The 72,089-nt window shown below is 37.8% G+C and overlaps 2 protein-coding genes and 1 pseudogene across 2 annotated transcripts; 2 read left to right on the top strand and 1 right to left on the bottom strand.

Moving 5' to 3' along the window:
- The first annotated feature begins 14,412 nt into the window (after positions 1-14,412).
- LOC136794205 (putative CENPB DNA-binding domain-containing protein 1) lies at positions 14,413-14,784 on the top strand. Its single transcript, XM_067033503.1, has one exon. The coding sequence runs from the start codon at positions 14,413-14,415 to the stop codon at positions 14,782-14,784; it is 372 nt and encodes a 123-aa protein (XP_066889604.1).
- Positions 14,785-15,181: 397 nt separating this feature from the next.
- LOC131756833 (craniofacial development protein 1-like) lies at positions 15,182-16,027 on the bottom strand (annotated as a pseudogene).
- Positions 16,028-38,845: 22,818 nt separating this feature from the next.
- CLDN1 (claudin 1) lies at positions 38,846-56,317 on the top strand. The gene is made up of 4 exons (XM_059064726.2): positions 38,846-39,327; positions 49,548-49,712; positions 51,912-51,996; positions 53,703-56,317. Exons 1-4 carry the CDS (start codon positions 39,105-39,107, stop codon positions 53,863-53,865), a joined length of 636 nt encoding a protein of 211 aa, XP_058920709.1. The 5' UTR covers positions 38,846-39,104; the 3' UTR covers positions 53,866-56,317.
- The last annotated feature ends 15,772 nt before the right edge of the window (positions 56,318-72,089 follow it).

Genomic DNA, 72,089 nt, shown 5'->3' with positions numbered 1-72,089 from the left:
TAGGTTTCAGTAATGTCCTGGATCTTGAATATTTTCCAAAGGAAGGGCCATAATATCTCTTATTCAGGTAAATTTACCAACTAAATTGAAATATAAATCTCAAGAACTACTGAAGCCCTTCCAAGAATGACAACTGGGAGAAAGAAACATGATCTGCAGCAGAATTTGATTTAATTAAAATATTACATTCATTGTATGTCAATTTAGATGGACCCATACAATTGGTCAGAACACCATTTGTCTTCTGATATAATCTTGGCTTGTTAAAGTCTCAAGCAATGAACTTAAGTTTGAATTTTCCAGGAAAAATTCACTGCAGAGACTAATTATGACACACTGGGAATAAGTATCTAGCTCTCATCTCAAAATCCCACACAATTTACAATCCTCTTGCAAGTGGTGCTGTCTCTGGGAATGCTTTTACTTTCCAATCCACCTTTTGTGTGTGCTGGAGAATTTATAGAGTGAGTTTCTCTATCTGACTGATCCATTTCTTATACCCAGGAGGGATTTCCCAGGTTTTTATTCTACTTTACATATGCAGGCCTATGTAGCATTTCTACTTTGAAAACTGCTGAACTGGAGAAATGAGTGCATTAATGGTTAGATATTCTTCTTACATTGTGAGAGAAAACTTGCTCTATAAAATATACTTTATTTCTGGTTTATCTTTATAGCATCTCTCAGTGGCCCTTATTATGGTATAAAATTCACAGAGTCACACTCTGGGCTTACAAAACAGGAATTTGAGACAGGAAGAAAATTTTTCCCATATCAAAGAAAAATTATATTCAATCTCATTTGTGAAAGAAATGTAAAGATGAGAGAACCCAAGGAGCAGAATTCAAAATCTCAGATCCCTACTATTTTATACTTCTTGTTCCTCAATATTTATAAATCTCACATTTAGAATCCCAATCTGCAACCATATATTGAACATTTACTACTAACAGGCCTGTGTACTACTCTCTATGACCTGGAGAAGATGCAAACATAAAAGTAAAATAAACAATCCCTCCTTCAAGGAATTTAAAGATTGTGGCAGAGAGATAAACTAATGCTAATATGAATTAAAGTGTAAAAGGGGCCATGAGACTAGTATAAAGTGCCATGGGATAAATCAGAAGGAAATGTAAGTGACAGGGAGGTTCAAAGATGGCTTTAGACAGGTTGAGATGTTTAAACTGTATTTTAAAGAGGAAATTTATGAATGGCAAGAAAGAGGAAGACCTGCAATCTAGGCTGACAGAAAATCATGAGTAAAGCACCAAAGTGGGAAAATGTAAATTGTAGTCTGTGTAAAAGAGTGCAGGACATGGTGTAAGAATCAGAAAGGTAAGTTCAGATCAGGTTTATGAAGAGTATAGTATATAGTATAGTATATATAGTATATATATATATATATATATATATATATATATATATATATATATATATATATATATATAGTATATGAGTATAGTGTTAAGAAATTGGACTTTAGTTTTTGGGAAATCAGATGCCCTTAAAGATCATGTTTGAAATTTAGAAAGATTCCTCTATAACAGAATAAAATGTGAAAGAATAACTGAAGTGAGGAGAGAAAAAAAATAAATAAAAACAAGGAAAATAGTTAGGACTTACTTTTTAGTCCAGGCAAAGATAAAGAGCATTTGCATAGTAACGAAAGTTCTATCCAGAGAAATTAGGCAAGAAAAAGAAATACCAAATTGGAAGGGAAGAAGTAAAAGCATCTTTTTGCAAATGATATGATCTTACATGTAGAAAACCCTAACGATTTCACACACACATACATACATACACAAAACCTGTTAGAACTAAAATGATCTCAGCAAAATAGTGGGAAACAAAGTCAACACACAAAAATCAATTGCATTTCTATACACCAATAATGAACAATCTAAAAATAAAATTACAAAAGCAATTCCATTTACAATAGCATCAAAAGGATAAAATACTTAGAGATTAACTTAACCAAGGAAGTGAAAGACTTGTACAATGAAAACTACAAAACATTGCTGAAATAAATTAAGAAGACATAATGTTAATATTAAAAAGACATAAATAAATGGAAACACATCCTATGTTCATGGATTGGAAGATTTAATATTGTTGAAATGTCAATACTACCCAAAGCAATCAATAGATTAAATACAATCCCTGTCAATATCCCAATGATGTTTTTTCAAAAATAGAAAAACATCCTAAAATTCATATAGAATTTCAAGGAGCCCTGAAAAGCCAAAACAATTATAAAAAAGAAGAACAAAACTGGAGGATTCACAATTCTGATTTCAAAATGTACTGTAAATCTACAGTAATCAAAACAGTGTGGTTTTGACAAAAAGACATATAGACCAATGGAATAGAATAGAAAGCCCAGAAATGAACCCTCCTGTATACATACAAATGATTTTAACAACTGTGTCTAGACCATTCAATGGGGAAAGGACAGTCATTTTGACAAATGGTGCTGAAGTTGGACTCTTACCTAATGTCATATTAAAAAAGTAACTCAGAATGGATCAAAGTCCTAAATGTAATACCTAAAACAATAAAACTATTAGAAGAAAACAGAAGACAAAAGCTTCTCAACATTGGATTTGACATTGATGTTTTGGATATGACCAAAGGCATAGGTAACAAAAGAAAAGATAGACAAATTGGACTTCATGAATATTTAAAAGTGTATGCATAAGAAGATAATACTGACAGAATAGAAAAGGAATGCACAGAATGGGAGAAAATATTCACAAATCATATATCTGATAAGGGAATAACAAACGGAATATATAGGTAACTCCTAAAACTCAACAAAAACCCACAAATCATCCAATTCAAAAATGGGCAAAGGACTTGAATAGACATTTCTCCAAAAAAGGTATACAAATAGTCAATAAACACATGAAAATATGATCAATGTCACTACTAAGAAAATGCAAATCAAAACTACAATGAGTAAGTGGTAGTACAACCTCATACTCATTAGAATGGCTGCTGTCGAAAAAAAGAAAGAGAAAGAAAGAAAGAAAGGGAAAGAGAGAAAGAAAGAAAGAGAGAAAGGAAGAAAGAAAGAAAGAAAGAAAGGAAGAAAGAAAACAAGTGTTGGCAAGGATGTAGAGAAATTGAAACCCTAGTGCACTATTGTTGGGAATGTAAAATGATACAGTCACTATGGAAAAGAGTACGGCAGTTCCTCAAAAAATTAAAAATAAAATTACCATATAATACAGTAATTCCACTTCTAGGTATACAGGCAAAAAAAAAAAAAAAAAAAAAAAAAAAAAAAAAAAAACTGAAAGCAAAGTCTTGAAGAATATTTGTTCATAGCAGCATTATTCACAACAACTAAAACATGGAAGCAATCCAAGTGCCCATCAAAGGATAAACAGATAAACAAAATGCAGTATATACATACAATGGAGTATTAGCCTTAAAAAGAAGTAAATTTTGACATATGCTACAACATGGATGAATCTTAACATTATACTAAGTGAAACAAGCCAGTCAAAAAAGACAATTACTGTATTTGAGATAAGAGGGGGGAAAAATTCTCTCTCTCTCTCTCTTTATATGTATATATATATATATATATATATATATATATATATATATATATGATATATACACACACATTCATACACATATGCCTCTGGGCCTGGTGCCTGGAACAGGGCTCCTAAAACCCATGTAATTTTCTAAGTGACAAGAGCACTAGGGGCATCTCTTGTTCTAATATTTGTCTTTGAGCCCATCCCTGACACAGGGCTCCTTAAACCCTTGTAAATTTCTAAGTGATCAAAACACTAGGACTACCTTTTGTTCTAATGAGGTGACTCTAGATAGGCTTCTGGATGACTCCCGGATAGGGGCTGTCACCAGAAAGATCAAGCCAGCATTTGAAGCTTGGAATTTTCAGCTCCACCCACCCTCATCCTCATCCTACAGAGAGGGGAGAGGGGCTGAATAGGCATAAATATTTGATCATACCTATATAAGGAAGCCTCCATAAAACCCTAATAGTACAGGGATCGAGGAACTTCCAGGTGGGCAAACACATCCACATTGGGAGGGTGAGGCACTCTCACTCCACAGGGATAGAAGTTCCTGCACTTAGGACTGTCCCAGAACTTGCCCTAAGGTATCTTTTCATCTGACTGTTCATCTGTATCCTTTATCACATCCTCTAATAAACTGGTAAACTATGTGATTCCCTGGGTTTTGTGAGCTGCTCTAGCAAACTAATTGAACCCAAATACAGGGTAGTGGGAACCTCTGCTCTATAGCTGGTTGGTCAGAAGTACAGGTGATTACCTGGGCTTGCGACGGGCTTCTTATGTGTGTGGCGGGGGAGGGGTATCTTGTGGGACTGAGCCCGTGGGATCTGACATTATCTCCAGGTAGATAGTGTCAGAATTGAGTTACATTGTAGTACACCCAGCTAGGGCCACAGAGAATTGCTTGGTGGATATTTACGTGAACTCCACCCCCAACATTGTAATAGCATCTTAGAAACTTAACATGTGCATACGACTCCACTTATATGAGGTATTTAGAGTAGTCAAAATCACAGACACAGAAAGTAGAATGGTAGTTACCAGGGGCTGGAGGGAGAAAAAAATGAAGAGTTATTGTTTAATGGTTACAAAATTTCAGTTTTACACAATGAAAAGAGTTATGGAGATGGATGGTGGTGATGGTTACATGACATTATGAATGTACTTAATACCTTTGCCTTGTATAATTAAAACTGGGTAGGGTGGCAAATTTTATTATATGTATTTTACCACATAATTTCTTTTAAGGTGAAGAGCATCTGAACCAAAGTGTTGACTGTGAGGATAAAGAGGAGGTGATGAATATGAGAAATTTTTCAGAGACAAAATTCAAAGTTCTCAGGGAAGAGTATAGCTAAATGATTAAGGACAGTCAAGGTTTTCTTGGTTCTAATCCTAGCTCTGATGTTTACTAGTTACATAGTCTTGGAGAAGTTTCATGTTTTATAAGCACATCTCCAGAATTCTGCCAAAATTTAGTTAATATGATACACTCCATAGGATAGTCATGCCATATAAACATCCTCTGTAAAAATGGAGGCAATTTCTTAAGTTAAAAAAAAAAAATGAGGATTATGATTAAGTTGAATTCCTTTAAAGTGGGTATATTGAAAAGGATTTTGCATAATCAGATAACAATCAGAAGGTATTTCCATAATATGAAGTATTAATTTTGTCTTTTGAGAATATAAAATGCAGGACTGTGTAAATCTAGTATAAAGAATCATATACCTACTATACTAATGTGCTTATTTACTAATTCACACAAGATAAGTTCCAAATTTTAATACAATATCACATAACATGCTTAATCATTGAATAATAAGGTATTGTAAACCTAAATGATTAATGTTATCTGCAATCATTAAAATTCAAAATGATATAAATGATTTATAGTCATAATGATAATCCTTGCTTTCTTTTATAACACTGAATATTTATTTGAGCAAGACTTTATGGTGTAAGGAAAAGATGTAACTTTATATTCTTCAAAATAGAGAGCTATTTCAATACCACTTACTGAATATCATAACCCTACGGTTTTAAATGCCAGCTTTGTTACAAACTACTTTATATTTTTGAATATGAATAACATTGTGTTTTAGATGAGACTAGGAAAGGGTTATATAATCATTTTGGTTAAACATATCTTTGGTTTATCATAGATAGGTAATTTACTACTGTATTATTTGTGCCTGGCAGTTCAAAAACTTTCCATTAGTCGGAAAATCTACAGATTCGTCCAGACGTGATGTACCTATGCTCCATGTATACAAACATTGTGTTACAAAAAAGAATCATCTAAATCTGAAAATTATTGCAGCTCTCTGATCATATTATGCTTACTATAACAGTATTTTACCAGTAATTAAAGAACAGTCTGAAAAAAGACATATTCAAGCTTGTTTAGCTCATAAAATACAGTTATAAAAATAAACTAAAGATGTAATTATTAATTATTGTTTGCACTTTGATGTATGAGCCTGAAAAGAAAAAAGATGTCACATTCCCAGTCTACCAAGATGATGGTTTTTACTATTTTCTGCAAAAATCATATTGGTTTTCCTCTTAATTTCTTTTAGGCTCAGTTCAACTTTTAATGACTGAAGATCTTCATGTGACAGACCATAAAAGTAAAAGTTGAGGACTTCAGATGTCTGTCAAATAGAAGAGTAAAAAAATAAAATAAAATAGATTAAAAAATCCACAAATTAAAAATCTAGTTATGGACCTGGGTACTGCTCCATTCTTTTTTGTTTGCCTACCTAAGCTCCGGTAATCATTAATTATATTGCAGTTTTCCTTTTATATGGGTCATCTCCTGGCATTGACTATGAGCATGCCACTGGGATGTTTGTGAATGGGAAGACTCCATTAAAATGTCCTATATTGGTGCTCACAGGATTGTGAGAAAATTTTTCCCTTAAGAAAGTATAACAACCTAAGTTTTTACTATTAGAATTATTGAGAATGATATTTAAAGCCCATAAATTACACAATTTGTAATAATGTGAGACCTAAGATTTTCTCAATTCTTATTATAAATCATCATCCTAGAGAAAAAGTAAAGCTGTCTACAAAATTATTTCTCAAATAGTTTTTCTTAGGAAGTTTTCAAAAAGTAATGAATAAACAGAAGTGCATACTACATTGCCCTTGTATTCCCAAATCAGAAATTGAAAGAGAAAGGATTTGGACTTGGGGATTTTCCACAAGTCAGTAATTGTTTAAGTATTTGGCTGAAATGGGGTAAAGAAAGATCACAGAAATCAACGTGTTAGTAGAAATGAAAATATGAAAACAACAAAGTTAAAGGTGTCAACAAGTCAAAAGCAAATGAGTCGAAGTCTAGCCATGGTAATCCCTACTCAGCATAGACATTTAATTACCTCTGAAAGTGTGTAATGATGGTATAAGAAACAGAGGTCAGATTACTAGGGGGATTTGTTGTGTGGAAGAGTAAGGCCAACACAATGGAGTTCTAACAATAACTTTTCAATGTTTCATGTATGTTTGAGATTCTTTTAATCTCTTTTCTTCAGGTAAATATAATAGTGCCCCCCACACACACACCAAAAAATTTAAAACCCTTAGAATAGTGTTTATTTATTGAACAACTACTGTGTGCACAGTCTGTGAGCCAGTCTACTTGTTAGGTACTCTAGAAGTATTAAACAGAACTCTGTAAAGTATATAGAAACCCACTTGCCCTGAGCAAAAAAGAAGATTTTATGAGCTAATATAAAAAGGTAGGGATATCTGAAAAGGCAGAGCTAGATCTAGTCTCAGGGACATCCCCATTCGGGGTCTTTTAGGATTTCCGATCTCTTCTCTTTGCTTCTCCTACCTATTGGCTTCATCCTTTAATGAAAGAAACTCCACAAGACCCAGCTTATGGTTTCAGGTGGTTCTACTCTTCCATTCTCTACAATCTTACAAAGAGAACAGAACTCTTCACTATTGGAATCATTTTTAGAAAGTAGAAAGGGCTTGTAATGGCCCAGTTTCTGTTTTGTGCCAACCCAGTCTTTGGCTCAGACATCAAGTTATGGTGATTTGTCCACCTGTCTTGCCAACATGGGGCAAGAAAACCGTGATGGTCAACACAAAACACATGGAGAAAGAAGGGTTTCCCGAGGAAAAGGATGTGCTATTATCAGAAGGGAGGATGCCCACCACCATAGGGAAATGAGACATTGACAAAATGCAGTTATTGGCCTCAAGACATTCACAGTTTAGCAATAAATGCAATAAAAATGAACTATAATTCTGTAATATGAGTGCTATACCCAAAATATGTGCAAAGGCCTAATGGACAATGACAAATTTTAGCTATACCAAATACGGTATTTGGTGGAAAAGGATTCCTAAAGAGGTTGTATTTGAGCTGGAACTTGAGTAATGAAAGGGAGTTTAGCAAGTGAAGAGAAACAGGGCACTCATAGTGAAGTTGTTGAAATACAGTTTTAAAAAATGTGGAAAACAGAACTGTGCATTTGGAGAGTAGTGAGTGTTCCAGCATCATTTAACAAATGGACCAAGAGGATGAGAGGTGGACTGAGGGAGAAGAATCAAAACATAGTTGACATCACACTGTAGAGGTCCTTAAATGTCATGGTGATAATTTCAGATACTGTTAGACAAGGCAGATACTCAACTTGTCAACGAGTTATATGTCAAATACATGTTAAACAAAGTATCCTAAGATGAATAAATTGGGAGGCCCACATGGCTGAAAGATTGACAATGGCACTTCCTCTCCTTTATTCTCATTGAGAGAGTACAGCCATATGTGGCAGTTTACATGGGTTCCTATCAGTGGACAATTTTGTCTAGGTTTAGCTAATCTCATTGTCAGAAACGGCTAAGTGGCCTTGTACTGCTATTCTATTACTATTTTCTGTTTCTGACTAATGATGTACCACAAATTAAGTGGCTTAAAATAACACCCATTTATTATCTCAGTTTTCATTGGTCAGGAGTCTGTCAGGGGTCAGCTGGAGTCTTTGCTCAGGTTTCATATATTTGCAATCAAAGTGGTGACTGGAGCTTCCATCCTACCTGAGAATTTCCATCCTCTTCCAAACTCATTCAAGTTGTTGGCAGAATTTACTTCCTTTTTGCTGTAGAACTCACAATGGCTTCCACCTTTTCCAAGACCAGCAAGAGCAAAATCTCATGTTTCAAATTTCTTTCTTTTTAAGGGCTTCTGCCCGATTAAGTTGGAGCCACCCAGATAGTCTTCCTTTTGATTAACTCAAAATAAACTGATTTGGGACCTGAATCATATCTTCAAAATCCATTTTGCCATATAACATAACATAATGATAGGAATGAAATCCATCCTATCACAGCACCACCCACACTAAAGGGGAGGGACTCATACAAGACATACACACCAGGGAGTAGGAATTTTGAGAACCATTGCAGAATTGTGCCTACCCAGGTTTATTAAACATTTCTGCAGAGAAACTGTGGTAGATTGAATAATGCTCCCTTACCCAAGATATCTATGTCCCAATCCCTGAAACCTGTGAATATTATCTTATATTGCAAAAAGGGACTTCACAGCTATGGTTAAATTAAGGATCTTGAGATGGGTAGATTATCCAGGCCTTACATGCAATCACATGCATCCTAATAAAAGAGAGATAGAGGGAAATCTGATAGAGACAGAAGAGAAGGCAATGTAATTATGAAGGCAGAAAATGGAGTGATGTGGTCACAGACCAGGTGATCCCTGCAGCCACCAGAAGCTAGAAGAGGCAACGGAAGGATAGTCCTCTGGAGGATGCCTGCAGAGGGAATGCAGCCCTGCCAACACCTTGTTTTCAGCCCAGTGAAACTAATTTCAAACATCTGGCCTCCATAGTTGTAAGAGAATACATTCTTGTTATTTTAAGCCAAGTATTTACAGCAACCATATGAAATGAACACAGAAAACATGAATTAAAGGTGAGACTAATCATGTACAAAGAGGCCAACTCCATGAGAAGGGCAGGGTTGTCACTTTTAATACTAGAACCAGCTCTCTGTCAGCAACTTTATGAACAAAACTGTAATTTCAAGCAGGTCTAGCAAAGCCAGAAAAAAAAAAAAATATATATATATATATATACATATATATATGTATCAAGAGGACAATCTGATATCTTGATTATTAATATGGACTTTATCCTAAGTGTATATGGTGGCTTGAATATTAAAATAGAGTCACCATGATCAGCAAAACCTTTTAATCATGATCACAACTTTTTTAAGGTTTATTTTTAGGTTTTATAATATAAGTAGTATGACAGCTTAGTGGTCCATGGATACAATAAATAATTAATTAAATATACATATTTCGGGGGTATGAGCTTTAGTTTTCTGTTGTTTTTGGTTTTCTTACTGTTAGGAGTTTGAAGGCCATTTCCATAAAAAAAAAAAAAAAAAATGGGAGCTATTAGAGGCTCCAGGTCATGGACTTGTCATAATACAATTTATATATTAAAAAATAACTTTTGGTATTATTGTGGAAAGTAAGGGTTAAAGAGAGAGACAGAAAACAGGGAGAGGTTAAGAGGTTATTGGAGTAGATTATTCACACTAGGTCATTCAAACTGAACTGTGAATGAAGGTAGGACAGTCCTATCATTAATAAAGTTAATAATACAATAATTAACAACATACAGGATTGACAAGTGTGTGGCAGTCTCAGTGACTTTGTATTACTAGTCATAATAATTATTGGGGGTAAATACACTGTTGATTCCATTTCACAAAATCATTTATTCCACAAATATTATTGAGTACTTACTATGGGCTTAGTAGTTTATTAGGAATTGGGGAGGAAATTAAGTTGGGATCAAGGTCCTTTCCCAAGGACACACAACTTCTACTTACTGAGATGCTATCACATTCAGGTCTATGTGACACCTATTTCTGAAGGGCAGAATGAAGGACAGAAAAAAGAGGAGAGTAAAATATGAAATAATTTAGCACTATTGTAACTGCTTAAAACCAATGATCTACTCATTGCCTGGAGGAGTTAATATGAGGAAAGCAACAGAACCCTGATAAACTCTAAGAGATGCTTACTGGGGGTCTCAAACTTTTCTGAGGCAACAACAACATTTCAAGGTCTTTTTGATGTCCCAGAATTGTAGCTTTGACTTATACTAATAAGCCCCCAAAAAAGAAAAAGAACAAAATCAGAAATTTTTTGTTCAACGTTTCCCAGCCATGGCTAATTTGATTTCTAATTACATGATTAGAAGTTAACCTATTAGCTGTCTGAAATAAGTAATTCAAACAGCACTTTACTAGAGAAAGTGGAATTTACAGTTGGATTAAACATTCCAAAATAGTGTTATAAATATTCCTAAAGCTGGAAATGATCTTGAATGATCATCTTGTTCATCCTTCTACTTTCATCCTTCTATTTAGATGTATAGGGCAGACCTACATACAGATGATTCCAATGCTGTATCCTGTTTCTGAAATATTCCAGTACAATTAAATACAACATACTTATTGAAAATTTATGTGCTAGGCACAGTGTTTCGAAAAAGAAAACGAATTCCCTCAGTAATCCTTCCTTATTCTTTAAAAATTTTAAATTATGTTTGACATTAGAAAGAAGCAATCCTGAACTCCCTTCCCCTTTTAAGTTTTAAGTTATTTTCCTTAAAAACAAACAAACAAACAAACAAACCCACCTTCAGTTGCCCTCCAGTTTCAGTCAAATAATGTTGAGTAAAGCATGATCCAAATTGTAATCACTATCAAATTAAGACCATTAATTACCTGTGTGCCCTCAACCTAAGCAAAATGTAGAATGTATATAATTACTGGGATAATTCAAGCCATGAAAAAACATTTTGCTGCACTTGCTAGACCTCTCTCTGACATTCTGATTTATCCATGGGAAATGATGGCCTGGTTTAACCTGAATGCTCTTGAATTTTTCCATCAACAAAAGTAAAATCAGTCTCCAGTGTCTTTATAACGCCAAGGCCAGGTTACTTCACCCTGGGATCAAATATCACCTTTAACTTTAGATGGCTAACAGGTGAAATAATCTTACATCTTTGTGATTTATTTGACTACTTATATTTGCATTAATTTTATATACAGTGTGTTTCTTGATTATTATTTCATTTCCACTTATTTTATACCTATTTCTCCCTAGCAACAGATAGTCCTCAGCCCAGACTTGTTAATGCATGTTTTTCACTTAAAAAAAAAAAAAACAACAACTAAGAAGTAATATTAATGACAACAACAATAATAAAAGGTTCCATTAATTAATCTAACCTCTATAAATGCCAGTCATTTGCACCTATGTTTCCTCACATCTCAACCTGGGTTAACCTCTTAATGTTATTGTGGTAGGTTTGTGTCTCCCCTAAATGATGTTTACACATAACCTCAGAATGTAATCATTTGGAAATAGAGTGTTTGCAGATGTAGTCAAGTTAAAATGGAGTCATATTGCACTAGGATGGGCCCTGATCCAATGACTGGTATCCTTATAAGAAGAGGGAAATTTGGACACAGAGACAGAGACAAAGGGAAGAAAATGTGAGACATAGGGAAGAATGCCATGTAAAGATGAAGGCAGAGATTGGAATGACAAATCTATAAGTCAAGGAATGCCAAGGATTGCTGGCCACCACTTGAAGATAGAAAGAAACAAGGAAGGATTCTCCCCCAGAATCTTCAGAGAGATCATGGCCTAGGAGACATCTTGATTTCAGACTTCTGGCCTCCAGAACTGTGAAAAAATTCTGTTACTCTAAGTCACTCAGTGTGCTGCAATTTGTTACAGCAGCCCTGGGAAACTAATACAGTTACTGTGAGGATTAGGTAGGACAATTTCTGTAAAGAATTTATAGCCATGCCTACAGTAAGCATGCAATAAAAATTAGTTATATTTTATTTTCATTATCATTATGAATCCAGATTGAAACTCAAAATGTAAATATGATTAGGGCCCATTCCTACTTTAAACTTTTCAAAGGCTTTCTATTGCCCACAGGACAGAATCTAAAACCTTAAGACAGCTCAAAATGCCCTGAACAAAATCTGACCACACGACTGCTTCTGTATATTTCTTTCTCCTTCATTCGTTCTTCTCCATCTATACTGACCTTCTTTGAAACCCTTGTGCTCTCCCATCTCCAAGCATTCTAACATGCTATTCCCTCTCTCTGGAGCATTCTTCCCTTTCCTTTCTCCTCCTTTAGGACTCTGCATAAAGTCCTTTAAGGGAGGCTTTCCTGATTAGGAGAGATCTCTCTTGAATCCCTTAATACTCTGTACTTTTATCTTCTGCTACTTTCATCAAGTCATATATCATCATATCACATTCCTAGCTATCCTGTAAACTCTAAAAGGACTGACCACAACTGTTCTCTTCTTTGTGCTTGCCAGTACCTGGCATATAGTCAGCAGTAATTCAATAAATATATATTACATAAATAAATGAATAAGATTATTTAATTACAATGCCATAAATACAATAATAAAGATACAATCATAGCCCATAAAGGGAGAACAGATGGGTAGGCTCTCAGGCCACCTAGGACAAACTGCGAATCATAGAATTTTGTGGATAGGAAGTCTCCGAAGCACATTTATTTTAGCGCCTTCCTGTATTTTATGATCCAGAAGCTGAATGAGGTAAAGCATTTGCCTAAAGCTGAATAGCCATCAGTGGCAAAACTAGAACCAGTATTCCTTTTCCTCTCCAAATAGTTCTTCCATAGCATTATGCTGCTTATACTAAGAGAGATGGATCTGGGACCTTTAAAAAATAAATGAATAAGAGATAAAGCAACTAAAGGAATGAACCTGGGGAAAACACTAGACTTGTTTACACAGGATGGAAATAATAGTGATGAGATGAGAATATGTTCAAGTGATTCCAAGATTGCCAAATAGGGTAACTCAAAACTGATAGGAAGTAACTCAAATTCCTTAAGTGCAGTCAGAGGATGTGTAACTAAGGGAGGATAAATTAAATTCCTGAAGTGCAACAAGTGTGTGATCCGGGGAGGAAGAGAAGAGAAATTCCCCGAATTGAGATATACCTCAGAAGGAACAGAGAATTTATGAAACACCTGTTATCTAATAGTATCCATCCAAGCCCAAATCCTGCCTGCCTACCTGCCCCTAATAGCTCTTGCCAACTTTCTATCTCCCTGGATGTCATCAGATTGATAAGACAACAAGAACTAGGAACTAACAGTGCAGTTGAACACAGATAACAGAGCAGCACTGTGTGTATCAGGGCAGGGAGGAAGTCTTTAGTCAGATTCCTTTACACCCTAAATCCACAAATTCCAGTGTTCTCTCTTCCTCTAGCCTGAAATTCTGCCTATTTTTCCTATACTTTTCTCTGAGTAAAAGCCCAGTCTTCCTATTCACTCTACTTATACTTCTGGGTAGATAGACTTATATCTACTCAATCAACTAATCTGGAAAACTCGTAGTTACTTGACCCTCCTCTGCCAATATCTAATCAGTTATTAAATCCCAACCAAATTCCTAACACAGACAAGAAGACTTTTTATAGATTGGTCTCAGCCTACTTTTACAACACTTTCTCCAAATATTTATCCTCATATACCCTCTACTCTGGCCACACTGTCCTCTGAAATCTTTACATTCAGTAAGTCCCCTACATACAGATCTTCAAGTTGCAAAACTTCAAAGATGCGAACATGCATTCTCATGTCCATTCACATAAGTTAGTTCACGTGTCTTGCATACATGGTCACATGCGTGCATCCTCTACAAGTGGTTGTGCTTTTGTGTACTTTACTGTACAGTACTGTATAGAGTACAGTATCTTTATTTCAAGCCCAGGATGTCCGGAAGCAAGCGTAAAAGCAGCTATGATGTAGGTGGTACTGCTAAGAAGCACCAAGTGATAACGATGGAAACAAAAGTGAAAATAATTGAGATAGTGGAGCGAGGTGAAAAAACAGTAAACGTCACTCACTCTTATAACATGAATCGTTCAACCATCAGTACAATTCAAAAGAACAAGGACAAGATCATGGAATATGTGAAGTCTGCTGTGCCGATGATGTCAATGATAATATCGAAGAAGTGCAGAAAAGTGATGGAGGAGATGGAGAAACTTCTCAGTGTGCGGACACAGGATCAGCATCAGAGTCAAGCCCTGCTCAGCTTAATGCTGATTCAAGAGAAAGCTAAAAGCGTTTATGAAGCTTGAAGAAGAAACACAGCGAAGAATCAGGGGGCACATCTTTCAATGCCAGCCATGGCTGGTTTCGTCAGTTCAGGGCTAGAGCCAACCTTCACAATGTAAAAGTAAGCAGTGAGGCAGCAAGTGCAGATACAGTAGGTGCCCGGGAATTTCCTGAAATGCTCTGAGAATTTTTTTTCCCCCCCACAGGACCAACCTGTACTTTTTAATTTTTATTTTTTAAACGACAAACTATTAAAAGTAAAATGACTGAAATCCCATAAGATCAAGATACAAAGACAGAAATTCAATGTAGAAAAAAAGACCTTGCTGGGAAACAGTCAATGGGAAATACGGGAAACATTTCATAGACACACAAAAAGCTCACGTTGTAAACAGGACTAAGCTGCTGTAGGTTCCTCATCACATCCGGGTTTCATTTTGCTCGGCCTGAGATCTCACTCGATTTCAAACTGCCTGTGATCCACTCGGTCTAGAAAAGCTTTCCGTTCAACGTACCCCTCCTTCCCTCGATTGTGGATGGCTAGCTCTTCGCCAATGCCCTCTTCCTCGTTGAAGCTCTCCCAGTCCAGCTCGGACTTCTCTCGGGTGCTCATCTTCTGCTTCTTGGCTCCTATTTTCCCCAAAAGTCTGCTCATGCCCCTTGATCTTTTTAACCCTGACCCAGCAGGAAGTGACGGTAGAGCTGAAGGGACATTAGTCTGGGGTTTTTCTTTCTCATTTTGCTTGAAGCAGGATTTGGCTTCTTTAGATGTAGCATCCACTTCCTGAGTCACCCTGACTTCTTCACCAGCAAAATCAAACACCTTGGTGATTTTAACTTTTCCTGTTTCTTTAGGTTTCTCTAGCTTTTAACTTGTGTACACGGAGGTACTTTTGATTTTAGTCCTACGTGATTGAGGAAGCTGGCCTATAGTTCATCTTCCTTCTTTTTCCTTGCATCCCCTGACTCAACGCCTTTTCCTTGCTCTGCAGCTGCATCTTCCTCCTCGCTACTTCTTCCTCCAGATTCCTCGTTGGCATCCTCCTCGTCCTTTTCTAATGAAAGGTCACCTTGTTTTCTCTTCCTGGACAGAACGCTCTGAGCCTTTCTTTTTCTCCCTTTGGTTTTCTGTCTCTGCTCTTCACCATCCACTTCATCTTCCTTCACTAATTCACTTACATCATCTTCACTATACTCTCCACCAGATGGCACGAAGTCTTCGTCCTCCTCCGAGGTGGAGAAGTCTTCAGAGTCGAATTCCTCCATGTCGCTGTAGCGCGGGGCTGACTGAGCCGCAGCAGCTACCCCCAAAGGCAAAGCTCTAGGGAGAAACCATAGACAGACATGCGGCAGGGTCAGCGGCAGCTGGGGCGGCCCCCGCAGCGTGCTCTGAGAAATTATTGAGGAAGGCGCGTATTTACCCGAGCAGATTTTTAATGTAGATGAGGCAGGACTGTACTGGAAGAGGATGCCAGACCAAAGTTACATCAGTAAGGAGGAAAAGTTGAGGCCAGGCTATAAAGCAGCAAAGGATAGGCTAACTGTTGTTTGGTGGCAATGTTTCCGCTGATATGAAGCTGAAGGCCCTCTTAGATTATCATTCAGGGAACCCAAGAGCCCTTCAAAACATAGCCAAGGACTCTCTCCCAGTTGTGTGGAAGAGTAACCCCAAAGTCTGGGTTACACAGGCCATTTTCCAGGACTGATTTTTCCACCACTTTATCCAGGAGGTGGAGAAATATTGCTTGGAAAAGGGCATCCCATTCAACATTCTTTTGCTGCTCAACAGTGCTCAGGCCACCCCCCATTCATGGACGACTTTCATCCCAACGTCAATGTAGTGCATCTGCCACCAAACACTATGTTGCTTATCCAACGTATGGACCAGGGAGTTATAGCAACTTTCAAGAAATATTATTTAGATCACATTTCTTGTCAGGCAGCAAAGGTGAGTGATGAATTGGGAACAACCTTGTGACAATTTTGGAAGGACTATAACATCTACAAAGCCATAAAAAAACATTGACTTTGCTTGGCATGAGGTTACAGCCGTCACCATGAACGGGGTTTGGAAGAAGCTTTGCCTGCAGTTTATTCACCGTTTCCCTGTATTTGAGGAGGTGGATGAGGAGTCCAAAGAAGTCTTCAGCAACTTAGTGACCCTCAGCTAGAAGCTGGAGATAGATCTGCAAGAGGACGATTTCACTGAACTCCATGCTGTGCAACACGAGGAGCTTACTAATGAAGGCCTGATGGAATTGGAGGCCCAGAAAAAGGATGAAGAGAGACAAGAGGAAGAAGAAGTAACTGAAGACCTGGAGAGATTCACAGGAAATGGCAAGGGGATTGTTTTTATCTGAGGAGACACTGCTAGTTTTTGAGGCACAGGACCCGAACATAAAACGGTACATGGAGGTTGCAGCAGCCATCCAGAATGCAATCCAGTGCTCCTGTGTCATCTATGATAAGAAAAGAGCTACTACCCAGACATCACTGGATCATTTTTTCAAGAGGGTAGATAGAATTGAATCGAGAAAGGGACCAGAACCTGTGCCATCAATGTCAGGTGAGACTGAAATGGCAGCTTGCCCTCTGTCTCCTATTGCTGATGATCCTTCAGCTCTATCATCTCCCCCCACCTCTCCCCCCTCCAGTCAGTAGCTCTTCTTGCCTGTTCAGTCGATGCCAGCCCCTGGATGCCAGCTGTTGTGCTGTACTACCGTACTTTTCAAGGTACTGTACTATAAGATTAAAAGAGCTTTCATTAATGTGTGTGTTTTTTTAATGTATTATTTGTATGAAAAGTATTATAAATCTATTATAGTACAGTAATATATAGCCAATTGTTTTAGTTGGGTACCTAGGCTAAATTTGTTGGACCTACTAACAAATTGGACTTATGAATGCCCTCTTGGAATAGAACTTGTTCATATGTAGGGGACTTACTGTATTTTTTACATTTTTCACATTTTTGTTTGTGTCTGGAGGAGAAAGAGGTAATTTAGTTATTCAATTCTGAATGTTTTGCCAAAATAAAAATGTGGGCTAAAATTATATAATCATACACAATTTTAATATATTATATTATTTTAATATATTTTCACATATATTATATATAATAAGCAATAAAGTATCCAGCACGTTTAATTATGAAGTCTAGATACATATTATAGACATTAGTTATTACTCCACTATACTTATATGAAAATTTAGAGTTAGCAATTTATATGCACATTAAACTCATCAAATGCTAATCACAGTTTAAATAATATTTAATAGGTATTTCTTTGTAATTCTTTTAATAGTAGCAGTGAATATGATTAAGGTAATTAAATATTGCCCCTGGGAAGTGAATGCCTAAAAATCCATGTATGGCTTTTTGAAGACTTTAAGAAATTAATCAGAGATGTTTGGGTAATGTAGCAATTTCTTTGAAGACATATTTTTAGTTAACGAAATTAGGCAATTCTGTACTTTATAACTTTAGAGAGATGGCTATTCCTTATTATGTGCCTTCAAAGTCTTTTGCTTATAACTCTAGTATAACATTGACTTTGTTTTGCCTTTTATAATAACGACCAAAATAGGAATGAGTCTCCATTAAGACAACAAGTCTTACAGGGTAAGAGTAAATGTATTTGAAGTAGTAACACAATCATTGTTTAATGAATTCATAATACATCATATGTAATTTTATTTATCTCAGGTGTTATGATATTTTAATCCTTAAATGTTACTGCTTACTTATCTCTCAAATTTACCCCCACTATGCTACCTCCATGGATATTGACATTTAAACATTTTCAATTGTTTTCTGGATTATTACAATAACCCACTAAATAATCTCTCTGCAGCTAGACTTGCCTTTCTTATTCTCTCTTCTACACTGCTGCCAAATTGATCTTTCTAAATGTTAATCTGATCAGATCACTCCCTGTTTGTTCCTACTTTATTAGTCAGGACTGTGATGGGAAATCAGTGTCACACACAAATGGGGCAATGGAGAAGATTTAAATGAAAGGGCTGTTTTCAAAGATATGAGCAAGATCAAAGGAATGGTAAAGACCTCAGGACTCTGAACAAGAGAAAGAAACTACCACAAGGCATTCTAAAAGGGAAAAGGGAGAGGGCCTTTACCAAAACCAAGCAAGAGATCTGTAGCTACAGGAAATGACCTCCAGATGAGATTGTGGCCCTAGGTTGAGGAAAGCAGTTATTGCCACACCCAACTGATTTGGATCAGGTAACCTAAAAGTAGAGCATAAGACAGGTAGTCTTGTGCAAGTGATCTCTGAGGAAGTTCTGAGGTGAAATCTGTAAGGGAATAAGGAGAGTGAGAAAAGGCGAAAGATGAAATTAAGCAAAAATGTGATTTCAGGAGAGGTTTAGGTTCAATCTAATCCCATACGACACTTCAGAACATAGATTGTAGCTAGAGGTTTTCTTGCCCAGAGAAAGAAGGGCTTCACTTTCTTATCTGTGCATTAGACAGTCACTGGGGACTGTCTGACCCCTGGGAGAGGAGACAGTTTAACTTCTCAGAAATCTCTGGGTGTAACAGCTTCAATCAGCCTAGGGTGATCCTCCAGAGAAATATGCCAGTTTGAGCAGTTACTAGCCAAGACCTGCAGCCATTCAGAGGATGGGTGCACCAGCCCAGCCTAAGCTCTTCCCATCTGTTCTCGGCTTCTTCAGAACTTGGGTTGGTCTAAATTTCCTGAAAAACTTGTAAAAGGAGCATTAGTGGGGTGAATTGCAGCCTTCTTTACTTCAATTGATTTTAAATTTGTAAATGATACTTATCATCTCCTTCTCCTTCCCCTTCTAAATTCCTCTTATTCTCACCTAGAAGTTCAGATGGCCTCAGTAGCTTGTTTGGTGAGATGATTCAGACTCTCATCACTGAGAGGCTTGATACCATCATTACCATACCTTTACCAGGCAATGATTGCTGTACTTACTCATTTATAATTAGGTTAGGCATGAACGTACCAAGAAATATCCTGTAGTTAACCTAAGTACCAAACATATTCCTCCATGCTCCTATTAAGTAACAACAACCATATCTCCTTAGGATCATCAGGTTAAAATACCCAAGTGTATACAATTGTGCCAGTATGGTAACTCCTTTCTTTGTTTGCTGGTCAATTTGAAAAACTCTAAGTTATCAGCTGTCAGCCATGGCTTAAGTTTAGTGAGACTCTTGCAGTGTCTTTGAGTGAAAGCATCCCTCTTCTGGAAAATAAGACCTCTAGGCCCACAGGGTCTTAAGTTGAGCAAACGGGAAACACAAATTCTCTCAGTCGGGCCCTGGAGTGACTGTGAAATGAAGTCACACCTTCCTCCATCTCTTGGTTTCTGAACTCATTGAATAACACAGAACACAGCACCATATATGGCCATTGGTTTAGGATAAAGGTACTACTTTCTGAAGGATAGTGTCCCCATTAAGGGGTATCATCTCCAAACTGATATTGCAGATGTGCCTTAAATGGGCATTACCATGCTCTGTCAGGTCAGCAGCCTCCAAATGATTCAATATATGGTAACATCAGAGGATTTATTTGCCATGTTCCCATCATCATGCTTCTTTTGCCATTAAAAGGATCTCTTGGTCTGAACAGACAATACGTGGGATCCCATTCTATAGATCACTCTGTGAGCCCTTGCATATTATGCTGACTGAGATACTGCTGTTAAAGAAAAAAGGTAAACGTGTACTTGGAATATGTGTCACTCTGCTTAAGACAAATTATTGCCCTTGTCAGGATAACAGGGGCACAGTATTAATCAAATTACCATCAAGTGTCTGTTTGGTTTCATCAAAGTATAGTATCATATCAGGGATTCATCATTAGAATCTGTTTCTGGATAGGATGGACATTTAGCTGGGGCATTAGCTAGATCAACTTCAGTGAGAAGAGAGCCCATGCTATTCGGTACAGAGGTAGTCTCCATCTCTGTCATCATGACTACTCCATTCTTGAGTCTATTCAGCAAGCATAAAAGTTGTTTGTTTTTTTTTTTTTTTTTAATTTTTTTTTTAAGATGTTGGGGGTAGGAGTTTATTAATTAATTATTATTATTTTTTTTTATTTTTGGCTGTGTTGGGTCTTCATTTCTGTGCGAGGGCTTTCTCTAGTTGCGGCAAGCGGGGGCCACTCTTCATCGCCGTGCACGGGCCTCTCACTATCGTGGCCTCTCATTGCGGAGCATAGGATCCAGACGCGCAGGCTCAGTAGTTGTGGCTCGCAGGCCTAGTTGCTCTGCGGCATGTGGGATCCTCCCAGACCAGGGCTCGAACCCATGTCCCCTGCATCAGCAGGCGGACTCCCAGCCACTACGCCACCAGGGAAGCCCTAAAAGTTGGTTTATAATCTATTGGACCAGTTATCCTCCAGGTTAACATATGGTAAATTCTTCTTATTTTGTGTCCATTCCCATATGTCCACCCACATTCTACGTCCTTAGACATCCTTGTCACTAAACTGCCAATTTTGTTCCTTGCATGCCTCCAGCCAGTTAACCAAGTCATTCACCACTGCCTATGCATTCCTGTATATCTTTGTTTTGAGTCACATGTATCTCAACAATATTGGGTGAGGAATAATACTGACCAAAGTCCTCTCTACTGTTCGAGTTTTCTCATCACTACTGTCTTTCAAGGCTTCCTCTGAGTGGGCTGTACTGTAATAGCAGACCATTTGGGGCCCAAACTAAAACACCAGGCTGAACTATCCATGGACCAGGTCTGGGTTATTTTCTTCTTCTCCTAAGCTGGTCATAAAGAATCACCCCATGAGACCACAGTTGTGAGCTGTGTGAGTGGTAGGTTTTGAGACGGTGCTGGGTGACATGGAAGTCTAAGACACTTATTTTTCCAGCTCACTTATGCCCTTTGGAATTGCTGAAGGCTGATCTAAGATGTAACCCTTCCATTTTTATAAATAATTGCTGCTTGGGCTGCTAAAGTTTATGACTTGGTGGGTCTGACAGCCACCAGCAGTGAGCAGTTTTGGTGTCACAGCTACTTGATGTTCCTTGGCTAGATATTTATTCTGCCTGTGATCCTGACTATCAAGGAGAAGTTGGACTACTACTCCACAACGGAGGTAAGGAAAAGTATGTCTGAAATACGGGAGATCTGTTAGGGCATCTCTTAGTATTAATATGCCCTGTGATTAAGGTCAATGGAAAAGCACAACAACATAATCCAGGAAGAACTACCAGATCCTTTGGAAATGAAGGTTTGGGTCACACTGCCACATAAAGAACCATAACCAGCTGAGGTGTTTCCTGAAGGCAAAGGAAATACAGAATGCGTAGTAGAAGAAATTATTTATAAATACCAGTTATGATCATGTGACTAGCATCAGAAATAATGACTATAACTATCATGAGTATTTCCTCCTAATTTGTTATGAATAAGTTTTGTGTGTACTTATACATATATTAAGCAAATAGCCTTGTTTTCTTTCCTCTCATATTTCCTTACCATATAACATAAGATTTATTGACTTTCTATCAGCACTTAAGTATTGTTAATTTTAAATCATAGTATTTAAGTTATGGGATAGCAGGAGAAGAGTAAACATCACTCAAGGATTTTACTTCCTCCTCTGGAGAAAAGATTAGTGTATTTTCAGTTGTATGCAGGATAGTTGTATCATGTAAGGTAGTATTATGACTTTGTCATTATCTCTATTTGGAGATTAATTATGGTTTAAGAAGATATGTATAGGGGAGGAGACCAAGATGGTGGAGTAGGAGGATGCAGAGTTAACCTCCTCCAACGAACACATCGGAAATACATCTACATGTGGAGCAATTCTCACTGAAACAAACTGGAGACTATCAGACAGACTTTTACACATCCAAGGCTGTAAGAAAGATCCACATGGAGTCAGGTAGGAAGGGAAGAAAAGTGATCATGTCAAGACCTTTGCCCCTAGTAGGAGACACAGAAGAGAAGGGGGGATGACACAGGCTCAGAGATCCTGCCTGGGGAATGAGCAGTTTGAACCACATAGGTCAGAGACCCGGTGGCTGAGTCCCCTTATCTGGTTTGAAAACCAGTGGACTGACACGTGGACTGTAAGACGCCTAGACTCCACTCATGAGGGGTGCACACACAATTGATTACTCCAGAAATAGGCTGGGGGGAGCAGATTAAAACTGCCCAGGACTCTAGCTGGTTTCCTGCAACCATTCCAGCATGTACCCCAGCCCAGGACTAGAGCCCTCTCCAACCCCTCTTGCACCTCATTGCAGCTCCACACTAGGGTAAAGGCTGCCACAGCCAAGGAAAGAATGCAGTTGAGGGGGACAAAGCCGGTTTGGACTCAGCACAGCATCTGAGTGGGGCAAAGGCAACCATTACTGGTGCTCATGAAGGCAGCAGATCAGGATTGGTCTGGAACTCTAACTGGTGTGCTGGGACTACTGCAATGCACACATTGGCCCACACCAGGTGTCCACTCCAGCCCATCTTGTTCCAGCACTGCTCACCTCTGGGGTGAGGGTGCTGGTGCTGGGAGCTGAAAGAGAACACACTTAGTGGGAACAGAAACAGCTCAGACTGGATCTTCAGAGCTTCTAGTCCAGCAACTTGGGACCCAATCCCACCCCCAATAAGGTAGTGTTGACACTAAGCAGAAGAGAAATCCTAGCTCCTACCTGGTTCTGGCTCTAGACTCTCCAGCCCCACCTTCCACCAAGGTCATAGCTGGTAGCACACCTTGAGGGAAGAAAGAAGGAAATAATTAAGATAAGAGAGAGAATAAATGAAATACAGACCCCCCAAAAAGCAATAAAAAAGATCAGTGAAACCAAGGTCTAGTTTTTTGAAAAGATAAACAAAATTGGTAAGCTTTTAGCCAGGCTCATCAAGAAATAAAGAGAGTGGATGCAAATAAACAGAATAAGAAATGAAAAAGTAGAAATAACAGCCAATATTAAAGAGACACATAAAGTCATAAGAGACTATGAAAAGTTATATACCAATAAATTGGACAACCTAGAAGAAATGGATAAATTTCTAGAAATATACAATCTTCCAAGACTGAACCAGGAAGAAATAGACAATCAGAACAGACTGATCAGTAGTAGTGAAATTGAATTTAGAATAAAAAAAAATCTCCCAGCAAACCAAAGGTCAGAACCTGATGGCTTCACAGGTGAATTCTACCAAACATATAAGGAAAAGCTAATACGTCAAACTATTCCAAAAAATCGAAGAGGACAGAATACTTGCAAATTCATTCTACAAAGCTACCATTACCCTGATACCAAAACCAGACAAAGACACTACAAAAAAAAAAAAAAAAAGCAAATTACAGGCCAGTATCTCCAATGAATATAGATGTAAAAATCCTCAGAAAAATTAGCAAATAGAATTCAAAAATATATTTAAAAGATCATATACCATGATCACGTGGGATTTATTAGATGCAAGGATGGTTCAATAGCCACAAATCAATCAGTCATACACCATGTTATCAAAGGGAAGGATAAAAATTATATGACCATTTCAATAGTTGCAAAAAAAAAATCATTTGATAAAATTCTACATCCATTCATGGCAAAAACTCTAGTCAAAATGGGTATAGAGAGAACATATCTCAACATAATAAAGGGCATTTATGACAAATCCACCACTAACATCATACAGTTAGTGAAAAGCTGAGTGCTTTTCCTCTAAAACCAGGAACAAGACAAGGATGCCCATTCTTGTCACTTTCATTAACATAGTACTGAAAGTCCTAGCCACAGCAATTACACAAGAAAAATAAGTAAGATGCATCAAAAATGGAAGGGAAGAAGTAATATTGTCACTATTTGCAAATAACATAATACTCTGTTTAGAAAAACCTAAAGTCTCCACCAAAGAACTATTAGAACTAATAAATGAATTCAGTAAAACTGTAGGATACAAAATTAATATATGCAAATCTGTTGCTTTTCTATACACTAACAATGAACTACCAGAAAAAGAAGAAATAAAACAATCCTGTTTATAATTGCATCAAAAAGAATAAAATAATTAGAAAGAAACTTAACCAAGGAGGTGAAAGACCTAAACTCTGAAAACTATAAAACAGTGATGAAGGAAATTGAAGATGATACAAATGGAAAGATATCCTGTGCTCTTGGATTAGAAGAATTAATAATGATAAAATGTCCATACTACCCAAAGCAAACTACATATTTAATGCAATCCCTATCAAAATACCCATGACACTTCACAGAACTAGAACAAATAATTCTAAAATGTATATGGAACCACAAAAGACCAAATCGCCAAAGCCATCTTAAGAAAAAAAGAACAAAGCTGAAGGTAACATATGCCCTCATTTCAGACGATAGTGCAAATCTACAGTAATCAAAACAGTATGGTACTGGCACAAAAACAGACACATAGATCAATGGAACAGAATAGAGAGCCCAGAAATAAACACATGCACTTATGGTCAATTAATCTATGGCAAAAGAGGTGAGAATATACAATGGGGAAAGACAGTGTCTTCAATAAGAAGTGCTAGGAAATCTGGACAGCCACATGTAAAAGAATGCAATTAGAATACTTTCTCACACCACATACAGAAGTAAAATCAAAATGGATTAAAGATCTAAATGTAAGATTATAAATCATAAAACTCCTAGAAGAAAACATAGGCAGAACACTCTGACATAAATCATAGCAATGCTTTTTTTATCTGTTCCTAAGGCAAATGAAAAAAAGGAAAAATAAACAAATGAGACCTAATTAAACTTAAAAGTTTTTGCACAGCAAGGAAAATCATCAGCAAAATGAAAAGAAAACCTTCTAAATGGAGAAAATATTTGCAAATGATATAACTGATAAAGGGTTAGTATCCAAAATATATAAACAGCTCATACAACTCAATATGAAAAAAACAAACAACTCAATTTAAAAATGGGGAAAAATACCTGAAAAGACATTTTTTCCAAAGAAGACATACAGATGGTCAACATGAACATGAAAAAATGCTCAACATTGCTAATCATCAGAGAAATGCAAATCAAAACCACAGTGAGACATCACATCACACTTTTCAGAATGGCTCTCATCAGAAAGGCTACAAATTACAAATGTTGGTGAGGATATGAAGAAAACAAAACCCTTGCACACTGTTGATGGGAATGTATATTGGTGCAGTCACTATGGAAAACAGAATGGAGGTTCCTCAAAAAACTAAAAATAAAACTACCATATAACCCAGCAATTCCACTTCTGGGTATGTACCCCAAGAAAACAGAAACACTAATTCGAAGCACCTCAATGTTCATAACAGCACTATTTGCAACAGCCAAGATGTAGAAACAACCTAAGGTCCATCAACAGATGAATGGATAAAGAAGTTGTGGTATATATACATATATCACAATGGAATGTATATATACAAATGGAATATTACTTACCCGCACAAAAAAATGAAATTTTGCCAATTTCAACAACATGGATGGACCTGGAGGGTATTATGCTTAGTGAAATAAGTCAGATAGAGAAAGATAAATACTGTATCATTTATATGTAATATCTTAAAAAAAAGCATATGAATGAATATGATGAATATAATGAATATAACTCACAGATACAGAGAACAATGTAGTGGTACCAGTGGGGAGAGGGAAAGAGGGAGGGGCAGTTAGGGGCAGGGGATTAGGAGGTACAAACTACCATGTGTAAAATAAATAAGCTATAAAGTATATTGTGCAGAACAGAGAATATAGCCAATATTTTATAATAACTTTAAATGGAGTATAATCTAAAAAAACATTGGATCACCATGTACATCAGAAATTAATATAATATTTAAGTAAACTATACTTCAATAAAAATATAAAATAAAATTAAAATTAAACATATGTTTAGATGCCAAGTTGACAAAAGGCAGACTTGTGACGGTTAATTTTATGTGTCAACTTGACTGGGGTAAGAGATGCCCAGATATCTGTAAAACATTATTTATGTGTGTGTCTGTGAGGGTGTCTCTGAAGAAATTAGCATTTGAATCAGTAAATTGAGTAAAGAAGATCTCCCTCACCAATGCAGGTTGGCATCATCCAAAGCACTTAGGGCCTAAATAGCACAGAAAGGCAAAAGAAGGGTAAATTTGCTTTCTGCCTGAACTAAGATATCCATCTTCTTCTGTCCTCAGACATTGGTGCTCCTAGTTTTCTGGTCTTTGGCATTGGACTGAATTATACTACCAGGTTTTCTGGGTCTCCAGCTTGCAGATGGCAGATTGGAGGACTTCTTAGCCTCCATAATCAAGCCAAGTCCTATCATAAATACACAGATATATAATTTTATCTGTATTTATAAAATATATTTTGTATATTATTTGTCTGTTTATCCAGAGAACCTGAACTAATACACCATGCCGAGTAGCATTCCAGCATCTGCATTTTTTTTTAATAAATTTATTTATGTATTTATTTATTTTTTGCTGTGTTGGGTCTTCGTTTCTGGGCAAGGGCTTTCTCTAGTTGCGGCGAACGGGGGTCACTCTTCATCGCTGTGCGCGGGCCTCTCACTATCGCGGCCTTTCTTGTTGCGGTGCACAGGCTCCAGACGCGCAGGCTCAGTAATTGTGGCTCACAGGCCCAGTTGCTCCGCGGCATGTAGGATCTTACCAGACCAGGGATCAAACCCGTGTCCCCTGCATTGGCAGGCAGGTTCTCAACCACTGCGCCACAAGGGAAGCCCCGAGCAGCTGCATTTTGAATGATGTTCTCTGCAGCAGATGGCATGTTCTTGCTCCCAAATCTCAGTGGCCTGTTTGAAACTCTTCTGTTGGGGCTTGCGAGAGACTCCATGAATATCTTCATCTCCTACAAATAACTCATGCACCATTATAGGATCTTCTGGGTTACATGATCCAAGTGGTAGGACTACTTGTACTATGGCCTCCATGTGTCCTTTCTTGCCCAGTGTCGCTACTGAAGCCTGGCAGCTTTCCACATCTCTTACTAAATCATTCAGTGCAGAGTGATGTTTGCTGCACATTGCTCCTTATTTGATGGTAGAATGCACAAGGTAAAGTAATTTCCCCTTTACCTTGGACCAGTGCCCCAGACCATTGACTCCCTAAAAGGGTCACAGATGTGACAAGCCACTGGATCTCTGTATGGCTTATCTTTCCTACTCTCTGAAGCTTGTGTGTCTTATCATGGCATCTAGAGTCACCTAGGCTGTGAATTCAGCTTTCTCTGAAGTTCTGCTATTCTCAATATCAAGTCCTTTGCCTATTCAGCAGCTCAGTATGCCTTTCAGTTGCAGGTGATAAGGATCTCTTTAAAGACTGCCAAGGAAGACCTCTGACTTTCACACTTACCTTTAATAGATGATTAGTTATTTTCTCTCCAGAATGCACCAGCAGGCACTCACCAGTAGTCACCCAATTCCATATCCCTTAATTTTATTATTTTATTATTATCTCTCAAATGTCAGAGACCCTGTAAAAGCTAGTGCACTTCTGTCATCTTAGCAATTGTACTACTATGACATCCAAGGAACTATCTACACACTGCTTGTCATTAGGGACAGGGTCTTCATTGCCATTCAGCTGGTATATGATCCAACTCCAGAATTACATCTTTAGAGTTTGCTTTATAGGACCATTTCTGGTACGAATTGTCTTTAATTGGGTTCCCTAGAAGCAGAATCTGAGGCAGAGAATCTAAAACAAGTGATTAATTCAGGGAATGCTCTCAGGGTAAACCTTTAAAGAGGGGAGGAAAAGAGGACAGGGCAAAGAAGAAGCTAGACAAAGATTATGGTTTCAAGAGAAATTCATCCTCAGCCTGAACCCATGAAGAGCTCTGAAGTCTCAATTGTTTATAGAGGTTGCACTACTTATAGCCAAGGATGCTGGGTTGTTATATCCTTATATTAGTCGAACATTGATAACTGACCACTGGTAAAGTGGAGGATTGCATAACTTTCTAGGCATCTCCTGGTAAGGCAGTACCCACTAGCTAAAGGATCTCCCCATTATTGCTAAAATATAAGTTGTCAGTAGCCAACACCTGCAGCATCTAGGGAATAAGTGTAACATTCTGACACACCAGTCCCCCTCCCCTCCATCTTTCTGATTTCCTAAAGATGCTTCTCTTTGATCAAAGTCAGAGGGCAAGAGAGACCACAAATGCAGCTATAAAGATTCAATTCTTAGGACACAGAGCAGCGTAGAGATGGTTGCATAACAGATGCAGAGGATCACACAGAAAAGGTCCTGTGCTTCTGCATAAAATCACTTGGGGCTCCCACATAGCCTAAAAGATTAAGCCACAGTCCTCAGCATGGCAGGCTCTTCACAGTCTCTCTTCCTTGCCTGCCTTGAAGCTTTATACTTCATGGCTATTTACCTGATATAACATATGCCCTGGCCAACATTTCTCAGACTTTTATTCCTCAAATACTTTTCTTCTTGCCTGACATTCCCCTTCCCAATCTCATTACATCTTCCTGCCGCCCTACCACAACTTTCCCCTACTGGGCCACACACACACACACACACACACACACACACACACACACACACACACACACACACACACACACACAGTTTATCCTAACAACAATCACTCTACTCTAGCTCTTATGAGTCTGTTTCTCAAACAGATCTTAAATTACTTGAGAAGAGAGATGGCTTTGTTTTTCAACTGCTCTGCCACTGAGTAGCAAAGAGTGAATGAATGGAAGAAATAATGAATGATTCATTCATATCCTTCAAGGGTCAGTTTTAAGTAACATCTTTTTTAATGTCGTCTCTGGCCTCTCATTCCTGTCTCAAATTTTAGATGCCCCTCCACTCTGTTTTTATAACCTTTGACCTACATTTTTCATAAGACTCAGCATAGGGCATTATAATGATTTGGTCAGGTGCCTGTCACCTGCACTGTAATATGAGCCTTTCATCACTATAGTTCCAGTGCCTGGCAAATAATAGGTCCTTGAAGAATATGAAAGATGGATAAATGATGGAATGAGTGAACGAGTGTAAGAGACAGTGACAAACCATAAAATTTCCAGGAAAGGGAGCATATTTTTCTTTCTTAGAATCAAATGAAGAATTGAAAATTACAATAAAATGGAATTTTAATAAGTGTGGCATGTTCAATGGGTTGCACAATATTTGACAGAATATCATAGATAGACAGAGAATAGATAGCTTATATAGAAAGAGATAAGGAGATAGAGATAGAGTTAGGGTGGTTTTATCTGATTAGCTTTCAATTCGGATCAGAGAACATTTCCAATTTCTAGTATATGTAACATCATCTATAGTTTTTGAGTAAGGATACATTTAAGTTAATGTGTTTAAGGTACTCAACACCGCTAATTTGTTAATATATGAGTATCATTGGCACAAAAATTTCTAAGAATCTGATTAATCTCTAGACCAACAGCCTTTAGACAAAATAGTTTTAAAACACCTTGATCTGAAAATTATGGCTCTTCAGGGTTCTCAAACCCAAGATTTATTTAATTCAAAAAGCTTCTCTTGAAGCATTGTATGGAGAAAAAGCTTTTATCTTATTCTTTGGGGCGATCTTTCAGTGAGCTGCTGCATACCACACATGTTAATGCTTCAGCACAGGGAGTCTTGGTTGTTTATGAACTTTGTTGAGCGCAAAGGTTTACTTGCGTTATCTGATAGCTTTTGACAGGAGTTTAGCTCTTCTAATGTCAATAATAGTCATCTGTTTTTCTAAGAATTCTGATTAAAATAAAGCAAGGAAATGAAAATGTATTTAAACATGTTTCAGACTAATAATGTCAGTCTAAACCAACTGGAAATACAAGTGCTGTCTTGGTGATCCTCTTTCTAATCTTGATCCTTAGTAAAGCAAAGTCAATGCAACCACAGTTCCCAGGCTCAGTGTGACTATTTTTACCCAATTTCTTTACCTCTTCAATCATAGTATATCTTATCAGTAACAAAAATAAAAACATGCTATATTATCTATGATTATTAAATAATCTCTGTTTAGTTTTCCTGTACCTACTATTTTATTTTGATGTAAAATGGGGCAACTCTGCATTGCTCAATATTATCTTTTGTTTTCAATCTTATTTCTTCTAACTTAATACAAAAAGGAAAATTTTAAGAGTTGGAAAGGACCATAGAGATAGTTTTATCTGGTCTTCTACTTTTATCTTTGTGAACAACTTGAATCCAGAGAAATTGCACAAGTGAGTAGGTGACTATGCTAGGAAGAGAACCCCATTTTCCTGATTAATATTCTCTGTCTCCATTTATCCCACACTACTATTAAGGTGCCATTAATGTCTCTATTCACTCATTCATTCATGAGTTCATAAATGTAAAGCTCTTAGAATCTTAGAACTTAGTGTCTGGTGCAAATAATTTTTATTAATATCTTATTTTTCTTATAATTAACTATTATTTAATTAAATTATTTAATTATATGTAATTAAAGTTTTTGTTAAATCAGAAACATATGAATAATTGTCTATAATATATTTACATTGCCTCTTCTTTCAAGGAGAATCACTGTACTTTATAAAACATTTAATCATTAAGGTAGGTAGAATAATAGCCCCTCCCAAAGATGTCTGAACCTTAATTCCCCAGACCTGGAATATGTCATATTTCATGGCAATGGGAGAAAAATTAAGGCTGTAGATGGAATTAAGGTTGCTAATCAACTGACCTTGACTTGTGGAGATTATTTTGGATTATCCCAATGTCCCCTATGTTACCAAAAGGTCTTTATAAGTTCAAGAGAGAGGCAAAAAAGAGAGAAGAGAGTTGGCAGTAAGAAAAGGACTTAGACCAAAGTTGCCAACTCTGAAGATGGAGGAAGAGAGCCAGAAGTCAAGGAATGCAGGTGGCATCCAGAATTTGCAAAAAAAAGGAACAGAACTGACAGAAAGGTAAGGAAGCTCTGCAGACATCTTAATTTTAGCCCAGTGAGACCCACTGCAGTCTTCTGAACTACAGAACTGTAGGATAATAAATGTATAATTTTAAGCCACTACATTAGTGGTAATTTGTTACAGTATCCACAGGAAATGAATATACTCATTTTTAAAGGAATATAAAAAGAACATTTTTAGATGTAGAACCTGTGCATTTGGTCAAAGTGATTGTAGAAGCGTGACCAGAACACTCTAGTACAGTGCTAAACAGTAGAAGAATGTGAGATAATGGAATACCCCACATTTGTATTGTCCAGTGTATAGCCCTTCACTACACTGAGCTCTTGAAATGTGGCAAGTACACCAGAGAAACTGAATTTTTTAATTTAATTTTAATTAAAATTTAAATAGCCACATGTGAATAGGGGCTAATAAATTGGACAGCACAGTTAGTGTCTGGTTTATAATTAAATGTTTCTCCCCTATCCTGCCAAGATAATGTAGCAAGTCAGAAACAAATCTTTGCCTGCTAAAGTACAGGAACCCTGTTTAGTAGATGATGTACTTGGTAAATATTTAATGAAGTCTGTGGGAATGTGGTGGCAGCCACCGTTAATATCAAGGAGGTAGAGAAAGACAGTTACTTGGGGGAAGATAACAACTTTTTTCAGCCAAATTCCAGCAGGTTTGGCCTCTGCCAGCAATAAGGTCAAGGGTATCCAACCAGCAAACTGCACACATCCAGTGGCATTGATCCCACATGTGTCTGATATTACAGGGCAGAGTAACAGAAAATCAATTTAAATTCATTCCCAACTGTGGGGCTTTTGTAATGTCGTCTTCTTGGTCCTCTTTGTATTTCTCCTGTTTACTCACTGATTTTGGTTCAACCTGCTTTAACCTCTACCTTGTGCAACTTTCATAGAATAAGTAGTCTTTTCTAAGGCTTTCACAGGTGGGACAAAAATGCAATGCAGGGGAGGGCTGAAACAGTGGTAGACTTTTTTGAGAGTTTACTTTTTAATTAGAAGGTAAAAGCACATACACACACATCTTTGGAAAACTAATTTCAGCTAGTTGTGGTTATTTTTCAGTGGGTTATGGGATTTTAATTATGTACTTATACTTCATTTTATGGCACAATAAGGCAGCTTCTCCCATTGCAAAATTTCTCACTTCTCCCCACTCTCCATTCTCACTGTTAAGTATGGGTTCAGATGCACATTGTCTTCCTCCCACACCAACCATCATAAGAGATAAAACTTACTAAGCAGTCAATATGTGCCATCTGAGCGGCTAAGCGTAAATATTTTAAATCACATAAAGGCATACAAGAGTCATCTCTACTCATCTGTTCACACATTCACTTAATTACCCAACACTTCCTGAGCACCTACTATTCACTCTGATATGACTCTGGTCTGGGGACTTGTTGAGGGCTCAGTCTGTGGATGTCCCTGTACAGGTGTTTCGGACACACGCGAAGAGGGTGAAGATAAGCATGTGCTTCAGGTTAGCACAGGCCACCGCCTAAGCTCTCTGCCTCAGAAGTCAGATCCACTGAGTTTGGATGCCAAGTCTGCCCTTTACCAGCTGTGTAACTTGGGGCAAACTACTTTGCTTATCTGGGACTCAGTTTCCTCATCTGCTGTGATCAATACCTAACTCACTGGCTGTTTTAAGTACTGAGTGAATTCATACAGATAAAGCTCTTAGAATCTAAATGATCAGTAAGCATTAGTTAGTGTATTGATTAATTTTATGTCTCTACATGGCTAGGCTATAGTGGCCAGTTGTTTGGCCAAACACCAGTCTAGATGTTGCTGTTAAGGTATATTTTTGGATGTGATTAATATTTAAATCACTAGACTTTGAGTAAAGCAGATTACTCTCCATAATATGGGTGGGCCTCGTCTAATCAGTTGAAAGCCTTAAGAATAGAGACTGAAGTTTCTGAAAAAAAAAAAGAATTCTCAAGCCTGCAAGATTTTAAACTCAAGCTTGCAACATCAACTCTTACTGAGTCTGCAGCCTGTTGGCCTACTCTACAAATTTCAAACTTGGCAGCTCTCACAATTTCATAAGCCAACTCTTTAAAATAAAGGTTAGAATAAATAAAGAATAAAGAATTATTTAAAATAAATCTCTCCTTCTCTATGTATATACATATAATAGGTAACATTATTATATATTATATGTATATAACTTGTCTAACATCATGTTTAATACAGGAATCTATCTATCTATATCTCCTATTGGTTCTATTTCTCCGCAGAACCTTGCCTAATTAAGGCAAGGTTACATTAAGGAGATTAAAAGTAAAATATCATAATTTGACCTTGGTTTTTTTTTTTTTTTTTGCGGTATGTGGGCCTCTCACTGTTGTGGCCTCTCCCGTTGCAGAGCACAGGCTCCGGGCGCGCAGGCTCAGCAGCCATGGCTCACGGGCCCAGCTGCTCCGTGGCATGTGGGATCCTCCCGGACCGGGGCCCGAACCCGTGATCTCTGCATCAGCAGGCGGACTCTCAACCACTGCGCCACCAGGGAAGCCCTGACCTTGATTCTTGATGGTCAAATTAGTGGGGTATCTCTAACATCCCTGATATTTAAAAGGAAAACTTCCCCCAAACAGAACACAGGCAAAGGGATAAAGTAAGTGAACAGTCCTTCACCAGCTTGCTTCAAAGTAAATTTTTATGATTCAAAGAGTAGATTTTATGGCAAAATTCCATCTTTTTTTCTCTCTCTCTTTTCTGAAGACATAGATCTGCTAGGCTGGGAGCTGATGTGAGGGACTAAGGGGGAAATTTATGTCCACGTGATAACTAGACAGACTTAATACAAATCATAAACTAAGGATTTTCCCACATAACCTTCTGAAGAGGCAGGCTGACCTGCAGTCATTCGGTACCGTATCTCCAACCTCCATCTGCTCTTGGGTCATCCCTTCTCAGAAAGGACATTACACAGGACTTGGAGGGGAAAACTGTTGAGGGCCAGGAGAAAGGGCCTAGAAATCTCATCTAAAGCCCCCCATCCCTCGCACCACTGCCTTTTCAATTTCTTAATATAAAATATCTGCCTGCTAGAAACAGTTCCTATCCTGTCACCATGATTTGACTATGACATTAAGTGGGATCCTAACATAATCAAAGCAAGAAAAAGAGTCTTTCTGAACAAATGTGAGGATCATTTGTAAATGGCAGGGTTCGTAAATTAAATATATCTGTTCTGCTTGATATAATAACCACCAATTTCATGTGCTTACTATGTACTAACTACTGTTTTAAATAAAGCACACATATTAACTTGCTAAACCCTCACAACACGATGAAGCAGAGTTTTACTTACTCATTTGAAAGAGGAAAAATCTAAGGCTCAAGTATGTTGTATGCATTTTCCAAAGTTACTCTACCAGTAAGTGATAGAACCAGGATTCAAAAGTTCGTGCTTTAAACCACTTACACTTCCTTACTTTCTCCAAAACTCCAAGGGGACTCAAAGGACTGTTTTAAATAGTAGTTATGACAGGCAAGCACCAATGGTTTTTACTATTGGTAACCTTCATGTTCCAATACTAGAATTCATGTTAAACTTTCACATTTGTACTCTGATTCTTCCCTCAAGCCCTAAATAATTATACAGCCAATTGTTACTTAGAAATGTGTTCATCCATTCTGCTTTTATGACCTGAGAAAGCCTGAAAAGTCAACAGTAACACGCATCATCACTAAGTGAAACATTTACCTCCCAATGGCTTTCATACGCTCATCATTCCCCATTTCTGAGAATCTGCCATGCTTCCTCTTGGGATTGTTTCTTTGTCTCTACCCTCTTCTATCATTCCTAGTTTCACCTTTACTTTCATCTCTCTTTGTATGTCTTATGCTTATTCCCCGTTCTCAGGATTATGGCTTAGCCCAAGCATCAGTCACCTCCGGAGTAAACCAGCAGGCTACTTGCTGTTTTCACCCATTTTTCCCTCCTCAGCAGCAACATCTCACCCTCCACATGATTCTGGATCCCCTGGGTGTATGATCTTAGTGGGCAGCAGCAGAGTTTGAGAAAGGATGGGAAAAGGCAGGAGGACAGTCATAGTGTGGAATATCTCACTGGTGGAGAAACACAGGATAAGGATACCTAATCCCTAAAAGGCAATGATCCTTAGTTGATTTGGTTGACAAGGGAACTCCTGTAGGACAGTGCTTAAAGGCATGTGCTTCAGGCTCAATGTGTACAGTTTGGAATCCCAGCATTGCCATTTACCAGATCCAATCCTGGGAAAGTAATCTGACATCTCTGTGTCTCTGTCACCTTCACATGGTGCATTTAAACCTTTGAGCTAAACATTTGGTGATGACAGTACCTTGCCCACTGGTATCAGCTATTATTACTCAGAGTCACAAAGCTTTAGACTTGGGTGACTTTTTAGAAGTCAGTTCCTAACTTTTACTGATAGGGAAACTGAGAAAAAGAAAGGAACTAATTTGTCTGTGGGTACACAGCGGATTTTCCTACTCAGCGGGCCAGGATATTTGCCACACTATCAATGGTCTTTCTAGAAACTTCTTGGTCACAGTGCCCTCTCTATTGTTTACGCCTCACATATTAAAAACCAATGTCTGTAAGTTGTTTTTCCTCTTGAGTTGATGGATTTATGCTGAGCCATTATCTCACCTATCTGCTCTGAGGGAAGGATGGAAAACTAAACAGGATTAGGGATGCCAGAGACAGGTATGGGTCACAGTGGAGTAAACAGCACCCATGCAACCTCACAAGTGCGCTGTGGGCAATGAAGTAATCAGTCTCACACAGATCTGGAATTTAAAAAAAACAAAACCACGGGGTCATACTGACCACAGAGTTCATCCTTCTAATTCCCTGACAACTGTAGGTTGATAAAAACAGGTCCCAAGGTAGATTAAAAGGCCTGTGCACAAGTATGTTCATTGAACTCAAATCTTGTCTTCATTAATCTAATCTGAACAACAAAGAAAAAAATTAAAAATAGTTTTAATTCTGAACTGACTGGAACAAAAAAGACAGGACTATTTGATTCACATGGTGGTGGTCTAGTCCTATAGCATATTATGAGAATCTCCTCTGAGCTTAATAGTCCTGGGGAAGAAATAAATCAGAACTATTGATACCCCTTCATCTACAGCCACAGGACCCCACAGAACATTCATCTGGACATAGAAGGAACTGCTAACTGTGGACCCAGACTCTGAAGACTCAACCTGGATGTGGTCCTGCCCTACAGAGCTGCCTGAGAGCCTTCCTGGGGTCTGAGGTAGCTTTCAGATAAGGGACATCACCCACTTGTTTTAATCTTGCTTACTCCGAATTAAATCTCTTCATCCAGCTCATGTATTACCCTATTCGTTGCTAGTCCCCAAATCTCTGTGCAGACGTATCCTTTGGATTTAAACCTTCAAAATATATCTGGATACAGCCAGGTGGAAGTGAGGGTGGTAGGGTTTTGGGTATTTTGCTTTTTCGCTTTTTTACAGACTTTTTTTAAAAAGCAGTTTTAGGTTCACAGCAAAACTGAACAAAAGGTGCAGAGATTCCCATGTTCCTTCTTGCCCCACGTGTGTATAGCCTCCCCCATTACCAAAATCTCCCAAGGGGTAGAGTTGTTTTCACTCCTCCCATTCACACTATTAACATTTTTTAAAAAATTTTTCCCTCCTTGTTACAAACTGGCAGCTGCCATAGTAAATATTGGAGCATATCTTGTTTTCTCCTTAGCATGTTTATCTCTGCCTCCCAGGTGTTTCTGTTCTTACGAAAACCAGAGAAGCTTCTCATTCCATCACACTTGCACCACACACACAAAGCAGCCAGGAAAACATTTTAATTATTCCAGACCACAACACCTGAGGTACACTTCTGAGTAACTACTAAGAAGGAAGCTTTAGAGACCCATACAGGGAAACCTAAGGCTGAACTAGACTAAAACCTGAGGCGTTGGCCATTGCCAGTCACTGTAAAAATGGAGTCAGAACCTGGACTTCCTCATACCAATCCAGGCCTCTTTCTGCTGGGGGTGGGGACTTTTGGGATGCTGTCACCTTTGAGGAATAGCATCTGATAATTCATTAATGAAACACCCTTTGGAGGAGTAGAGGCCCATTGGCTGAGTCCCTCTGAGAATGAATCACTGCTCTAAGACAAACTGCTGCGGGGAAGAGGCTGGGGTGTGTGTGTGTGTGTGTGTGTACACATGTAGGGGTGGGACAGGATAGGCTGCATTTTCATAAGGATGATAATAGATCAAAGGACATATATTTTGGTCAAGCTGAGAAGTAGTTAGAAAGCAGAGTTGGCTGAGAACCAAGTACTGCATATGCTACTAACCTGCTGTGTGATCTTATGGAAATCATGTTTCTTCTCTGGGTCTCAGTTTCCCAATCAGTAAAGTATAAAGATTGCTTACAGGGCTTACCTGCTGGCGCAGTGGTTAGAGTCCACCTGCCGATGCAGGGGACACGGGTTCATGCCCGGGTCCAGGAAGATCCCACATGCCACGGAGCAGCTGGGCCCATGAGCCATGGCCGCTGGGACTGCGCGTCCAGAGCCTGTGCTCCGCAACGGGAGAGGCCGCAACAGTGAGAGGCCCGCGTAATGGGGGAAAAAAAAAAAAAAAAAAAGATTTCTTACAACCCTTGCAAAAATATGATTCTAGGAGAGATCTCGAAGGGAAGAAGGGAGCAGAGGGAGGAAAGGAGGAGGAGGCTGAACCGAAGGGAGGTAAGTGTGTGTGAGGGAGGGAAGAGGGGTGGAGAGAGATAGGAAATGTCTTTTAATCAGATAGTGGAAAAAAGTTGAAAATGAAACTATGCGCCCCTTAAGGTCTCTATTTTTCATCTTTATGCATTTTTAGTGTTTAGACATACGGAGTCATTTTTGGATAAACGTAGATTAAATGTATGGAAAGCCTGGGAAGGCTAACAAAGGAAAAGAGCTAGGGGAGAAAAGAAAGGAAGTGAGCTCTGGAACACTCTGCGTGCCCGCTCCTCCTCGGCCTGTCCCCACGTAGGGGGCGGGACCTTCCGGCCACGGTAGAGTGGGCCGTCGCGAGCTCCCACGCTCCCTCTGGCTTCCCCGTAAGCCGCCTCGAAACCGCCAGGGGGCGCTGCGCGGCGGCCGGGCCGGCCGGGGGCGGGGCTGCTTTAAATCGCGGCACCCAGCGGCTCGGCGCCTCAGTCCCGGCACCGAACTAGCCGCGGCTTCTCGCCTACCAACTCCAGCGCCAACCCGGACCCGGACCCAGAGCTTCTCCAGCAGCGACGCAGGGAACAGGGCTCCCCGCAGTAACTTCTTCCGCGCAGCTCCGCCACCCCCAGGAGTCCCGGGGCGCACCTGCAAACTCCCGCTTGTGTACCGGCCGCCCCCAAGCCGGTGCGGGAGCCCGAGTGAGCCATGGCCAACGCGGGGCTGCAGCTGCTGGGTTTCATCCTGGCTTTCCTGGGCTGGATTGGCTCCATCGTCAGCACGGCGCTGCCCCAGTGGAGGATTCACTCCTACTCTAACGACAACATCGTGACGGCCCAGACCATCTACGAGGGGCTGTGGATGTCCTGCGTGTCGCAGAGCACCGGGCAGATCCAGTGCAAAGTCTTCGACTCCTTGCTGAATCTGAACAGTGAGTGCACTCCCTACTCCCGCAGCTGTGACCCAGGGACCCAACCCCCCAGTGGCTACGTTTTGGAGTAGTAGCGACCAAACGACCCTGTTGTGTGATTACATGTCTATCAACCTTCAGTGGATCAAGTCTTCTGATCACGTGCTCTGCCGTGAGAAAGTGAGAGAGACCTGTGGCTTGGGGAAGGGGAGGCCCAGGCCTAAGCTCTCGTTTTTCCTCTGACACCCTGAGTGACACTTATCTGTAGGTGTAGTTTCATCTGCCCACGACTGGGGTGGTGATGGAGCGAGTGAAGGCCAAACTCGAACTTGAGCTCTTAGGCCTATCCTGGATTATCAGATTCTGTGAAAATTGAAGACCTGTAGAGATGGGTCAAGAAAATGATATGCCTTGAAAAGTTTGGAGCCTGGTAGCTTCGCCAGTTTGTAAAATTAAATAGATAATCCCAAAGTTATTACATAGGGTTTTTTTTTTTTTTTTTCTCAGTCTATCTTTACTGTGGGTTTTCATAGGAGAAATCACATTCCTACATGGAATGTCCCAACCTAATGTCTTCTGCTCACTTGAGTTTGAATCTTTTGATTCTTTGACTTTTAAGATCCAGTAAGTGTGATGAAGCCCCTATGCATCACCTGGCGTGACTCCTTTTTTTTTTTTTCAAATAAAGGAGCAATTTTAATTTTTTTTTGGCTGCTCCAGGTCTTAGTCTCTGCACGAGGCATCTTCGTTGCGGCATGCCGGCTCCTAGTTGTGGCATGAGGACTTATTAGTTGCGGCATGCATGTGGGATCTAGTTCCCTGACCAGGGATCGAACCCTGGCCCCCTGCGGACCACAGAGTCTTACCCACTGGATGACCAGGGAAGTCCCTTGAAGAAGCCTCTTAAGATTCTCCAGGGGTTTTAGCTTTCAGGCCAAGAGTGTTCAGAGGAGGCAGATTGTATAATGTTATTCTGGAAAGTGAAGGTGGGTGGCAGGTGGGAAAAGGATGACAACAAAGAGAAGTTCTAAATAACCTCCCTTCATAATATAAAGGGAAGAATGGAGCCACTGAAGACAAATGCCACAAAAGAGACACAGCTGATGAGCGCAGCGTTCAGGAGAGTGAGGGAGGGTCTTCTCTTGAGTTTCTGCCTTCTACAAAGGAATTTCTGTGTAATGGATATTGGCTTCTTCTGTCGGGTTGGAGAGGATTATGTAGAGAGAAATAGTCCTAAAGATGGTGGAAAGACGACAGGAATTTTTTCCTTTCATTTTTTTTTTTAAATAAAAGCTTTTGAGTGTCTTGTCAAAAACTCATTAAATTCCCACTTACTTAGGTAATAACAATTCATGGCTAGAGTATCTTCCTTGAGATATTACATTAGTTGTCCTGAACCTTGTGTCTGTCATGCACTTGGACTAAATTGAAGAAAAGCTTCCTTAGTCTTTGCCTAGACAGACAAGCCTGCCCACAAGTCCCCTTTGTGTGCTGATGGTAAGCAGTATTGTCATCGCTCAACTTTACTTCAGTTGTTTTGTCCACCTCCTGCGTGTGGTTTTGTCAAAAGCTATATACTTTAGAGTTGTTAAATCTGTGCCAAATCTGTTTAAACCGCTGAGTACCTCTGGAATTTGGTGAGTCAGTGTACATACGGTAGTTTTTAGTGTTGTCATTTCAGCTTTTCAAAGTTACTGTATTAGGATTCTTTTATGCCAAACATAAGGAGTATATTAGGTACACAACTTTATATAATCATTGAATCTACCCGTGGATGGATAAATACGTGTAAGGAATTGTATTAGCCATGTCATGTTGAGGAATTGGCAGATGGAGACCGTTCTAAGGGCAATTACAGAGAGGTCTCTGATTCCTCTGATCAAAATAGTTCATTTTCTACATGTTTAAATAGGTTTCCTGTTAACTGCCTTAAAGGACCAAATGAAATCAGATTGATCCATGTTGTCAATACTCAAACAGGTCATCCCTACTCATGATAATGTGTTAAAATGTTTTATTTGCATTTATTCCTAATTAATACAGCCGTTACAGTTTTTAAAGCTGTGGCAGAAGATCTAAACAATACCTTCCCTCTACCCCCATACACATTTTGGAGATTTCTTCCTGATGAATTTTTTTTAACTCCAGATCAGATTTCTCTTTTCATTTTCGTTAAAGCCAGAGTCTACTGAAGGTGGGGCTGAGGCCTATCTCTCAAAACTGATTCCCAAAGAAGGAAACTTGACTCACTTGTACCCTCTCCAACCTACCAGCAACTAACTAGATGTCTTTGGATGGAGGCCAGAGAACCCACCTGTCTCTGTTTCTCTACCTGGACAGTTGTGCCCACACCCACCTGATATAGAAAGCTGGAGAGGTGATTCATTGGCTGGTTTTGGTATAATTCTGTGATGTCTAGAGGTGAACAGGATTATCTGTACGTATAAGCAGTGTTCCTTGTAACAGGTTGTGTTCCACAAAGTGCTTTTAGGTAAAAAGCTTAGCTAGAAGTTTCTTGAAATTGTACCTTGTTCTTTTTGCCAGTGGAGCCCATTTGGCAACTTAGGGCCGAGATTCTGGGATTTATCAAGGTTGTAGTACTAGATATGTTAAAATCCCTTGTTCCCTTTCTCTAATTAGTTTCAGCTGTAAAAATCACATGACAGTGTCTATAGGGATACAGTGTGCATAAGCCAATATATGAAGGGAGATACAGCCAGGCTTCTTTAGGTGGTTCTTGCAAAGCAGTTTATGAAAATGTAACTGGGGAACTTCCTGGGGAAACAAATCTTATACGGTGGATTGTGGTTTTACTATGGTTGAGACAGTTTCACTTCCATCCAAGTATGGATGTTTATTGACATTGATGACTGATAGTTGGAATATACAAAAAAACAGTGTCAGATAGAGTTGCAGTCGACTTTTCTTGATTAAACTGTACACCTTGCCTTGTTTTGATCCAATTCTCAAACTTTTGGCAAGCTAGTGCCTATTTCATGTGCTTAGTTAATTGCTTCTTCTGGCTTGACTTTAATAGCTAGAGCTGTCCAAAGACTGGGTTGCCCCAGGAGGTTGCATGGTGGGAGGTGTGAAAGCAGAGGAATAAGTAAGCACTTTGAAGGAATGTTGTAGGGAAAAATCCAAGTCCCAGACAAATGGGAGCTTAGGCTAGACTTTCTCTAAGTCTCATCTAGCCTTGGGATGCTGTAATTTGTTTATAAGTTCCTCTAGGCTGTTCAACTTTCTTTGCATGAATCCACATGTGTGTTGGTGGGCTTTAATAAGTATGGGTTGTGGGTGAAGTTTCCCAGCACTCTCACCATTATGCTAACATGGCTCAATCAAAGAACAAAATCACTGACTTGGACAGTCTTTGAAGCACAGGCAGAGAGGAGGGCACCCGCTTACACTTCCCTAGACTCCATTATGCCTGCTGAACCAAGGGTGTTTAAGGGGCCATTTGTGTTCAGATCCATTTCAAGAATTCTGACTTTTGGAATGATGAAAGTCAAAACCCAAAGCAAGTCTTGAGTACTCAATTCTTTTTTTTTTTTTTTTTTTTAACATCTTTATTGGAGTATAATTGCTTTACAATTGTGTGTTAGTTTCTGCTTTACAACAAAGTGAATCAGTTATACATATACATATGTCCCTATATCTCTTCCCTCTTGTGTCTCCCTCCCACCTCCCTATTCCACCCCTCTAGGTGGTCACAAAGCACTGAGCTGATCTCCCTGTGCCATGCGGCTGCTTCCCACTAGCTATCCACCCTACATTTGGGACTGTATATATGTCCATGCCACTCTCTCACTTCGTCACAGCTTACCCTTCCCCCTCCCCATATCCTCAAGTCCATGCTCTAGTAGGTCTGTGTCTTTATTCCCGTCCTACACCTAGGCTCTTCATGACATTTTTTTTCTTACATTCCATATATGTGTGTTAGCATACAGTATTTGTTTTTCTCTTTCTGACCAACTTCACTCTGTATGACAGACAGACTCTAAGTCCATCCACCTCACTACAAATAACTCAATTTTGTTTCTTTTTATGGATGAGTAATATTCCACTGTATATTTGTGCCACATCTTCTTTATCCATTCATCTGTCGATAGACACTTAGGTTGCTTCCATGTCCTGGCTATTGTAAACAGAGCTGCAATGAACATTTTGGTACATGACCCTTTTTGAATTATGGTTTTCTCAGGGTATATACCCAGTAGTGGGATTGCTGGGTCTTATGGTAGTTCTATTTTTAGTTTTTTAAGGAACCTCCATACTATTCTCCATAGTGGCTGTATCAATTTACATTCCAACCAACAGTAATCAAGACAGTATGGTACTGGCACAAAAACAGAAATATAGATCAATGGAACAGGATAGAAAGCCCAGAGATAAACCCTCGCACATATGGTCACCTTATCTTTGATAAAGGAGGCAAGAATATACAGTGGAGAAAAGACAGCCTCTTCAATAAGTGGTGCTGGGAAAACTGGCCAGGTACATGTAAAAGTATGAAATTAGAACACTCTCTAACACCATACACAAAAATAAACTCAAAATGTGTTAAAGACCTAAATGTAAGGCCAGACACTATCAAACTCTTAGAGGAAAACATAGGCGAACACTCTATGACATAAATCACCGCAAGATCCTTTTTGACCCACCTCCTAGAGAAATGGAAATAAAAACAAAAATAAACAAATGGGACCTAATGAAACTTAAAAGCTTTTGCACAGCAAAGGAAACCATAAACAAGACCCAAAGACAACCCTCAGAATGGGGTTGTCTTACAACCCCATTCTTACAAGCAGCTGTCTTACAAGCAGCTCATGCAGCTCAATAACCAAAAAAACAAACAATCCAATCCAAAAATGGGCAGAAGACCTAAATAGACATTTCTCCAAAGAAGATATACAGATTGCCAACAAACACATGAAAGAATGCTCAACATCATTAATCATTAGAGAAATGCAAATCAAAACTAAAATGAGGTATCACCTCACACCAGTCAGAATGGCCATCATCAAAAAACCTAGAGACAATAAATGCTGGAGAGGGTGTGGAGAAAAGTACTCAATTCTTACCCTGGTCTTGCGCTAACTAGCCATGTTTATAATGGTGATCCACTCAATCTCTCTGGGCTGTAGTTTCCCCGCTTATGAAATAGGGCAGAGTGGGAGGAATGGGGAGCTGAATCCATGACTCATTCATCCATTCGACAAGCATGAGCCAAGCCCTTTCCGTTGTTCCTAGAAATGGAGCTAAGAAGATTGGTAAGATGCAAATGTTGATTCCTTCCAGTGCCAACATCCTTTGTTAATAACTGCAGTGATGGAGGGGAAACAGGCAAGGGGCATGGTTTAGGTTTCCTTGATTGGAGTGATGAGTAAGAGGCACAGAGGTAACATAGAAGCGTACATTTAATCATGAGGCAGTTTCTCTAAGAAACAAACAAGGTAGCAAAACTGCTTGGCACATCCTGAAAAGTGGTGAGCCCTGCCTCCTCCCAGACCACAGTTATTGACTGTGCTGGAGTCCTAAGGTCACACCCAACGGCCACCAGTTCATACATCAGTAGAATGGAAATGCTAACAATGAGGACTCTTGAGAAACTTTGAACTTGGGCAAAAGTGAACAGTTTAATAAGGGAAGAAGTCATGGGACTATAGTTCTGTGACACTCTGTGATGAGTTCATTTAATTGCAGAGGAGAGAAGAGGATTTTTGTTCTAGTCAGCCAGGGGTCAGTTTATTTATCTGCCTAATACTTATTAAAGAACTACTGATGCAAAGAGAGACTGTGAGGATAGAGATATAATTAAAATCTACTTTGTTTATGATATATAATCCTAGGGTAATAATATAGTAATATGGCTAGTAAACAGCATGAACAATGTCACGTAGTTAAAGGAGATTCTGCTGTTTGTATAGTAAAACTTTAGAAAAGCTTTAGAAAAAACAATTCCACTGACTTGTTGATGCTTGTCTTTCTACGCTTACGTTGGTTAACTTCACTGTAGATCAGTAACTTTTAACGCATTTCTTGTCTCATAAGTACAGATCTTTGTAAGTATGTTTTCAAATTATACTTTCAGGTTGCAAGTGGTAAGAACTCCTTAAGGAGTCTTTAATCTCAAGATTATCAGTCTAGCTAAGTATAGTATAATTAAAAGACTGCCTTCTCCATGTACTGCTGATAATGACGAGGAACAAGAGTGTAACTGTTCGAATGTCTGCTAACCATTTTCTCCAAAGACAACTTTAGTCGGTGATAATAATATTGTAGAGGTATCTGCAAATTTAGTGGGCCAGAGAGGAACATATTTGCTTCTAGATCTGAGCCAATCAGGTCAACTCAGAGATAATAGTTCAAGACTGTATCTCTCTAGTCTAAAATATTTTGCAGCTTTCAAATATTTCTCAACTTCTCTGCCCTACTGATCCTTGTTCCACCAGAAGAAAACTTCATCTTGGAAGCTAATTAGATGCATAATTTAGAAATGCAGAAAATTTTTTAAAATTATATTGGGTTAAACAAAAAGTATGAATTTTTCCTCCCTAGATGAGTTTCTAACTTTTAATGATCTAAACTAGATCTGGCTTTATGTAGCAAGATTTTAATATTCTGAAGCTTGCTAGGAAGGCGTTTCTCAGTATTATTTCAAAGATTAAGCTTAACACAAAAGAGTATTTTTACCTATCATAGTTGAATTTTTAAAGGATAAAGACATGTTCAAATTTAAATTCTGTGAACACAGATTGAGTAATCCATGAAGCTTGCCAGGTACTGTTCTTAGTGCTTTGGATGGAAATATGAACAAATATTTGGCCAAGTCATCAAGGAGCTCACAATTACATATTTTAGATCTCTGACTTAAAAGGCTTCCGTAAGACGTTAATTTGAAGGATTCATCTGGTTCCAGCTTAAAACTGTGCAGTGTAGATTCTATCTGCACATAAAACCCTCATAACTTGTAATACAACACTTGCTTACTTAGGTTTGTAATTCACCATTACATCTGCCCAACTAGTGAGTTTGCATGCTGTTACGATTCTCAACCTTTTTTTTTGTATTTTTACACCCCCCTCCCCACATATCACTATAGTTAAGAATTCATCCAGACGTCTCCAATGATGCAAGATGAGATTTTGTGACATTTCCTAAGTCAGTGGATACCAGGACGTAAATGAAAAAAAAATCGCTTCACAAAATAACACTATTGCTTTGTCAGATTTTTCAAAACAAAACATGATCCCCTTGCTCTATATGGTTTACATGATTCCTGAGTATAGGTTTTTCCCCCCGGGTTTTTTTCCCCCATTTTCTCCATAAATTTTGTGTGTTATGAAAATGATACATTGTTCTATAAAGAAATAAAACATACTAGGGTTTGTAGCACACAGAACAAAATATCTGTCCCTTCCCTCTTAGAAATTTTGTAAAAGTAGTGGAACGAGTAAAATGGGGCATGACTTAAATGTGCTTTCTTTGAGAACTGAAAGGGGAACAAACTTAGAGATAAAGACAGTGAAAATGAGCTAATTCCACATGAGTGCAGGTGGAGCCTTGGAGTGGTCGATCATGTATGCTCACTGCCTGGATGGTTTTATACAAGCCTGACTCAGGAGATTGAAGCCCAGCAGACTCCTTGTGAAGAGGACCTTGTGATCCAAATGCTTAGACCTGCTGGGCTGGTGGCCTGCTGTTTTCACATGAAGGACAGATCAGAATGATTATAGAAGCTGGGTCTGGTTTGGGGCCCTACAACTCAAACAAAGTAGAAACCTTAGAGATCAGAGAAAGCAACCACGTGAATAAAGGGTTTGAAAACTGAGCTTAATGGACAAACAAAGCAAAAGGTGGTTGAGAGATGTAAGAGGCTATATACATACTTGAAGGGCTATCATATGAAGACAGAGGGTAAAATCTTGTCACCTCTTCTTTAAGACCCTCCAGTGACTTCTGATGACACTTAGAATAAAAAGTCTTACATGATAAATGCCTTCTGCCTACCTTGCTAACCCACCTCATTTTACTTTTACATCCTACCATCCTCCAGTAGTGACTAGCTTTGCCAGTTTGTCCAGGATTGAAGACCTTCTCAGGAGTCAGGACTTGTAGTTTTAAAACTTGAGAGAGTCCTCTTCAAACAGACAGGTGGTCACCCTGTCCTCCATGTGGATCATTGAGACTTTCAGTATCTCCTCTTCTAGTGTTCCTTTGCCTGAAATGCTTTCCTTCTAAGTGGAACTTAGGACCAAATCTGAAATCTGTGTTATGTATAAGAGCGTAGTTATTTTTTATTTTCCTTCTAAGTAATGACTGTCTTTGCAAAAACTGTTGGTAAACCAAAAGGAAGGACACACCATAACTGTGGAGTCCTTCGTATTTTCCTCTTCATGCCACAGCATGGTTTGTGATTCTAAGGAAGAAGTTTCACAAACCCATGGTCCATGAAACCTGTGTTTTGATTCAGGAGTTCTTGTACCACCCTAGAATCTTTCAATAAGTGTGTGGGTAGGGTGCACATTTGTGCCCACACATTTATGGGGAAGTAGATCTATGAGGGGAGCATGGAAGTGCCTATGATTTGATTTTAATTGAATCAAGTAAAAATATATCTTGGCTTCCAAAATATCTCTCAAATGCAGTTTAAAAAATGCCTTTGATACTTTCAGAAAGTGGTTACTATGATTTTATCATAGATTGCCTGGTTATGGCAAGGATGGAAAAATTAACAATTTAAAATTGAATGATGTTTTAGAAATCTTTAGTCTTAATTATGATTTGTAGCCTAGGTTCTCAATCCTGAAAATACTGACACTGAGCCTAGGTCTAAAGTAGAGAGTGAGATATAAAACCTTTCCATGATGTCAGCCACTTTTGAAGACCATCAAGAAGTCAATTGTTACAACTTCTCCTTTAGAGAAAACCATCACTCACACTTTATATAATAAAAAGATGGTCCCAAAGAATAATAAGTAGCTCACCCAAGATAGCATGCTTAGTTACAATGTAAATATTTACATATGCAAAAAAACTTGTCACCTGTTAACACTGTTAAAGCGATAATGATCTTTATTTGAAGGAGGAAATAAATATAGAATTAATCAAACTCATCTAACCAGCGTAGTTTCAGCTCTTTTTTTTCTTTGAAAGTCTGTGTGTCTTTATGCCGCAGTGATGGTATCACCTTTTTACTCTAAGATACTTACTGGCGTAATCTCAAACTTGGCCCTACTGATTTGATCATGACTTAGTATACCAATGACAATAACAGGAAATTAGAAAATTAGTGGAATCCTGAGAAATACTACATTGAATTATCTGCTATTTTATAATATAGCGATTTAAATAGTTTTTTTTTTTTTTTTTTTTTTTTTTTGCGGTATGCGGGCCTCTCACTGTTGTGGCCTCTCCCGTTGCGAAGCACAGGCTCCGGACGCGCAGGCCTAGCGGCCATGGCTCACGGGCTTAGTTGCTCCGCGGCATGTGGGATCTTCCCGGACCAGGGCACGAACCCGTGCCCCCTGCATCGGCAGGCGGATTCTCAATCACTGCGCCACCAGGGAAGCCCTAAATAGTTTTTAAAACTGGTGATATCTCCAAATATAAACCTACTATGTTCCAAAATAACATCTCAAAGGCTATTATGTTTTGTTCTAAGAAAATGGTATTCATCTCTCCCACCCCACCCCCATCACTGGAGATACAAGTGTTGCTTATCCAGCCATGATAATCTATGAGAAATTCACTTGTTGTCTTCCAATTCACACACCCAGATTTTCTGCAGCTTGATGAGTGGAGTATAAAGCTATTGACTATTACCAAGATATATTATAAACCATTTTAATTATAAATGTTTTAACATTAAGGATAACACATATGATTGTTATTTCAGAATTAAAAACTCCATTAGTAAGGATTAAAAATTTATTAGTTCAGCTAAACCTATTCAACCAAATCATTAATTATTTTTTTCAGAGGATTTTTAATTTAATGTTGAAAACATAAACCGTTAGAGCTAGAGGAATTCTTATTCATCATTCAGCCAGGTATTTGTTTTTCTGGAGAAGAAACTATTTTGGTTACCTGCAGAAACATCCCTAGAACCAGGGTCTCCTGACTCCTGGTTAGATTTTCTCTCTTCCATACAACATTGAAATATACTTGGTCTTCTACCACTCTTCTCATGTTGGTCTAGGCATGATTTTTCCATGTTCTAAAATGTTTTCTGCCAGGCACTCTGCAAGCAACCCGCGCCTTGATGGTGATTGGCATTCTGCTGGGACTAGTAGCCATCTTTGTGGCCGCTGTCGGCATGAAGTGTATGAAGTGCCTGGAAGACGACGAGGTTCAGAAGATGCGGATGGCTGTCATTGGGGGCGTGATCTTTCTTATTTCAGGTAAGAGAGGCCCTGTCCCCCTTAGACCTTATTAAACTCTCTCTGACGTGGGTTAAGTTACAGTTTTTGGTTTCCTGAGATTATGGTGGATTTGTTGCACTTGAATCGATTGAATTCAGTTCCTTTAAAATCTGAAGACATAGAAACCTTAAGTCCATTTGAGTTTCACATTCTCAAACAGGAACCAAATGAAAATCTGTATTCACAGTGGACAGGTCTATTGAGGTTTCAGGTGCCAACTGGCTGTTAGAACCATTCTCCCCAGGTGAAGAGAGATTTTTCTATCCAGCAAACACTGAGGAACAATTCTATGTAATTCAGAAAATTTCTGTAGTGTCTCTTCCGATACTATGTGGGAAAGATGGGGAATGGTGAGAGAGAACATAAAGAATGTGTCAATCATACAGGTGTATGAGGAATGAATGAGACTGGGATCACTGGAGGAAAATGAGGACATCATTCCATGTGGGCAGATCTGACTCCAGAACAAACAGGTGGTGCCCATAGATCAGTGGAGAGAAAGGTCAGTTGGAATGGAGGCGAAAAGTTGGAATAGTAGGGCATAAGAGTAAATGAGTTAAGAAAGAAAACAATAGAGAAAGGCCTTGGAAAAAAACCTTGACAAAAGAGTGAGATTACATTTTCCATAGAAAATGAATGTGTATGTATTGCTTTATTCAAGTGTTGATATGTGACCTTTGAGAAAATGAAAGCCAGAAGACGACATGGACAGGTCACTTGTAAAGCCTTATAATAAGGTTTACATTAAATAAGATTGTGTTTATATATAAAACAATAGACTATTATATACAGTAGTTGTCTATTGTTTTGAAATGGACTATTATATATAGTATATATATATAGATATACATGTATATATATGTATGTATGTGTGTATATATATATATTATAGTAGTATGTAGTAGTCTATTGTTTTTTAAAACAACACCAGTGATATAATCTACCACTAGGAAACACTAGAATTAGACTTTTTTCTCATTTTCTCTTTAACAAAAGTATGTGGATTCCATCAATAATGAAGGAAGAGTGCCTGTGGCTTTGCTAAAGGTTTGGTTAAAGTTTATTCAAATTACTCCTGGATAGCATTTTATTCCCAACAGTTTGATTTTACATCAAAAGCTGTGAATGCACTTACTGTGTAGGACCCTTCCTCCGCTTTCCTTCCTGTAACTCCGGTACATCACTTCCCCAGTCTCGGGGACTTCCTAGGGAGTGAAGCTTGCAAGTTCCACAGCATTTGCATGGTCTGCTTGAGCAGCCAAAGCAATGGTGTTTTCTCTCAAGTATTAGAGGCAATTAGGTTGGACCACTTTTTTTGTAGGAGGAAGGGAGCAGAGGGGGTAGCATAGAAATATTTAATCTGTCTAAATTGATGAATTTTTAGAATGGCTATAAAAAAGTTATTTAATTTCTTTGGATAAGAAAAATCAAGGTGTTGTATACTTCTTATAAATGATAGAGTGGGTTATTTTGACTAAGTAGTTTCTCTGGCCTCACTGAAATGTGAAAGGCATGAGAAATTGAGTGTTCAGCATATATTGATCTGATGTGGCACTTCAGCGAATCTCATGGCAAGACCTGGCACATCTGGCCAGTGAGGCTGTAAGAATTTAGGTGATCTAGTGCACTCTGAGACAGGTCCTACTCGTTCCTGCTATCTAGCTATTTACTTTCATTTTGATTCTTCACAAATGTGAATTTTGAGTTTTGGTCAAGAAGAATGTAGAAAGGTTTTCATCTTCCCTTTTGTGTTGTAAGTGACTAGCTTTACTAATAAGGACTTTGGTTTTACCAAAGGTAGTCTAACACAGTGATGTACAACAATATATTTGAAAGAGATCTTAAATGACATGAACCTGATGAATATTTCCAAGAGAATGTTGTTTGTGCCGGTGACCTTCAACTCTAAGTGAATAAAATGACATGAACATTATAAACTATGCCTAACTCCAACCTAATATTTTCATCTGTCTTAAGAGAATACTTAGAATTCTAAGTCATGTCTGAACCTCTAATCTCCCTAAATTAAAGTCGTCTGAATTAAAATGGATTAAATTTAAAATGTCAGCACTATTGATGAGATTTAATTCTTATAAAATACTTGTAAATTTAATGAGCCGTATATTTATTCTCAGTGTTCCATAGTGATTAACAGTCTTTTGTTTTGAATTTCTGTAGGTCTGGCTATTTTAGTTGCCACAGCATGGTATGGCAATAGAATTGTTCAAGAATTCTATGACCCCGTGACCCCGGTCAATGCCAGGTAATGCTGTTCACTCCCAAAATAGTTTGTTCTCTGAGAAAATACCCTTTTAATGTTCTGCAAAGTCCAGCTAGTGCCGTAGCTTCCCAGATTTGCTATCCAGAATTTTATGGAACTTCTGTCAAACTTGAAAATAATTTGAATGGCCTGTGACTCATGTTAAAAATAGTCTGATAATTGCTTTAACAGCCTGTATTGATAACAAAATGAACTTCAAAGTAGAAAAGTTCTAAGCTGTATAATTTCCAAGTGTATGCTGGAACTTTTTTCATATTTAAAAAATGTTTTTAATATTAATAAAGTACCAGCATATTTGAAATTTTATTTTTGAAGTGTATTCTGAAACTTTTAACACTTGTGATTATTTGTAACTGAACACAGTTTATGATTGATTGAAAATATAGAACTGTTGTAGAGGTTAACAAATAATATGTCATTTCTAATGGTTTAATTCTGTTTATGAAAAAACAATTTATTTATGAAAAAGAAAAGTTAGCACTTTGAAATTTTTTGTTTCATCACAACTATAAAAATAACTTTAGGAAGGTCATCCTTCTTAATATTGCAAGTTGTGGAAGTTAAAGAGCTGACTCTTGGCTCTCACGTAATGACACCCTTTGATCAGAGACACGGCTCTTTGTCTCACTGTGTTCACATCTTTAAAGCCGAATAACTATATTCTGAGTCAGAATGTTAAGATGTAATTATTGTTTGTTGAATGCTAAGATGAATGGATGAAAAATCCCAGTGGTGGAGAAATAAGGTATGCTTCTTTGTATAAAATCACCCACATAGAGGAGAACACATACTGCAGTGATTGTGTTGGAACCCATCCCATAAGATCTCCACTGTAAGGACAGAATCTGCTGGAGGTCAGTAGGCTAAAATTTTACCAGTAATGGATATGAAAGCACTTTATAAATTGCTAGGCACTGTACGCTTATTTACATTGTCTCACATGATCCTGAAAGCAGTCCAGTGAGGCAGATGGAATCATCCTGCTTTAAGAGAAGCAGCAGCTGAGGTTGAGAAGAGGAGTTACTGGCCCACAATTTAGCAGTTGAGAGTTTGCATCAGAATTCAAACTCAGGCCTTATAACTCTAGATCCAGCCCTTCTCTCTCCTTATTGTCCACCATCAGTCACAGATCTTCTCCCCAGAAGTATGGCTTCATACATCCACCTGGATCAACTTAACCTAGAATGATCTATGAGCTGCTTAGAAGTCTTTTTCGCAAAACCATAAATTTCAGGTTTCAGTGTTTATCAGTGATTGACTATTGAAAACTCTAATAGTCTCCAACACCCTCTAGCAGTTTCTTTGCAGAATTTGGTTGCTACTTGGTGATAGCGTGACTTGTTAAGTTTTAGCCTAGGAACCAAACCTGACTTCCAAGGTATATATAAACATGCTTTACAAGTCTCCTACACACGAAAAAGTCTTTGGAACTATTTGTATAATTAACATGGTGTTGCATGCCACATTGCCTGATCTACTATTGCAAACTGTCAACAACTGCAATGTGAACATTCTCGTGTGTGTCTCTACAAACCTTAAAGTACTTCGCAAAACTTAAAGGGATCATGGGAGATTTTATTTCAGTGGAAAAAATATAATGAGTATGATATTGATTTCATTCTTTAATTATATTAGAGAAGTTTCCAGTGATTCACTGATTAAGCAAATACATTGTCTCTTCTTTTTAGGTATGAATTTGGTCCAGCTCTCTTCACTGGCTGGGCTGCTGCTTCTCTCTGTCTTCTGGGAGGTGCCCTGCTTTGCTGCTCCTGTCCCCGGAAAACAACATCTTACCCAACACCGAGGCCCTATCCAAAACCTGCACCTTCGAGTGGGAAAGACTACGTGTGACACAGAAGCAAAAGGAGACATCCCTGTTGGAACAATCAGAAAATGAACTTTGAAATACTGTCATCGGCATTAAGGTCTTAGATTTTGACTATTGTAGTCTGAACATATTTTGTTAAATACCCATTGCTGAAAATGACTTAGTCTTATTTTATCTCCTTTCCTCAATATAAGAGGGAAGCCTTTTCTATTTGTATTACTGCTTCCCACTGAATCAACATCTCCAATGTGGGGAGAGGGCATTCCTTAAATATATATAGATATGTACATGTACCTGTTTTTCTATAAAAAAGTTAGGTAGTAAAACCTCATTATGTTAGTACCAGCATTCTTAAAATATATCTAAAAAAGAAAAATATATTTATATTGATTAAATAACTAGTTTATTTGGTATTCTTCTCTCCTTTATGTATATATATATATATAATAGGTCAAATATCATTTACCCTCCTTCATCAGCTTTTAATGTCTTTCACAGAAGACCTGACCTACTTTACCTAGTATGAATTATTTCAGTTCTTCACATGTGCCCTTTTCATATGTTTGTATCTTTTTTTTTTTTTTTTACTATGATCTTATAGCACTTGCTCTGTCACCATTCAGTCATTCTTCATGACTTTCTTTTTGTGAGATTGGGCTTAACTCTCGATTCTGATAAGACATTTATATGCCTACAGTTTAATTCCTAAAATCAATAAGAATCTCTTACAGACCAGAGTTTTGGGAGCAGATCTTTCTGTGTGACCAGATGGTATATTCCTGTTGACCTTCCCATATGCTCCCTGTACTCTGACCTGTAACACACTTGTTTGCTTTGAAAATATTTGTCCCACTGAGGAGCTGTGTGTGTGCTGCTCTCCCAAGTGTTGTAACACAATTCTATTGATTGAATTTTGGGACCTACTTACTCACAGTTGTATATCCTCCCAAACTACCTTTTTCTTGTCCCCTTCCTCAAACTGTATTGTTTTCTCATATAGTTTACCTCGTCCCAGAGAGGGATGGCCTTTTTGTCTGAATGAAGTGCTAGACTTTGTGTAGTGACAACCTGATGACGAATATTCTCTCTGTAGCTGTAAGCAAATCACTTAATCTTTCACCTCTTTTCCCATCTGTTACATTGAGATAATGATACTTAACCAGCTGCTAGAGTGGTGTAAGTATTAATTAGTTGATATTATGCTCATTCTTTGAACATGAAATATGCCTAAGTAGTGTCTCTGTTTGCTAAATTGTCTGTTAAGAAGTCATTGAACCAAACCTACACACAGGCATCCCATCGTTCGGCACCTTCCTTTCTCCACAGACCCATTTCCTTCCTTTCAGCAGTGGCCACCATGCTGTTGGTGCTCTGTTCCGTTTTAACAATTGCCCTTAGTTTTCCAGTCTGTGGAAAATGCTCCTTCACTCGAGCAAGATGATGTAATGGGAAGGGTATTGACTTTGGTGTCTGGAGACCTGATGTGAGTCTTGGTGCTCTCAATTACAGTGTGAGTTTGGGCAGGGCACTTGGTTGCCCTAGATTCACTGCTTCACTTATAAAAAGAGGATTGTACTTCCTGACCTGGCTACCTCTCAGGGCTGTTGTGGGGATCCAGTGAGATGGGACACATGTAAGTGTGATTTCGTGAGGTAAAAAGTATTATACTAGGGGAAAGAATTAAGGAATTTAAGTGCATAGGTTTTGGATTACTTTTCAAATGACTGAAAAGAGACAAATGGTAAGCAATAGGTTTCTTGCTTAAACCACCCTCTCAAGTGACGAGACACTAAAGTGAATTTCAGATTACTAAGTGGAAAGGTTTCTGGGGCAGTCTTAGTCTTCTTCAGTCACTATGGCCTGATGCTTTTTGTGGCTAAGCTTTTCTCCTTTCAGGAATGCAGACTTGACCTAGGACAAGTTCGCAGATGCAATGGGTGAAACAGAAGTGTACATGCTGGCAAACCAAAGAATGGAAGAGTTTTTTTACTTTTAGTAACTTGCAATGGTATACAAGGTGAATATCTGTTATGTGATGTCATCAGAGGTATTGCTATTAGCTGGCAGCTAACACTGCTAGGATAGGTAGTTTGGGAATGTAACTCATAGTGAAACCATATAGGGGAAATTATCCGAAGGACTGCATCCTATGATTTGAGCCTAGTAAATTTTAGTGTGTCTTCCAAACCTGAAAGGCTGTGCTCCTAGAATGTATAATTGAAAGAACTTCTGCTACCTACATAGATCCTAACGATGGGCAAGTATAAATACATGTGGTTACTAGTTGCTAAACTCTGAAATCTATAGTCCAAAATGGCCGACAGAATGGTTACACCGAAATGTATCCAATTTTGATATTTTTGTACTCTGCTACCATACCTGGGAACAGACAAATAGGTATTTTAGGGTTTTGTAATGGGAATTTGTATAAAGTGTTACTCTTTTTCAATAAATTGTGTTTTTTTTATATAAGATAAATCCTTGTTGGTTTTTTGTTTTTTTTAAAAATCATTTATTTCAAGATTGCCATGCTTGGAAGAAGAGATGGCTCAGGATAGGATCTGACTCACCATGTGTTACTAGGAAAAAACTATGGTGCCTCTGCACCATCTGTCTAATATTTGAGTGGTTTCACCCACTGGAATGCCCTATTTCTCTCCAACTATGCTTTTCCTCGTCAAGGGTGGTGATACAAGAGAATGTCAGGAGACGTTACTTCATTTTCCTCATCCATAGAAAGGGGACATGTTACAATAAATGACTAAGGGATAAAATCACCAACTGTAAATCATCATGAAAGCTTAAGGCAGTTGTGTTTCTCACAAGTTGGAAGAGAAAGACAGCCAGAAATCCATTATTGTTTTTGTAATGATTATTACCAAAAAACTACTTCTTAGGAAAGCAAGTGATGAAACTCATTCACCTGTTATCTGAAAATATCAATAATTGATAAAGCCTTAGTTGTAACCTCTCCGTAAGCAATTTACGTATTAAAGAGACAGGCTTGTAAACAAAGGATTGCAGCTCTATGTGGAGCTCTATGTGGACATTAGCCTTAAGGGTGAGAGACTAATATTATTCTCAGTTCCTTTAAATTAAGCAGATGCATCAGAATCCCCACTCTTTCTACAGGATTTAAATTTCTGAGGAGGGGTCCAGGCCCATGAAGTTTGAGAGGTAATACAATTCCTAAGTGCTCCTGACAAGTACTCTTAAGAGAAAACCTGGATCGTCAGTCATACCAGGTAGACACCCCCTCTGTGTGAGCTCCTGCTTATGGATGCCATTGTCCTGCAAACCATGTCGTTTCTCCTACTCATCAATTAGTACTTACTATGTGGATCCATGCCCAGGTCCAGGGAAAACTCCATACCATTCCCACATTCCAACCTCTTAAAGCCCGTTGTTAATCCTAGTAAAATCTGGTCATGTTTTTTTTTTTTTTTCCTTCCTTTTGAGTGTGGCTCAGGTATAAGATTTCTGCAGTCTCCTCCTCCCCCACCCCAGATATACCCCAGGTACCCCCAACCTGCCCTAAAATCTCTGTAACTAGCTGGTACCATGGAAACTGGCAGAAGTCACTGCAGGTTCCAGGATTATGTGGGGACAGACTGTTGAGTTTAAAAACACAGTGAGAAACATTCTCAATGCTCAAACTCTGCAGAACTCGTGGTATTTTTAATACCTATTTTCCTTTGACAGGTTTTTCCCACATGGCCAAGATCAGCAATTGGACAAGAGATATGACTTTATTCAATTAATATTTACTGAACACCTACCATGGGCCAGTGCCATTAAATGTCGACAAGGATAAAGGATATAGAAAATAAATAAGACCCTCTCCTGGGCCCCAGAAGGGCGAAGAGTGTTAAGTGGGAAGAAAAATGAATTTGAAAGCTAGCACTGGGCTCTGCCATTGATCAGCATTGTGAGCTATGGAGATCTCCATCCACTGTTTTCTCATTTGTAAAAGGAAGAGCTTGGGCCCATGCAGTGGTTCTTATCCATAACAACATGGAAGCATCTGAACGTTGGAGGTTATTGAAACTTCCCAATTCCAAGGATTTAAACCCAGGTTATGGGAAACAGAATCTCTGAGAGGAGGGTATCAGGTATGAGTTTCCCAGGGCATTCCACTGCACGTTCTGAATTGCACACCACTGGGCTATGTCATCTCTCAGGACCAAGCTTGCTAAAAAAATTTTCTATATAAACCACATCCAGGCACTTCATAGATGAAATGTTGTTTATTTACCCTTTCTCTAACATTATGGTTCTATTTTCTGGTTTTAGGGGTTTTTGTTTGTTTGTTTGTTTTGGTGAGAGGAGGGAAGGGGTTAAACTGAGACGGTCTTCAGAAGCTGTTGTCATATTTCTTTGGTAAATAACCTTCTTTCTTGTCATTTTCTATTATTTTTTAAGTCACCACCAATAATAGTCAATACAAAACAAATTCTCGTTTAAAGAACAGCCTTCTGTTTAACAAATAATATTAGCTCAAGAGTATAAGTGTTTATCGTATTATAATCACTGAGTTATTTTCCTTTGTTACATGAAAATTTCAGGAAAGTCCTTGGCCAAAGTATAATCTTGCTACATTTATTTTTAATTGAATAACATTTCTGTGATTTGATTTTATTTACATAATAATTTCCATGATTTATTGCTTTTATTCTCTGTTCCCCCAAAAAGAAAAAGTAAACACACACACACACACACACACACACACACACACACACACACACACACTCTAACCAGTTGGGGAAAGATAAAGTTTGAAAACTGGACAAGTATTTCTTAACTGAGATGACCTGGACCAGAGCACTTTCTTCTCCCAATGGGGCTTTTTTCCTTTTAATCATTTTTGTCCATTAAGTTTCCTGTTTCCATTAACGTTGTGCTTTCCCCAGGTGTCTATTGCTGCTGCCTAACTATAAAAAGTCCAACAGCCTATAAGAGACCTGAAATAAGCAGACATCTGAAACAAGGGTCAGGGGTAGCAGAGAATATTTCCTTGGAGATGGGAGTGGAATACATGAAAGAAAAATGACCTCTAACACAGCAAGGAAAAAGGAATTTATTTTTGAAAATTATTTTTTACCACAATATTTATTTTTCCTGATAATAAAATTAAAATGTATTAATAATAAGGTAGAAAATTATAGAAAAGTAGAAATAATTATTTTGAAGATTATAATAGCCATATTATTCAAAAGCAAAACTATTAATAATTTGATGTGATCTTCTCTAGCTGCCTTTTCTTTCCCAAAGATAAGCTTTGGAGTTTGTTGTTCTTTTTTACTTTTTCTTCATAGTATCACATAGTAAAAATAATTTTGATTTCTTTTTTGTTTTCCATTCAAGTAATATAGTAATATACTGTTACCATGCAGAGTTCATAAACATTCATTCAGTAATATTTTTAAGAAGCTAATACTCGCCAAGTATTTTCTGCCCCAAAGGAAATGGTGGCCCTGGATTTGTGCAACGTAGCCACCATGAATAAAACAGACAAAAAACCCTTCGCTCCTAGAACTTACATTCTATATGGGAATATAGACAGTAAAATAAACAAGCTAAATATATAGTATATTAGATGGTGATAAACCATATAGATGAAAACTGAAGTAGTCAAGACTGGGAAGGTTGGAAGAGGGTAACAATTTAAAATAATAAGGTCATGGAAGTCCTCAATGAAAAGGTGATGTTTAAGAAACAATATCAAGGAGAATAAGAAGCAAATCAATTATCTAGGGGAAGGAACATTCCAAAACAAAGCAGATTTAAATGCTCAAAAGTGGAATTATGTATAAAATGTTCAAGAAAGAGTAAGGGGGCCAGTGTATTTGGAATGCTTTAAGCTAGAAAAGAGTAATAAGAGATGAAGGCTTGAAGAGAAGGGGAATCTAAACCGTACAGGGCATGGTGGACCATTGTAAGGATTTCATCTACTATTAAGTAAAGGGAACAAACAGTGTTAGGTTTTGAGCAGAGAAGGCACAAGATCTAAATTAAGATGTACTTTTTTTCTGTTGTGTTGAGAATAGACTATAGGAGGGCAAGGAGAAAAGCAGTGAGTTCAGAGAGAAGGATATTACCAATAATTCTGGCAAGAGGTGGCTTGGTGATAGCAGTAGGTAGTAAGAAGTGGTTATAATCTGGATAACATTCTAAAGTAGAGCCAACCAGTTTTGCTGATTGCCTGGATGTGAGATGTCATGTTAAAATAAGAGTCAAAGATGACTCCAAGATTTTTGGCCCAAGCAATTGATAGGATGGAGCTGCCAAAAACCAGGGAGGGAAGACTACAGGAGAATAGGTATGAAGAGAAAATCAGAAGTTTTATTTTGGACATGTTAAGTTTAAGATGCTTATTGCACATCCAAGTAGAGATGACCAGTAGACAGTGGGAAAAGGCAGGAGTGTGGAAATCTAGAGTGAAGAAAGTGTTTTCAAAAGAAGAGAGAAGTCAAACATTAGTTTCATATGACTTACCAAGTTGAAAATATGTCCCAATCTTTGGACATTTAAGTTGGTATCTATAATCACTAGGTTAAAAAGTCAATAAAAGTAGAAACCAAATCTATTTTACCCATTATTGAATATTTTATTATCTTCCAAATTTTTCATTCTAGTGTTCTCAAAAGTATCCTCAAAGAAGTCTGGCATATTAGAGTCATAGGCCTGCCCTGGATTTTGGTCCTGATTCTGCCCTTTACTAATCTACTTTTTAATGATTACATTTTAATAGTTTAATGTAGTAGCAGAGACCAAATGTCTCAGTTTAAGTATTCTGGGAAGCAGAATGTCAAGACAGGGTTAGAACTGCAAGAGGTGGAATGTTAATTCCTGTGGAAGAGCGAGGGTAAAGAAAGCAGGAATAGACAGGAAAGCCTTTACAGGGCTTGGAAAACTTTCTATAAAGGGCCAGATAGTAAATATTTTAGGCTTTATGGGATACATGCAGTCTCTGTTACATATTCTTCCTTGCTTTTGTTTTTTGTTTGTTTTACAACTGTCTAAAATGCAAAAACTATTCTTTGCTTACAAAGCATACAAAAAAAAAAAAGATGTGATCCGAATTTGGTCCATGGGCCATAGTTAGTCAACACAGCCTGGTCTAACACTTGTGAAAGGAGAGAGGGAAGGGAATATAATTCTGCAGGAAAAGCCTCAACCTGATGTGCAGCTCTGAGAAAGTCTTGGGGCCAGTCCATGGGGAGCTGTGGTTTAAAGGATGTCCATAGAAGAGTCCTGCACTGGGCAGAAATGGACAGGCTCTAGTACCCCTGCTGCACTTAGTCATTATCTGGGAGCTGTCCAGCAAAAGTGGCTTCAGCTGGAAGGCTGCAGCAGATCCCAATGGCAGTACTGCTGAAAGCCTTTGGCAAACTGTCCCCACTATGGCAGATTCTTATTTGAAGAGAAATGTAAATAGCGCACCTCCTGAATTTCACATAAAAGTACAGAGAATTAACTACATAGAGTTCTGTCTGTTTCATATAACAAGTCCTCCAGAGGTAGGTAATCCAAATATGGCATGAAGAATCTGTAATACAGCCAAATAACCAGGTATATTCTATCTTCATACTTTATCATTCTTAATATGTGGCTTCCATTCTCATAGCTACTTTATGGCTTCAAGACTGCTACTCTTCCTTCACCCTCATTACCTTATTCAACATACAAAGATGAAGAAGAAAAAGAGGAAGAAAGAGAAAGGTAGAAAGTAATAGCATGTACATCAGAAAATCAAAACTTTCTCAGAAATCCCCAGTGGAAGGAAAAACTAACTTAACAGTGAGATGGGAACAGTGGGATGAACAGTCCAAAATAGCTCAAGCATATGTAAAACCGTGATATAAGACATGACAGTATTGCAGATCAGTGGAGGTATGAGGGATGCTTCAATATATGTTGTGGGGAAATTGGGTATCCATGTGTGGGAAAAATAATCTCTAACTCCTACCATATACAAAAGTCAATTCCATATGGGTTAAAAACTTGAATATGAAAACCAAAACTTAAAAAATGTCAGAATAAAAAAATAGGGGAATGAATTCTTTACCATGAATTACAGGATTTTTTAAAATTATTAAATAAGACACAAAAAGCAAACGATAGGGCTTCCCTGGTGGCGCAGTGGTTGAGAGTCCACCTGCCGATGCAGGGGACACGGGTTCGTGCCCCGGTCCAGGAAGATCCACATGCCGCGGAGCGGCTGGGCCCGTGAGCCGTGGCTGCTGAGCCTGTGCGTCCGGAGCCTGTGCTCCGCAACGGGAGAGGCCGCAACAGTGAGAGAGAGGCCCTCGTACCGCAAAAAAAAAAAAAAAAAAAAAAAAGCAAACGATATTTTTAAAAAAGGTTATATACAACTACATGAAACTGAAGTACTTCTGTTCATCAACGACATAACAGGAAAATAAAAAGACAATCTATAATGGGGAGGAGATAACCAACACATAGTACATAATAAACAAATATTTAATATCCAGAATCTAAAAGAAACCCCAATAGTCAATTAAAAAACACAACTCAATAGAAAGATAAGCAGGGCTTCCCTGGTGGCGCAGTGGTTGAGAATCCGCCTGCCAATGCAGGGGACACGGGTTCGTGCCCCAGTCTGGGAAGATCCCACATGCCGCGGAGCAGCTGGGCCCGTGAGCCATGGCTGCTGAGCCTGCACGTCCGGAACCTGTGCTCCGGAACGGGAGAGGCCACAGCAGTGAGAGGCCCGCATACCACACACACACACAAAATAATAATAATAAAAAAAATAGAAAGATAAGCAAAAGTCATGCAAAGTCATTAAAAGTATGAAAATATGCTCAACCTTATTAATAACCTTAATAATAAAAGATTATTAATAAAATTAATAAAAATGCAAATTTAGACCCAATCATATTCTCTAGATTGGCAACATTTAAGAAGTCTAGTAATACAAGTGTTGAAGGGAATGTGGATCAATGGTGGTAGGTCTCTCTCAACTGGTCTAACAAATTTTGAAATATTGCATTATACTGTAAATTTAAACACACAAATTTATATAAAAATTCACTACTGGAGAAACTCTTACATATATACAAGGATACACATATAAGAATAACAACTGTAGTAATTGTAATAGCGAGAAAATTGGAATCCTTTCAAATGTCCATTGGTAGGGGAATGGTAAATAATTTGTGGTATATTCACACAATGGAATATCTCATGGCAGTAAAATTAGATAGAATATAGTTGTACATAAAATGGATGTTTTTAAGAAATAATTTTGAGTGAAAAAAGAAAGTCCCAGAGGAACGCACTGAGCATAATATCATTTTTATAAAACTCAAAACTAGCAAAACTAAAAAATATATTGTGAAGGCACTATACATAAGAGATAAAACTATGGAAAAAGAAAAACAGAAATGATAAACACAAAATTCAATATAATGTTACTTCTGGAAGCAAACAGTGGTTGGATAGGTGAAGAACTTACAGGCATATAAGTGTTGTTGGTTACGTTCTACTCCTTGGTTTAGGTAGTGAGTAGGTTCACAGGTGTTCATTATATAATTATTATTCTTCAAAACTTACATATATTACATACATATTCTTTGGTTTGTAGCAAATACTGTATTAGAAAAGACAATAAAGAAATACATTATAAAACAAAGAAATTCTCAGCCAATTCCCACTTTTATGTCTCACTGGATAAAATGGTGTTTCTGTGGTCACATCTAGCAACGAGTGAAGTTGGGATGTATAGTATCACAGATGGGCACATTGCTGCCCATGAAAATCAGATTTTGCCTGCCTCATTAGCTACAACACCTTGACCAAGTTGCTAATATCTCTTAGCTTCAGTAATAATATGTGTCCAACTTAACCCACTGGATTTTAGTGGAAGTCAAATGACATGACATACATGAATGTCCTTTGTAAACCACAAATATTGAATAAATGTAAAGGATTGTGATTCTCAGGCATAATTCTTTTGGGGAAATTCAAGCCTTTATCTTGACAATTTCAAGTGCACAGTTGATTGGGTAGAGTCTTTCTCTGATTTTGTATGTTAACGTACCTCATTGTCTGTCTTCCAGAATAATATATAGACTCAGCATTGAGAGTCCCATGTTAGAAAATTAAGAAGCCAAGTTAATAATGTATCATACAGACATGTACATTTCCTGATAATGTACCTTCTTAAAAAAAAAAGAGGATAGGGCTTCCCTGGTGGCACAGTGGTTGAGAGTTCGCCTGCCATGCAGGGGACACGGGTTCGTGCCCTGGTCCGGGAAGATCCCACATGTCACAGAGCGGCTAGGCCCGTGAGCCATGGTTGCTGAGCCTGCGTGTCCGGAGCCTGTGCTCCACAACGGGAGACACCACACAACAGTGAGAGGCCCACGTACCGCAAAAAAAAGAAAAAAAAAATGGATAAAACAGAAAATGTAGATACAATAAAAATAATGTCTAGATGTAGCCACGTTACTACATATTTTACTTCTTCATAAGATGTTGGAAACAAAGCAATTTTGTTGAAATGTTCAGTGAAACTATCTTCTATTCAATGCCACATTTATTTAGTGCTTACTCTGTGCCAAATCTTGACCCAAACAGAATTGCTGTAGAAAGATGAGTAAAACGTAGTCTTTGCCTCAGGGCCATCTTTTTGCAAAAGCCCAAACTGACACCATTCTTACATGAATGATGCCCCCTATAGGCTGTTCAGTGTATAGCTCAGGCCACAAAAACAGAAATAATGGATAAAAAGAAACATAAAAATAAATCAAATAGGATACAAATCAGGTTTGTGGTAAGAATCTTGAATGATCAGTAATAATCAGGAAAAATGATTAATTTCATATTCTTCAGATTGGTAAAAATCTTAAAATCTAAATATGCCAAGGGTTGGCTTAGATATGAAGAAAGGAATGCTCACCCTCATTTATAAATGTAAATTGATAAACTGCTATAGAGAGCCAATTTTAAAATGCCTAGGAAAAGTTGATCTTTCACTGCGATTCAGCAATGTCAATTTGAGATATATATCCTTGAGAAGCCAACACATGTACATATCATGACCGTCTTATAATAGAGGTGAAACTATTGATGTTACAGTACTGAGTGGAGCCCAGAGGCAGGAGGAGACTTAGTCTGAGAAAGCTGATAGAGAAGGAAGCATTGAGGAATGGTCAAGAATCTACCAGGTGGGCAAAAGAAAGAAAAGCATTCCCAGTAGAGAGCAGAGTGTGCAGAGGTGTAGGGGTCAAGCAGTGCAGTGAACAAAATGTGTCAGTTATGGGAAGTGACCCAGTGCACTTGAAGTGAAGAGAAAGTGTAATGGAGATGATGCACATGCAAAAATTCCAATTTCAGATTAAGGAATCTGGTAGGTGCTTCGCTATCTACAAAGATTAAAACAAATTTGTTTTTTCTGAGAATTAACAGGAAGGTATGGTAAAAGCTCTACAGTTTACGATAATTTTACACTAAACATCTTTTTATACTAGACATATTCTGTGACTTTTTTATGTCCAATATTCACTCTCCCTTAGTAACAGCATGAAGGTTTGTTTCAGAGAAATACCCTACATGACTCTCAATAGGTGTGGTTCAAATGGCCTACCCTAACGTCCACTTCCAATGGAAAGGAACATCAGTATATTCCATGTTCATGCCAGAGCTGTAAAGATCATTACAAATGTTATTATAAAATATAGAGAAAAATAGCCAAGAATACCTTAGTCATGCATATCCAATTGTATATTTACAGTACATGCGGAGGAAGACTGGAGTGTCTGATGAATTTTTCCTGTCTTATGATTCTTGATCTTTCTGTTGCAGGAAGATTTTTAAATCCATCAGTGAATCCTGTCAACTCTACCTTCAAAATGAGTCCTGAATCTGACCATTTCTCTCCACCTGCTACTGTAGTTTAAGCCACAAGCATCTCCTACCAACACCTGTGGAATAACCTCCCAAATGATCCCTTGCTTCCAGTCCTGTGTCTTACAGTCTATTCTCCAAATGCTAACAGGAGCCGTCCTTTGAAGATATAGGTTAGATAATTCTCCTGTCTCTCTACTGTTCTCAATCCTCCAGAATTTCTAACTTAGGATAAAATCTGATACTACCTTCTTATCCTCATACCTTACCATTCTCCTCCTAAATTATCCTGCTCCATCCACTCTAGACTCCTTGCTATTCTGTGACAGAATAAACAAGCTTCTTAAATTTATTGTTTTCTTCCAGAGTCACTTTTCTCTCAGAAGAATCACAAATATCACTGTATCAGAAAAGACTTGTCTGATCACCATGTACAAAATAGGCCCTAACTCTCTATTCCCTTGTCCTGCTTTATTTTTCCTTAAAACATGACAAGCATGGCAGAAAATTATATATTTATTCAGGTATTAGTGTAATACCTAGCTGTCCCACTCTGGAGGTGGGGTATTTATATATTTACATATTTTTTATGTTTGTTTATCATTGTATCATAGATGTCTAGGACCATAGTACCTATCCCATTGTAGAGCTCAAATAACAATTAGTAAATAAGTTAAACAAATAAATTGTAATTAATTTAAGGCAGAGCATATGAAACAAGTTGGACCAAAGAGATTCCATCCTTTTATTGTAATTATTATTAGGAAAGGAAACTCTCTTTCTCTAGAAGTTGCTAGATGAAAAGAGTAAAGTCTACAGCCAAAAATAAATGAATAAATAAAGCCAACTCTATGAGGAAAGTAAGGCAGCAAGATGTATAAAAACAGAACCTGACAACATAATTCCAGCCCCTAGATCCAGCCATACCTAGAGCTAGTTGTAATACTGGACTTTTTGGTTATGTGCACCAAAAAATATCTTGTTTTCTTAATGCACTTCAACTTGAATTTCTGACATTTGCTTCTGAAAAAGTCCTGACAAGTATAATCCTCAATCTCCTCATATACAAATAGGTAAATTGAGATCTGGAAAAATGAAGAGTTTTAACCAAACTCACAAAATTACGTTGAAGCCAAGACTTAACTTTGGATCTTCTCAGTCCAAATCCTGGTCTTTTTGCACTCTATTGCTTAGCTGCTGCACAAATAGATTCAAACCCTCCCACGATCTTAAGTTGTTGTACATTTATAAAACAGCCTATTATTCAGGCCAGGAATCCTAGGAAATTAAGTAGGTTGAGATGAAGTTCCTGGGTTATTTAATCTTTTTAAATTTAAACTGCTACCTCACTGTAGGGGAGTCCAGCTCAGGAAAAAAAAGAAAAAAAACATCCTCTAAAGAAAATATTAGGATTAATCCTCTAAATCTAACTTAAGCTATAGGTTTCCTAGAGAAAGAAAAATTGCTTTTATAAAGATTTGTTTTTTCTCATAAGTCGTGTAACGTTCATGCCTTTCCTCCCACAGTTTATTGCAAGTCATAAATCTTTTAATTCCCTGCAACCTGGTGAATGTAACCCAATCATTGTTTCTGTGCACTACTGTGGACCTGACAAACCCCATGAGCTCAATCATGGGACTGTCAGAAAATTATAAGAAAATGTCTAGCTCAGTACCTGGAACACAGTAGATATTTGATATCTTCTATTTTTTACATACAAACATGAATGCGTCTTGTGTAGAGTACTGTAAAAAATTTTAGGGGCGTTTTCTTAATTTTTATAATCTTCAAGATCTGAGACAATCACCTCTATTGGATTCCCATGTTTTTAAAATATATCGAAAAAAAAAATAAATAAAAAATAAAAAATAAAATAAAAAAAATAAAATATATCGGAAGTTGATTAAAATAAAGCTAGAAAAGAGCAGCCTCCACATCATATTTTGATTTTACTGGAGAAGAGAAAACATGAAATTTTCTGATAGACTTTATGTTTTAATTCTCATATTTATTACTTTTTAATGATTTGTTTAAAGATATTTTAAAAAACTCTAATCCATTTTTATAAGCAATGTGCTTTATGGTTTATATTAAACTATTTATTATGATAGGAACAATGTGAGTAAATCCTGAATCTGTAAGAACAAATGACTTTCTTCTTGGGATAAAATTAGATTAAAAATATGTTCTTCAGATGGACATTAGAGATTTTTTTAAATTAAGAAATAAAAGTAATGTTTATTGAATATATCATTTATATGAAAATGGCATTACTTAACTCTTGAAGGAGCTTATTTATTCACCAATTCAACAGGGTGTGTTGAAACTTGTTTTTACTATTAATGGCTTTTGAACTCTCTTTCTTTAAAAAAAAAAAACAAAAAAAACCTTAATTTTGTTGAAAGCTTTTTCTGCATCTATTGAGATTATCAAATGGTTTTTATCCTTCAGTTTGTTAATATGGTGTAACACAATGACTGATTTGCATATACTGAAGAATCCTTGCATTCCTGGGATAAACCCCACTTGATCATGGTGTATGATCCTTTTAATGTGCTGTTGGATTCTGTTTGCTAGTATTTTGTTGAGGATTTTTGCATCTATGTTCATCAGTGATATTAGTCTTTAGTTTTCTTTTCTTATGATATCTTTGTCTGGTTTTGATATCAGGGTGATGGTGACCTTGTAGAGTGAGTTTGGGAGTGTTCCACCCTCTGCTATATTTTGGAAGAGTTTGAGAAGGGTAGGTGTTAACTCTTCTCTAAGTGTTTGATAGAATTCACCTGTGAAGCCATCTGGTCCTGAGCTTTTGTTTGTTGGAAGATTTTTAATCACAGTCTCAATTTCAGTGCTTGTGATTGGTCTGTTCGTATTTTCTATTTCTTCCTTGTTCAGTCTGAGAAGTTTATACTTTTCTAATAATTTTTCCATTTCTTCCAGGTTGTCCATTTTATCGGCATATAGTTGCTTACTGTAGTCTCTCATGACCCTTTGTATTTCTGCAGTGTCATTTGTTACTTCTCCTTTTTCATTTCTAATTCTATTGATTTGAGTCTTCTCCCTTTTTTCCTTGATGAGTCTGGCTAATGGTTTATCAATTTTGTTTATCTTCACAAAGAACCAGCTTTTAGTTTTATTGATTTTACTATTTTTTCCTTCATTTCTTTTTCATTTATTTCTGATCTGATCTTTATGATTTCTTTCTTTCTGCTAACTTGGAGTTTTTTGTTCTTCTTTCTCTAATTGCTTTAAGTGTAAGTTTAGGTTGTTTATTTGCGATTTTTCTTGTTCCTTGATATTGGGAAAACTAGACAGCTACATGTAAAAGAATGAAATTAGAACACTTCCTAACACCATACACAAAAATAAACTCAAAATGGATTAAAGGCCTAAATGTAAGGCCAGACACTGTCAAACTCTTAGAGGAAAACATAGGAAGAAAACTCTATGACATAAATTACAACAAGATCCTTTTTTGACCCACCTCCTAGAGAAATGAAAATAAAAACAAAAATAAACAAATGGGGCCTAATGAAACTTAAAAGCTTTTGCACAGCAAAGTAAACCATAAACAAGATGAAAAGACAACCTTCAGAATGGGAGAAAATATTTGCAAATGAAGCAACTGGCAAAGGATTAATCTCCAAAATATATGAGCGGCTCATGAAGCTCAATATCAAAAAAACAAACAGTCCAATCTAAAAATGGGCAGAAGACCTAATAGACATTTCTCCAAAGAAGATATACAGATTGCCAACAAATACATGAAAGGATGCTCAACATCACTAATCATAAAAGAAATGCAAATCAAAACCACAGTGAGGTACCACCTAACACCAGTAAGAATGGCCATCATCAAAAAATCTACAAACATTAAATGCTGGAGAGGGTGTAGTGAAAAGGGAACCCTCCTGCACTATTGATGGGAATTTAAATTGATACAGCCACTATGGAGAACAGTATGGATGTTCCTTAACTAAAAGTAGAACTACCATACAACCCAGCAATCCCACTACTGGGTATATACCCTGAGAAAACCATAATTCAGAAAGAGTCATGTACCAAAATGTTCATTGCAGCTCTATTTACAATAGCCAGGAGACGGAAGCAACTTAAGTGTCCATCATTGGATGAATAGATAAAGAAGATGTCGCACATATATATAATGGAATATTACTCAGCCATAAAAAGAAATGAATTTGAGTTATTTGTAGTGAGGTGGATGGACCTAGAGTCTGTCATACAGAGTGAAGTAAGTCAGAAAGAGAAAAACAAATACCGTATGCTAACACATATATATGGAATCTAAGAAAAAAAAAAGTCATAAAGAACCTAAGGGTAAGATAAGAATAAAGACACAGACCTACTAGAAAATGGATTTGAGGATATGGGGAGGGGGAAGGGTAAGCCGTGACATAGTGAGAGAGTGGCAGGTACATATATACACTACCAAACGTAAAATAGATAGCTAGTGGGAAGCAGCTGCATAGCACAGGAAGATCAGCTTGGTGCTTTGTGACCACCTAGAGGGGTGGGATAGAGAGGGTGGGAGGAAGGGAAACGCAAGAGGGAAGAGATACGGGAACATATGTATATGTATAACTGATTCACTTTGCTATAAAGCAGAAACTAATACACCATTGTAAAGCAATTATACTCCAATAAAGATGTTAAAAAAAAATAAGAAAAAAAATGGAAGCAATCTAAATGTCCATTATAACTGAATCACTTTGCTATACACCAGAAAGTAACATAACATTGTAAATTATACTTCAATTAAAAAAAATTTTAAGATTATTCATTTTGAGATTGGTGATGTTAACAAAGTTGATTTGTTAATATTGTGGAAAGATAGTACCATTCATTTGGAAAATCTGTATAACTTAGTGAACTAATATTTTACAAACAATCAGTGCATATATTACACAATCATGCATGGATAAAATACTGATTCAAAATGCAAGATAGTTTTGTTACAATGAGGTATCACCTCACACCAGTTAGAAAGTCCATCATCAAAAAATCTACAAACAATAATTGCTGTAGAGAGTATAGAGAAAAGGGAACCCTCCTACACTGTTGGTGGGAATGTAAATTGGTACAGCCACTACCAATACAGGAACAGCATGGAGTTTCCTTAAAAAACTAAAAATAGAGCTACCATTCCTTAAAAAACTAAAATTGATCCAGCAATCCCATTCCTGGGCATATATTCAGAGAAAACCATAATTTGAAAGGATACACGTATCCCAGTGTTCATTTCAGCACTATTTACAATATCCAGGACATGGAAGCAACCTAAGTGTCCATCGATGGAGGAATGGATAAAGAAGATATGGTACTTATAAACCATGGGATATTACTCAGCCATTAAAAAAGAACAACATAATGCCATTTGCAGCAGTGTGGATAGACCTAGAGATTGCCATACTCAGTGAAGTAAGTCAGAGAAAGACAAATATCATATGATATTGTTTATATGTGGAATATAAAAAAATGGTACAAATGAACCTATTTACAAAACAGAAATTGAGTAACAGATGTAGAAAACTAACTTATGGTTACCAAGGGGGAAAGTGGAGGGGATAAATTGGGAGATTGGGATTGACATATACACACTTATGCATATAAAAGGTAACTAATAAGAACCTACTGTATAGCACAGGAAACTCTATTGGGTGCTCTGTAATGACCTATATGGGAATGGAGTCTAGAAGAGAGTGGATATATGTTTATGTATGGCTGAATCACTTTGCTGTACAGCAGAAATTAATACAATATTGTAAATCAACTATACTCCAATAAAAATTAATATAAAAACACAAAATGCAAGATATTCCATTTTATGTACACATCATATGTTCTTTATCAATTCACCCATTGATGGACATTTTGGTTGTTCCTATCTTGAGTATTATGAATAATACTACAATAAACATGGTAGCACATCTATCTCTTTGAGACCCTGATTTCAGTTCCTTGGATAACTACCAAAAAGTGGTATTGCTTGATCAATCTCAATAGTTTGGGCAATTTGCCATTATATATTTTCTATAATGTTATTTGCACCCTGCTCTTCAGGTCCCCAGCTCTGGCAAGTCATCTGATTGTTTCCTAACTGGTTTTCAATTATTTTCCTATGCAGAACATTCGATACTTTTCTTTTTCTTTTCTGCACTGTTATTTTATTAGTCCTTCGATATTTTTTTTTATTCTTGGTACAGGAATGTAGCTTCTAATAATTTTCTTGTCAATTTTTGGAGATTGTATGTAGGTCAAGATGACACTTGGGGGCTTCTCTGATACAACCTGTTTAATAACTATTCAGTCTATATCAAATTCTCATCCATACTAGTTTGATAATATTCACATT

Source organism: Kogia breviceps, chromosome 5 (assembly GCF_026419965.1).
Source record: "Kogia breviceps isolate mKogBre1 chromosome 5, mKogBre1 haplotype 1, whole genome shotgun sequence".
In the NCBI taxonomy this organism is placed as follows: domain Eukaryota; kingdom Metazoa; phylum Chordata; class Mammalia; order Artiodactyla; family Physeteridae; genus Kogia; species Kogia breviceps.
The sequence above is the reverse complement of the archived record's forward strand: the minus strand, read 5'-3'. Positions and strand labels throughout refer to the sequence as shown.

Excerpts from the sequence above, each read along its gene's own strand:
- CLDN1 (XM_059064726.2), top strand. The coding sequence starts at position 39,105 with ATGGCCAACGCGGGGCTGCAGCTGCTGGGTTTCATCCTGGCTTTCCTG. Across the intron at positions 39,328-49,547 it reads CTCCTTGCTGAATCTGAACA|GCACTCTGCAAGCAACCCGC; the intron begins GTGAGTGCACTC and ends GTTTTCTGCCAG. Across the intron at positions 49,713-51,911 it reads CGTGATCTTTCTTATTTCAG|GTCTGGCTATTTTAGTTGCC; the intron begins GTAAGAGAGGCC and ends GAATTTCTGTAG.
- LOC136794205 (XM_067033503.1), top strand. The coding sequence starts at position 14,413 with ATGTCCGGAAGCAAGCGTAAAAGCAGCTATGATGTAGGTGGTACTGCT.